Source organism: Conger conger, chromosome 11 (genome assembly GCF_963514075.1).
Source record: "Conger conger chromosome 11, fConCon1.1, whole genome shotgun sequence".
Classification (NCBI taxonomy): Eukaryota; Metazoa; Chordata; class Actinopteri; order Anguilliformes; family Congridae; genus Conger; species Conger conger.
This window is the reverse complement of record NC_083770.1, coordinates 23,942,474-23,995,846: the sequence shown is the minus strand read 5'-3', so window position 1 is coordinate 23,995,846 and position 53,373 is coordinate 23,942,474. Positions and strand designations below refer to the sequence as shown.

Genomic DNA, 53,373 nt, shown 5'->3' with positions numbered 1-53,373 from the left:
TATTAACTGTAGATATTGTGTTCTATTGTACTTTCATGTTACCGTGAAGTGCAACCGTGAACGATTCCAGAGTACAAGTCTTACCTTAGCGGGCATTCTAAAAATGTAAAGTTCCTGAAGGCAAATTAAGGAACCTTTAGTAGTTCCTCAATTTGCCACACTGGCGGAAACCATAGAGGAACCTCCAAGAACTCATTTTTAAGGTTCTCTGAGGAACCTTTCAGAAAGGTTCCTTGAAGAAATCTTCAAGGGTTGAAAAGTGTCTGGAGGAATCTGTTCTGTCCCATAATAGTAATTATAATTTCATAATAATAGCAACAACAAGATTGCTGTATCACATAATTGTATAATATAAACAATATTTTTTATATTTGGTTTAGAGTATTTAAAACGCATATGAGTACAAAATCGAGACATCGAGGGTTCTTAAATGAACTTTAAGGATCATTAAGGAACCTATAGTGTTGTTTTCCTTCTCCTCGCATCGGAGGTCGGGTGTACTGCTAGTTTGTGACGTTCATGCAAAACATGCAATTAGGCTAGCCTGTAGAAATATAGTCACTTTTTATTCCATAAGTTATCCCCAAGTGATTTTGGAAGATAATTAGTAGCCTTTTTTCAGACGTTATTAAAAGGGCACCATATTTTAAAAGTGTTTCTATTTTTAGGAAGGTCTTAATATTTGGGGCTTGTTTGGTTAATGCTCTGTGCTGTCTTAGTTATAGGCCCAAAGACCTTCGCCGGGTTCTTCCGGACGGTGACCGATGAGCCCATTGACTACTTGGATGTGCAGGAGGCCAGCGGATCGGGGTTTAGCTCAGAATCCAGGAAAGACCACAGCCCCCCGGTGGTGAAGAAGCACTACACCGTCTCTAAAGAGGCTTCGGAGTATCTCAAGGGTTCCCTAGTGACGGCTTTCATCCCCACCGTGTACATTCTAATCTTCCTCATCAGCGTCCCGCTCAATGGCGTGGCCATATTCATGTTCGCGGTGAAGATCAGGCCCAAGAAGCCAGCGGCTATCTACATGCTGAACCTGGCTGTGGCCGACCTGCTGTTCGTGCTGCTGCTGCCGTTCCGCATCTCGTACCACCTGAACGGCAGCGACTGGGTGTTCGGGCCTGGGATGTGCCGCCTGGTCACCGGGGCCTTCTACTGCAACATGTACTGCTCCATCCTGCTGATGATGAGCATCAGCGTGGACCGCTTCCTGGCGGTGGTGTACCCCATCCAGTCACTGAGCTGGCGTAGCCCCCAGAATGCCATGGCAGTGTGCGCGGCCATGTGGCTGCTGTCGGTCGCCGGGGTGATGCCGCTTCTGTTGTCGGAGCAGCTGATTCGCCTGCCGGAGCTGGGGATCTCCACCTGCCACGACGTGCTGGACCTCGGCCACCTGCGCGGATACTACCTCTACTTCTTCCCCATCTTCTGCTCCATCTTCTTCTTCATCCCCCTCATCTTCACCGCCGTGTGCTACCTGCGCATCATCCAGGCGCTAACCGCCGTCAGCTCCGTCAACCCCGCCAAGAAGACGCGGGCGGTGGCCATGGCGATAACCGTGTTGGCGGTGTTCGTGGTCTGCTTCACGCCCGCCAACGTGATCCTGATGGCGCACTATGTGCAGTTTGCTCGCTCGCACAGTGACGCGTCCTACGCCGCCTATCTGCTGAGCATGTGCATCGGGGCGCTCAGCTGCTGTCTAGACCCCCTGCTCTACTATTTCGGCTCGTCGCAGTGCCAGAAGCAGGCTGTCGCCCTGCTGCGCTGCCGGGACGTCCCGCAGAGAGAGAGGAGTGCTCAGTCCGCCAGCACCTGCACCAGCAAGATGGAGTCCTTCCAGGGCGACAGGGCCAGCCAGTACAAAAAGCTGGTGGCCTGACCACGCCAGACTCTTATTGGCTGGTGGCCTAATCGCACTAGACTCTCATAGACTACTTTTTTTTTTTTTTTTTACCAGATCTGACTTAAGTACGGAACTCATGCACCTCTTCCTATCAGCTCTGTTCTTAGACAGAGCTAGCCTGTTAGCATTCACTGTCATCACTATAGGATACTGTCACTCTGTCTGCATTCACCTTTATAACTCCCAATTTAATGAATGACCTGTGTAGGGGGCCTGAGTCAGACTGGGGAGACATTTTAATATGCTGGTTATAGCTATGCGGGCCTGTTAGATTGCAGTGTTATGTAAAACTGCTCATTCATAATACATGATCCACAATAGTGTACATGATGATGTTCTGCTAATTTTATAAGAGTAGTGCTGTTATTGTGTATAATATCTGGGTCTGGTTACCCTCAGTATTTTGTATTATCACATTTACTTGCCTGTATTAATCATATGAATTAAAAATGGCCCAGTGCTTTTAAATACAAACAAATATAGGCTAAACTCGCCGGCTTAACTAATTATGTAACAACCTTGATTGCTAACTGTGAATCTTCCTTTTTAGTGTTGGCCAGTTATAAGCATACTTTGCTTTCACTACAAGTTTTGCAAGTTACAGATATGAATATCACATTTCATGTGTTTTTTGGTATATGGCCAGCATGCAAAAAGTATTAAAATTGCACTGGTCAGTCATTCCATGTAAATAGAAAATAATTTTCAGACTTGATTATGTGGCATGAGATTATGTTACAGTTCTAAATTTGAAATAAATGAAAAACAGAATGTCATTAATTTTCCACAGAATCATTACACATTTCTGTAAATAAATAAAACATATTTGAGTTTTCAGATAAAGGTTACTGTCCTCTTATTTTTGCTGGTTATAATAACCTGATTACATTCCATAGCCTATAGTTGAAAGTGTCTTCAAATGAAGTAGTAGTAACACATTAGTTACAACACACATACTACTTGTGCTCTAAAAATGGATATACAGTGTTAGCTTCGTTTAGTAAGGGTATGAACTGGGTTAGCTTAGCTTAGTAAGGGTATGCACAGGGTTAGCTTAGCTTAGTAAGGGTATGCACAGGGTTAGCTTAATTTAGTAAGGATATGTACAGGGTTAGCTTAGCTTAGCTTAGTAAGACTATGCACAGGGTTAGTTTTACTTTAGTAAGGATATGCACAGGGCTAGCTTAGGTTAGTAAGGGTATGGTCTATCTGGTGAAATAGCCATACAAACTCTTAATTATAGGAAAAAAGCCCAATGTAGATTTCCATTCATGGCTCTGACCATGATATCAATGGAGGCCAAAAACACTTTGCTTGGCCATTTCTCTTATTCTCAGACACCTGTGGGACACAGTACTGTACAGTATGCTTCTCTATTAGTGCTTTAAAGCATGGATTTCTCATTCAGATCCCTCTTCAACAGTTTGCTCATGTCCAAAACTAATACCTGTGCATAATATAACCAGGAGGAAAGTGAGTGTGTGTATGTGTGTGTGTGTGTGTGTGTGTGTGTGTGGAGAACTGGACAGACTCACAAGTACAAAGCCAAGCAGTTGGGAAAGAGATTACTGCTCAGCACAAGCAGTGTCTCTGTCCACTTAATGACCAGAATGGAAAATATATAACGTTAGCTTTGTGTTCTTTAAAAACTGCAGTGAAGTAAAATTACTTAATCTGTGTCTCTGAAAATGGAATACATCTTAAGAGGGTAAATGATCCTTCTTAACAAGCAAAACGTAATTAAGGAAACAATTACCCCTTCTTACAATTTTTGACAATCACTTTGGCACTAAGTTTGTGGTCAATTTTCAAAACCTTAGACACAGGACTCAAAACGGTAAGTACTTGTAACACAGCCTGTTTGCCTGTTCAAAACATGCATTGTGCATTCATATCTCTGAAGAAATCTTTCACTTCTACACTCATTGGTTCAAGTAAATCCCTTGCATGAAATACTATAGGGACATTTGTTTAGATCACCTACACACAAGATACTTATGGCTTCACTGTTTAGTTGTTTTGTTTTTTTACAATACTTTAATACAGTATTGCAGTTAGAAATACTTGATACATGATTCAATATAGTTATTTTTGTGGTTTTAAATAAAGGGAGTAGTGGAAACAGTTGAAGAGAGTTTAATTTTTGAACAAAATCAGAATACTAATTACAACATACTGTAGGTTTGTTTGATACAGAGCTAACTTTTTAGACTTTTTGCACAGTTAGCACAAGAGCACTGGCACTGTATGTGGACCAAACTGAATTATTTTTTCATTGCTTTTACAAAAAATCAGGCTGAACCACCAAAATGTATACATTTAAAAAATGTGGAAAGCCCCTGTGACAAAGGACGATGATTAAATATTACAGTCAATGATAATATGGTAAAATTGATCCTGTTCCAAAATAATTGGTGTCAATCAATTAATTTATCCTAAAACATTCATGATCTAAACATCTGTTTCCATAAAACTATGCTTTAGGAGTAATATTAGTTACTTCATCATTTTTAGTTGGTGGATACATTGGTAGTTAGATGCATTGTAATGAATGAAAAGACAGTATTTTCTAATTTAATGTGTGTATTTCATTTTGAAATGCTAATACTTTGAAAGTTAAGTTGTGTCATTGTGAACAAGTGATTTGTTTCAGTGAACAAATTCTTTTTGGTTTATGTATATTGTATCCAAGCAATTGAAAAAAGTGTTTAGTGTTGATTATCTGTTTTATCTGAGTTTTGTGTGCACAGTTTTGAAAAACAGTTTCGAAAAATGACCTCAAGGTTCTGAAATTTGTGTCAAAGTGACTGTAAAAAACTGTACGATTTTGGGATTGCAATTGCGGTTGGAATAACCAGCATATACAGGGCTACTCCCGGAACGAATCTGATAGCTGAACCTGGATAATAATCCTTTGAGTGTTGTAACAATAATAGTAATATCGCCCTCTAGCGGTGTTAATATGTTAGTGTTTTCTGTGCTTCGCGTTGGTCTCTTCCGTTTTATACTTCAGTTCCAGCGCAGAACAAACATAAAGTTGATAAAATGCCGAACTGAACAGACGGCAACACGATAAATTGCATTTCCCTTTATGAAATTGAATGCAAACTGTAATCACATAAGATAAAATGTGTATAAAAACTGCAAGAGGTGTATTCGGCTTGCAAAAAAGCATTTCACCCACAAATGTGGTTGATGTGTATACTACGTAAGCGTGACGTTGCGCAGGTAACCGGATTTTTACCTATTACGGCGAAGGGTGTGCCCTAGACTCTAGAGTTTCAACAAGGACGGAAATAGCTGAACCTCCTTGACAAAAGACTTTGCGCAACACCTTGTCGGACATTTCAGGCTAGCTTCAGTAGTGTATACTTGGACATTTACCATGGATTCAGTATGTAATATCCAATTAATGATTTTCCTGCTTTGTGCAGTCACTATCGGTGTACAAGGAAGTAAGTTATATTTTACGCTGTGTTTGGTAATTTGATGGGGATCACCTTTATATTCTGTTCGACGTTCTTGAGAGTAAAAGGATTATTCTTTACAACAGTGCTTCTTGAAAATACCTTTTGGACACCTTTGAGCTACAAGTGTAGTCCTGGAAGTTCTGGGAATGTCTATGAACGTAGGCTGATTTTGCGACTGTACGAACACTGTTGAATTCTTGTTATTATTAAGAGATCTGACAAAACACTTACGCGTATATGATATTATATAGGTAATAATGCTTAATAATGTGTAGGTGATGCGCCTCTATGTATTTCATGTAAAATGGTTGAAGTTCATTTCTCCATAAAATTAAGAGCTCATGTTGCCATGCAGTGTGTTTAACGGGTTTGGTTAGCTATGGTCACATAAGCTTGTTGACCATGTGTGAGTGCATACGTATCTCCTATGTAGCTCATTATAATTATGTTGACTGTTTGTTTCAGGGTCACCACGAATTTTTACTGGACAGGATCAAAAGGATGGCACTGTTCAGGTGGACACGGTGACCACTGAAACGCTTCAGGGCGGGCTAACCACGGTCTTTCTCCCTATCATCTACATCATCGTGGTTGTGGTCGCTTTGCCGCTCAACGCCATGGCCATCTGGGTCTTCCTTTTCAGGACCAAGAAGAAGCACCCAGCCGCCATCTACATGGCAAACCTGGCTCTGTCCGACCTGCTGTTCGTGGTGTGGATCCCGCTAAAGATCGCCTACCATTTAAACGGGAATGACTGGATCTTTGGCGAGGCCCTCTGCAAGGTGCTGGTGGGATTTTTCTATGCGAACATGTACTGCTCCATCCTGTTCATCACCTGCCTGAGTGTGCAACGCTACTGGGCCATTGCTCACCCGCTCTCTCACCAGAGGAAGAACAATAAGATTGCCATGGGCGTTTCCATCGCCATCTGGGTCTTCATCTGGCTCTGCACCACCCCCCTGTACCTCTACAACCAGACGGCCACGATCAGCGGCCTGAACATCACCACCTGCCACGACGTCGGCATCATTGACAACATCAAGTACCCCTTCTTCTACTTCATCTTCATGGCCGTGTTTGTGTTCCTCGTCCCGGCACTGGTGATAATCGTGGCGTACGTGCGTCTGCTCCGGACGCTGGGAGACTCCATGATGGAGGAGAGCGCGGGGAAGAACCGCCGCAGAGCCATCCTGCTGATTGTCACCGTGCTGCTCACCTTCCTGCTGTGTTTCACGCCCAGCAACATCATGCTGCTCGTCCACTACTCGTCCATAAAGGCTGGGGGCAAAGACAACATCGGCTACGCCTTCTACATCACCACGCTCTGCCTAGCCAGCCTCAACAGCTGCCTGGACCCGCTCATCTACTACTACGTGTCGGAGGACTTCAGGGACAACGTGAAAAACACGCTGCTGTGCCGCAGCAACCGGACGGTGGAGAGGATGAGGGTGTCCTTCAGCTCCATGAAGTACTCCAAGAAGAGCAACGCCTACACGTCGTCCAGCGGGAACACGGAGAGCAGCACCTGCTGAGCCCGCGGACGAGCGCAGAACACGCGTAGCCCCGGAGTTTATTTCCCCATCTGCTGGAACATGCGAACACGGACACTTTAAACTCTGCGTGAACAGCACAGGCCAAGAAAACGCACAGCGACGCTACCCATGTCCTCTGTTTTTCAGGTTTGCTTTGACTGATAAATGTGACTGAGGTTGGAAAAAAATCAGTGTTGTGACGCTGTTGTTTCAACCACCTTCAGAACTGTAGTTTGTTTTGTTTGGAATTTTAGCCCACCGATCTCATAGCTTGTCAGCACATTGCTTTTAGCTATAATCAAGCAGAGGTGTTATTAGGATGTCATCTTTGGCTGGGCATTTGAAGGCATTTAGCAATTTCTGTGCGTTTGTGATCTTTTGTGAATGATATAATCAAGCAGCCTAATTAAACCACCTGCCTCATCCCCATCCCCCCAGTGCATTTTTTGATGACCAATGACAAAATTACCAAAAAATATGAACACTAAACAAACTGTGATTCCTCTGGGTGGGCAAGGCTTATCTCAGCACACTGGTAGACATGCCCCTGTAGACAAGTGTCTGTTACAGTGCACCTCAATAACACCTGCTGTTTTCTGTGGTTAACACATTAACACTGGCATAATGTACATTTGTCACAATTTGTGTGCATAATTTAATTATGTTATTGACATTATTTCAAGTTTAGAATCTGTTAACTTTTTTATGGTTAACAAGCTAAATATATTGTCTTTTTCAATAAAATGATCTATGATAACTGGTCAACTGAAACTCACTGAATTGATAATGGCACCATTGTAATTTCACAATAAGGACAGTTTCTCGCATAAAGCCACTTTTATGTTTGAGGCTTTTGACTCAGTAATCTCTTTCTCAAATTGCTATTTTTAAACTAGTTCAGGAAAAGGTTATTTCCAAATTAATAAACACGTGTTACCCATATCCACCTATGTAACTGTTTCCACATTGTTGGTACATACCTGGTATCTGTTGTGGAAGTCGGTTTCTAGGCATGAGTTTCACATTGCTGTGGCATGACCCAACCTGTCAGGATCCTCTGACACATTTCAACTGGTGACACAACCTTATATGGATGAGCCGCAGGGCTTCTTAGTCAGGATACCTCCTGTGCATCCTACCGTCTGCCGGGATGTTAATGTGGAATGTGCTCATAAAAATCTCCACCATTAGCTCCTGAGTCTAACCATCTCAATGTTTTAAAAAAGAATATTAATTTAGAATATTATTTTATTTATGTCATTTCTTTAGCTGTGTTATTTGTATGCATCCACTTTTGTGCAGTAATTGAAATGATTGCCAGTGAAGTAACTGAACAGACTGTTCAGCTATGTGGTTTAGTCAGCCTTGGCTGGAATCTGAAGCAGTGGAGGCCTGCTGCACACAGGCTCAGGGTGTATATCTGACCCTCGAGTCCATATAACCGCTGCGCTACAATGTGAACATCAAGTCAGGACATAATAGGCTGTCTGAAGTGGACCTGGCCATGTCTGTGTGAACTAAACTGAGTTTACACCAAGCTTCTCCTGCTCTCTTGTTCACTGAAACAAACAGTAAACAAGTGAAAATTCCCCCAGTGTGATGTTTACATTTCCAACTGTTTGTTGCTTCAGGAAGGAGGTCAAAGGTCTATGTCTCTCAGAGAAGGCCAAACATTTATTTCAGCCTGTGCTATTAAAGATTGACAAAATGGATTGGAGAGTAAAGTTGCACTTCACGTATAACCAGTTTCTATTTCGCCACCATTGATTATATGCTGTGATGACTATGTAATGGTGCGACGCCTTGTTCAAGTTAAAGAGACACCATTTTAAAGAGAATGAAATAATCCAGAGGAATTATTGCAACTAACTTCCATTTTCACATGGCTGCAGATTAAGGTTTAATTTGACTCGTCCTTATACTTTGAATACAGAATAACTCATTCAAATTTTCCTCATGGCATATTCAAAAAGGGCTTTGCATGCACTCCTATTATTATTATCTTTAGCTGTGTCATATACCCATGTATTTATTCGATTTTACAAGCTGATTAGAGAAGATTTTAAGGGAAAGTGCAGATCTAGGTCTCTTAAAGCACCTTTGCTTTCCTTGGGTTCTATACTGTACTAACAGATGGGTCTGTGTGCATTGCTGGGGTAATATGCCCCTCATTTTAAAAGGCATGTGTTAGAGACTTCCGTCCCTCACGTACACCTCTAAGGTGAGGCTCAGTAGATTGATGAAATGCCTGTGTTTGTAAAGGACAAAAGGCCAACTGCAGTATAGCCGGCCATTGCAACTGAAAGTCAATACACTCGCCTGGGGGAGGGGAGGGCATTGTGAAGTGTCTTTCCCACGCCTCTGAGCGCCAGTGCAGATGCACTGCCATTACACCACCAACAGCTGAACACAAACACGCAGCCAGAGTCAACTGCACTCAGTTCATGTCATTTCTCATATTCGTAAAATGAACAGTGATTGTGGGCTGAGCAGCGGACGTGTAGTTTGCACGTGCTGGACTCTGGTTTCGGCGCAGCGTGTGTGTATCAACCGCAGGTGTGTAAAGGCACAGATTGTGTCTGCACAAGGGTGAATGCAGCAGAGCCGGTTCTGCTGGTTCCTGCAGTAGAGCACATAAAGGGGAAATGTCCTCTGCTCCGTACATATGTGAGTAAATATCACTGCAAACGAACAATCACAACACTGAGCTTGAGGGCTGACATCCTTCACTTCCCTGCTCTCTGTTACATGTTCCTGTGTTCTTTACTTTTAACGGTAATACAGAACAAGGTTATACATTTCCACAAGGCAAATGTCAGATGAACGTACTTCCTTTCTCAGAATTTCGGGATAATGACATTACTGCGGTAAACCAGCCGTTTGTCTGAGGTCTGGTCTTGTCATAGATCACTTCCTCTTTCCTCTCCGTTGGCCCAGATGTCTCGCTGTCACCCAAACACACTTCTCCTTTCATTCTCTGGGCATTCCTGAGAGTAAGTTTCCTCTGGGTTATGTCTGAGTTATGTCATACCATCTCTGAACTGTGAAGAGTCTAGAAGGATTACCATATGGATGAATCAATACCAGCTTGCAGATGGTGACACTGAGCATGCATCAATGGTGTCTGTTGTCCCATTTGGGAGACATGTTTACCTCATATGCTATCTGGGGGTTTAGTGCTGGTATTTCCCATTTTTTATTCTCTTTTTTTAATTTCCCATTTTTTATTTTATTTTTTTTTCTCTGTAGCATCTTTAGGGCAGTCTGTTTAAAGCACTATACAAATGAAATTGAATTGAATTGATGCAGATAGTCCAACAGAAATATAGAAGAATATCTCTCCTTAACTTTGACTTAAAAACAAAAGAACCACTTTTCTTCAGAAATGAGTGCATTTTGGTGAGTTCATTGTGGTGATAGGTGAAAGATAAAAAAAGGTGAAAAGACAAAGGACAAATGTAGATTAAATTCACACCCCTGTGTTTGTGTGATGGCCTGGACAGCAGTGCTCCTGCTACCTGAAAGCAGTTAATCTGATCTGTCATCTAATCTCTCCTCTCTATCTCAGGAATAACAGTAAGAAGAAGAGCTGTTGAATAAAATGTGTATTTGAAACAGCAACACACATTTTAAATTAATATCAGCAGTTAAATTGCCAGTACATGTAGTGGAGGGAGAAATGCTGGGGGTTTTCAAGACCAGGCTTGATACGGTGTTAGATTAGGTAAACTAGGTAGTAGGTAAATGTAGGGGTAGGAAAAGGCGAGCATTGTGGGCTGAATGTCCAGTTTTCACCATTACCTTACCTTACCTTATGTTTAATTAATATTGTGCTGAAAGCTTTATGTCAGGATGGAGTACAGTATATATCTTGGGCTCCACTGCTGAGAGGGAGTTTGTAAATATAACTGTATCTGTGAGCTGTGACTATGCATTAGTGTGTCTCTGTGTTACACACTGGAGAATTTAACTCCAGCGGTCTTTCTTTGTTCTAATGGCTTTGTTTTTGTTTTGTTTTGGGGGGGGGGGGGGGGGGGGGGGTTTGGTGGGGTTAAACCTCACAAAGGGGCCGACAATACTACTACAGGTTATAATGGGGTGTGGTTGGGAAGGGGTTTCTTTTAATTAGTATCTATGAAGGTCCAAAGACATGAGTATGCAAAAATATGAGGTTTTATGTGAGGAGAAACGTCAATAGAAGGTTCATTGTTTACTTAGAATTTCGGAGGAATTATCATTGTTGTCTGTTTCGGCATTGTATACTTATACAATTCAATATAACTTCAGGCTGACTACGGGCATGTTATTGAAGTGACAACTAAAAAGCATTTTAGCTAATTACATTACATTCCCAATGGTGTATAGTTTGTTAGGCTTACATAAAACAACACAGCATTTTTTTGCCTGCGAAATGAAACTGTAGTATTTTCAATACTCACGCTGAGACTGTTGCGCTTCGGCAATTTGGCAATTTGGCAATTCGGCTTTCGGCTTGAGATTTTAAGATTGACCAAAAAAGGTTGATGTTTTACAACAAAAAATGTATTTTGCGATGACTTGTAGGGGAAAATTCACAGAACGAAAGATCTCCCTCCTAAAAGCATGATAACCAATCACAAGTCAAAATCAGACTCCGCCTTAGTGAGCAGGCTGGTTCCTCCAAAACTCTCGACGATGTGTGCTAAAAGTTTATCAATATATCTGTATTAAAGTATGATATGTACCCTGTATAGTTTCAAACTGATTAACTGCTAAATTGTGCTAGGATTACACAGTGAGCCCAGCCAGCTGGCAGGGGGGGGGCCCGTCTTGAACTGTGTAGACCAAATTGTCAAGGACACGGGCAGAGCAAGATATGACTGTACAGCTGATTTCTCCGGGACTCTCAATGTTTTATGCCAGAAGTGTATCTATTTGACCTTGAACATTAATTATAGCTGAGCTTATGAAAACGCAAGAAACCACAGTGAAAACTGTTGAAATGAGAGCAAAGAATAATTAATCAAATGTTTAGTATGTCTGTATATTAGAAAAGTATATTAGAAGTGAATATTAATGAAATGTTTAGTTTGTCTGTATATTTTCAATGATTACTGCTGCTTAGTTTGTCTTATAAAAGCGAAAGATACAGAGTGACGTGTATGGATGACGTGTTAGAGGGAGGGCATCCAGAACTTTATGAGGTCTGGTAGTTTGCCAAGAGCAGGTGCGGGGTGAAGTGAGGACACGTAGTTGGCAGAATGCCCTGAACTTTGTACAGAGTTGGCAGAGCATAAGGACCGTTGGCAATTTGCCACAATGACGTTGTGGGAGGAGCGTTGGGAGGAGTTACGATAAGAAAAGTGTGGGTGATTTGCCAGAATGAGGTTTGAGGAGGAGTTGTAGGTGGAGTAACTGTGTATAAAATGGGTGTACAAATGCCAGTCGGGGTTCAGTTCTGGAGAGCTGATCCGGCTTTATGCACGTGTGCTAATAAAGTCTGATTTTCCTGAAGATCTTGCTGCCTGGTGTCGTCTTTTCCCTCGCGAAGATGTTTTTCGACAAATTGAAGATTTGGACTCTGTCGTTTCCTAGACACGACAGACTATGTCAGACAAGAGACTAAACAGAGTTAGACTAAACAGATTTCCAAGGAATCTCTTTTCTGAGTAAATATTTCTGAGGAAGACAGTGAAAACACTGTTGACACCACAATAGAGGGCATTTTCAGTGACGTAACCCCATTTTATATTGGTGAGCATACATTCTCAAAATATCTTATTTTTATTCAATATGCTTATGAATAAGGAGCCAGCCTACTTTTGAATTATAAATAGCATGTCAAATTATGGAATGTATTCAGCATGATGAGGGTTGGGTCTTTAACAAAAACTTCAATCAATGGACCTATTATTTTGGGTATGTCATTTTCAAGCTTGTGTCAAGAAAAGGGGCGATACTTAAGGGGTCAATCTTGCAATGATATCAAAAATAACATTATATGAAAGGTGTTAGGTGTAAAAAGGTAGAGTTAATTTACTCACAGATATATGTACAATTTTATCAATGCATTTCTACATTTCTCCTGCCATCTACTGGTTAAGACAACAAAGTACCATATCACTTCTCATTTCAAAAGCTTAACTTCGTTCTGATAGGTTAAGTAGTGCAGTTATTCATGTACACAGTATCTTTAAAATCCGATTCCGATTAATGCAGAAAATGAATCAGTGGTAACTTGCTAATAGCTGTTTCAAATCAGTGGTATATCAAGTACTGTATGTTGTCAGAACCTACTTTACAGCTTATGCACCATTATCAGAAATAACAGGCATGGGTAGTAGAACAGCAGCAGCAGTTTCAGAAGTGGGGTTCGTTTCACAGGTGGGGCCCTGCTGGTGGATCTTGAAGAAAAGTACTTTACCTGACCTGCTTCAGTGAAGAGAGGCCATGGTGGCCCTGGTAGTTTATTGTGATCTCTAACTATTTTCTTTATCTCCATGTTGTTTTCATCATATCAGCATCATATCCATGCTGAATTTGCCTCCATTTTGTAACTGAGGTTTTCTACACAGGAGGCAGAAACACAGTGCAGTGAACAACATGACTGGATAAGCCTGAGCAATGGATGAGACAGAGTATTGACAGACAAAATAGATGAAACACTTTAGAGCAACTTCATTTGAATGACTGGCAAAACTTAAATTGAGAACCATTCAAGTTATGAAAATACACAACTAAAACATACTTGGTAAAAAAAATATTGTATACTGCCAGGGCAGGGTTTAAATTGACATCATATTTGGCCTTTATCTCATTCATAAATTAACAACATGCCTTGTCTCTCCGTTGCATATTCGTAATGTGGATTCCACATGCATGTGAACACTTTAATCCTTTGTCCATGTGGCCTGAAGTAGAAATGATTTTGCAACATGTAATGCCATTGCATAGGCACGTAAGATTCCTCCTGATGCTAATCTTCCCTTGCACTCTATCAGTGTGACGCGAATGCTGGAGTCTTCATCTAATTAGATTTTAATTAAATGCAAAGTGTTTATATGCATGGTAAAATCCTTAAAAAAGCTAAAATGTTAATTCTGTTCTGGTAGAATAATGCATTGTAATTTAATAGTGCTCACTATCATTTAATCAGAGCCTGATTGAGCCTTAATGTACACGTACACTCACTGAGAGCTTTATTAGGAACACCTGTACACCTACTTATTCATGGGATTATCTAATCAGCCATGTGGGAGCAGTGCAATGTATAAAATTATGCCGATATGGGGCAGATATGGGTCAGGAGCTTCAGTTAATGTTCACATCAACCATCAAAATGTGGAAAAAATGATGCAGGTAAAAGCACATGTTAATGACAGAGGTCAGAGGAGAAGGGCCAGACTGGTCAAAGCTGACAGGAAGGTGACAGTAACGCAAATAACCACACATTACAACAGTGGTATGCAGAAGAGCATCTCTGAATGCATCAAACCTGGATAGGCAGCAGCAGAAGACCAATAAGTAAAAAAAATATGTCTAATAAATACTTGCTCACTCAGTGTATGTACGTGGTTCAGAGTTACGGAGCGAATTAACTCTCTGAATGGTGATGTTTATGGGGAGACCCATAACCTGTCCTACAGGATGTTGAGTGTGGGATGGACTTCCTCTTCACGCTGAGCCAGATATTCACAAAGCAAGATTACTCAGTGAGCTGACTGAATGCACTGAATAAAACCCGGAATCCTCTGAAAACTGGAACATGGACTGGATGTCATGATCTGTTTTGTGAGTTTATTTCATTGTTTATTATCTTTTATTTTTGTAATTCATTATTTTTCATATTTATGTTTCATGGTAAACGTATGTCTTAGTATTGCCTGTGATTGTCTGCCTCACCATGTGCTCTTGTTTTCCTTGTCCTGACCCCGCACTCACCTGCCTCTGTCTGCCACTCCCCTCAGTTAATTTACATACTCATTGTCCTGATTGGTTCCCCCTGTTCCTCGTTTTCGTCTGCCTTTTAGTTGCCTCCTCTAGGTATTTAAGCTCCCCTTTGTTTGGTTGTCTTTGTCAGATCGTGCCAGTTTCTGCCTGTAAGGCTGGTGAGAAACTGTCTAATTTTTGGCTCTGCTTACCTTTGCTCTGTTCTGTTTGTATAACTTTTGTTCCTCGTTAATGGTATTTTTTTGCTGGTTTTTTGAGTTCTGATTTTTGGAGAATTTTTTTGTTCCACGTTCCCTGTAACTTCTGAGCTTTGGATTTTTGTGTTTTACTTTTTATTCCGGTGGTTGGCCTGTGTGCCTTGTCTATTTTTGAAGACTTAATAAACCCTGTTTTTGCGCTCCATTTCTGGTCTGCACTTGGGTCCTTTACCGGCATCCTCATAACACTGGAGTAAAAAGAGCTGTTCCAGGTTTTACTCAGTACAGTTATCCAGTTAACTGAGTAATCCTGCTTCGTTAAAAACCTCCCAGATGGAGAAGCAAATTTAAGCAGCGCATATGCTCCCATGTTATTTTTGTCAGTTTTCAGTAATTCACCCTCTTTTTATGTGTTCATTAAAAAAAAAAAAAAAACATGCAGCCCTGTGCACTGAACATGTTAAAACTGAATTATTTATCATACCTTATTAAAGATTATACAAAGAGGCATGGCAGGTACCATATTACGCCATAGAGGGACCATATCAATTATAATAGTACAAATAGAAATGCACACACATAGACAAAGGAACGGAAATGATTTAATTACAGTTTGACACCCTTGAACTCAGTAGAGTATAGCTGTAGGCAGAATGTGACCTCTTCCCATCACTGTGTTTTACTTCATTAGAGTGAGCTTCCCCAGCAGTTAATTCGATTTATCACCCGGTTACATAAGACCACTCTGCCTTCAAATAATTACTAGAAAAAGTTTCTCATTTCTGTGTATTGCTCTGAAATCAACACAGCTGTTACTGAGTGTATAAAAACATAACACATTTGGTCACAATGGCAAGTTTATGCATCCAGCAGATAGTATCTGCCCTGCACTGAACGGGAGAGGAAAAGCAGTTGTAAGATGCGTGACATCAACATAGAAACACACACCATAACCCAGCAGTGCCCTGCTGAGCATATTCAGGGAAAGGGCCTATTCAAAGACACGGCTGTGATATTACCCACACATTAGACTCGCTCTGTGTTGGGCTCTAAGTGTAATCCTTCAATCATATATCACTGACTTTGTTGAATCAGGAGATCATTGGCTAATCTGCTTGGGTCATTTATTGGATGGACTCCTGTAATATCAGCTGCTGGTCTAGAGATATCACTGAAACCAAACTAGCAGTCGGCCGCCAAAGCTTTCAGACTGTCAAAACCCTGTGAAATGCCAACTGTCAACACCCAGCAAAAAAACAGTAAATTAATCTTCAATGTATTATTTATTATATAATTTTGCATTCTAATTTAAATTATATATGTTAATGATTCTACTAAGAGAATGATGCTTCATAACTACGTTTGAGAATGCAAGTGTAGAATCATGCTTTTCTTCAACAATAACCATTTAATTTATTGAGAAATATGTGTAATTGATAATATTTAACATTTTTGGCCTCAAAAATGAATGGAGTCAGGAATGGTGAAATGGATGTATAGATGAACAGATTATATCAATGATCGTATTAAATTGTTTTTTGTATCGCTTGAAGGTAAAATCAACTAAACAATAAAAGTAAAGTGTAAATTTGTAAATATATTATATGTGTGTATCCAAAGGATACTGGTATATTATGAATTCAGCTTGACTCTTTTTAGATACTGAGACAGGCACTGTATTTGTGTGTTTTTCTGTGGCAGTTAGAGGCCTGGAAAGCCCAAGATTAGCCTGCAAACAACAGTTCAAATCTCCCATTTGCGTCATTGCAGACAAAAGAGGTTCACATAAAGGAGCGATTAATTAAGGAATGAATTACACAAATAAATTAAGTGGCAGGGGGATTCGGAAGAACTGGATAGTCTGTGCAGGAAACCATGGTGATTAAGTCCAAGAGGCTTTTTAATAACATTGTGTTATTAGTATTTCCAAGACAGATAAAAATAGATATAAAACAAAACAGCCAATGAGAGCTTTCAAAGACAGTGACTCGAAAAAGGCAATTCTGAAGTCAAAGAATGAATGAAGTCAAATTTCAATGGAAAGATCTGCGACATAGATTATGTCTATATATAGACATTTCTATCTAGAGTAGAGCATTCAAACAGCCTGAGACCTGGATTACTGACACCTGACTTACACAGAAGGAATAATAATTATCTTAGTAACTTAGTCAGAAAGGCCCTGACTTTTTAAAAGCGATATTATTATTATAATAGTATTATTACTTATTATTACTTATTATGTGGTGGCATTAGCTCAGGAAGTAAGAGTGGTTGTCTGGCAGTCAGAGGGTTGCAGGTTCGGTCCCCCTCCCTTGGGTGTGTCGAAGTTCCCTGATGCAGTCCATTTACCATTTCAGTGTTCTTTGGCGAGGGTGTGTCAAATCCATCACACTCAAAACCACATCAAGTGATGTGTACAGGATGAACAATAGTTGTAATAGTTGTAAATGATTCAACAAAATTATTTAAATGAAATCACATGTTAAAACAACAAACGGGTAAGCTATTTCAAAGTGTTCACTAAAATGTTAAATGCATTGAAACAGATAGTTACAATTGTTGCTTGTTAAAGGAAACCTGAACATTAGCCATGTATTCCAAAACAATATTTTAAAATACATTAAGGAGGGATTATACTATACTACCAACTTCAAACCAGTAAGCAAATTCCCTCTCTCTGTGTGCTGCAGGTTTAATTTACCACTTTGACACTGTCTGTACTGTGATTCTCATTTCTATCTGTAACCCCCTCTGAATAAAGAGGAAGAGAAAAGAAGGGTGGGCTGTCCACTCCCCTCAAAAAATTCATTAAAGGGAGGAAATTAAAGTGTAGAGGAAGATAGACATACAATGACCTCGCAGTGGCCAGTCATGTGTCATCCATTTTATGACTTATTTCTGTTATTTGAATTCATTGCAAAATGTATCTGATGAAAGGTCATTCTCCTAACCACAAAAACAATTGCATGTTTATGAATGTGTATTACCACTGAATCTCGTTCACCAGTACATTTGTATAATTCTGGATGTTGACACAGGCCAAATCAATGAAGCACTTGTGCTGTCCATTACTTAATGAGTTACAAAGTTGTGGCACAATCAGCACCCATTTAAAAGCCCTAATGGACTGGATTTGAAAGACAGAATGGAGGATTGACAGGGTTTTCTTTTACATTCAGCAGGGTTGCTATCACCAGTGACTTTTCAAGGATATAAAATATCAAAGCAATTGTTTTATGCACTGCATTGTACATTCTGCTTCATGACATAGGCCTACACTATAATGAGGCTGATTAAAAGAGCTATCCAAGGAATGTTTATCTTTGTGTTCCTGTAAACGAGATTCAGAAGATCATGCTGATTATGACAAATGCCCAATTTAATAAAATAGTTGAAGGTTATCCAGATTTTAAACAAAGCAAGCCGTTGTGAAAACAAAACTGTGTGGCAAATAATGCAAGATAATTCATATCTTCACAGCTGAAAAGAATTGGAATGTATCAATAAGTCATAAGTGTTTAAGATATCAATGAATAACCTGCTCAAGAAACACAAAATGTAAATTCAAATCAAACATTACCACTACATTACTTGAGTCCAGATTCCCCCCATGCATATGTTATTATTCTTTACAATAGCATCTTATTCTTATCACTTTGTTCCTCGATGTATGATCCATATACAATAATGTTCACATTGCATCATGTCTGCATGCTGACATGTATAAGTAGACCATGTCAGCAAGTGTAATATCGTGGTTAAACCAACCACTTAGTTCGCAATTTGTCGGTTTGAAACGATACTCGTTATGTGTTGTCATTAAATTGTCGTTTACCATTGATTGACCTAGAAACTGAGCCATTCAACGTGTTCAGTTTGGCTCCGGGGGGTTGCTCAATACTTTATAATGGCATTCGTTTATAAAATACCCACAAATTGACTGTTTCAATAAACTCGTGAACTCTTTGTCACACCAACGTCATTTCAATAACAAGTCATATCAAGACGTTTTAAAGTTTATTTTTTTATTTAATAAATCTCGGATTCTATAAAAGGGGCGTTTTGTTTCCCACATCTCTACACTTGCTTCTTGCGCGCTGGAGAGTGGTGCCATGTCCCTGAATTTCAGAGTTCAGTTGTACTGCCTTCTTCTCGTGTTCTCCGCTTTAAAGGGAGAGGGCAGATACCTACATGTAAGTATCGGACCGTATTCCTTCATCGTTTTGTGTCATAATACCTTCTTATCTAAAAATCAATAGTTTACTGTAAATAATTTTAATGTGCACCAATGCATGAATCAAGTTCATGCAGAACAATGACAGGCTTAATTAGAAGAATGTAGCTACAACCTAATTAAAAACAGTGGCGCATCTAATATGCATTTGTTGCCAAGCCGCACATTGCATGCTATTTCTTTCGTTAAGCAAGTGCCACAGCAAAGCATAGAAGCTTGACCCATTTTACATGTTTTCTTTCAGGAAAATGAAGTTACTGCAGAGGGATTATTTTCACTTCTTAATTCGGAAGTCAAGAGAGAATTGTCAAAAGATTTTATTTACCGTCGACCGCTACGTAAGTAAATAATGTCCTGCTATTTTGCTCTGTATGCGCTATTTGAACTACAGATTGAAGTTAATCGGTTATAGCTGAAGGAAGGAAAATATGTAATTGCGTAACTGAATAGATTAAGTACTGCCATTGGTAATGTGGCTATGTCCGCGTGGTATAGTTAACTTTTTGTGCAGCGGTGTACTAAGCATATACCATGGACTTTCTGACCATTTATGTATTTTCCGTATAATAACCCTGATGACAGTCGAGTACAGTATCTAGAAACCTAGAAACCAATACACGTGCTTTTCCAATGAAATGTGATATAAATTCGGTGGGAAATTAGATGAGAATAGAGATTAAATCGCGCTGCAGACATTTCGGGAGAACTGTGTTTCAGTTATGCAAGTTAATTACTTAAAACATGTAAGCATCAAATAAAATAAATATTGCTTGCTGTTGTAATATAATTCTTCATGACTGATGGCTAATGACATCAGTGTATAGGCTATCTCTAATTATCTTTAGACGCCTCTGAATTTTGTTCTTCTGCAACCTGGCCATGGGTGAAATAATGAGATGTATAACACATGTAAAGAGACCCGTGAAATTAGTGGTACTGTGGCATTGTATGAATCAAAACTGGTTTAATTCGCTGTCAAAGATTGGTAAACTATAATGCAATGCTAACACATGTGTTCAACTGCATCACTGTCTTAATGGGGAAGACTGTGACTCATTACTGTAGTAGTGCTCTGATACTTTATACACAATGAATAAAATTGCAGCAGTGTATAATTTGCTGACAAAATGCGTAGGAGACATATACACTGAGCATGGTTCATTTGCTTTCGTTGTTGCATCCTGTGTGTGTCTGGGTGTCTGTATGGTGTGTGTGTGTCTGTAAGTGTGTGCACATGCATCTGTATCTCTGTGTGCTAATACGGAAATAGAAATCAACTCTTAAGCGAGTACATTTTGCAGTGTTAGCATACCTCTTTATCGCGTCTGAACTCATAATAACACTGTTCGTGTTGAATTTACACTGAGGATGTGTGGGTGGCCATGTCCTGCGCACACAAGGGTGGATGTTTATGTGTGTGTGTGTGCGTGTGTTTGTGTGTGAGAGAGTCTGTATGTGAATGTGTGAGAGAGTGTATGTGCATGAGTGAGTGTGTGTGTCTGTGTGTGTACCTGCATGTGTGTGCGTTTGAGTGTGTGCATATGTGTGTGTGCCTGCCTGTGTGTGATTTTGAATGTATATGTGTCTCAGCACACCTGTAACCCTGTTCTCTCATGGTGTTTGGACATGCTCAGTGTGTGTGTGTGTCTCAGGGTGTTTGGACTTGCTCAGTGTGTATGTGTCTCATGGTGTTTGGACATGCTCAGTGTGTGTGTATGTGTGTGTCTCAGGGTGTTTGGACATGCTTAGTGTGTGTGTGTGTGTGTCTCATGGTGTTTGGACATGCTCAGTGTGTGTGTGTGTGTGTGTGTCTCAGGGTGTTTGGACATGCTCAGTATGGAGGGCCAGTTCTCCTTCTCTGCCCTGCGGCCCCAGCTGAACTGTGCAGTGTACCTTATCTTTGAGCCCAGCGAGGTCATCAGTGTGGAGTTCAGCAGTGTGGACATCGACTGCAGCCGAGGGGACTTCCTCAAGGTACCGTTTTTGCTGGGCCATCATGTCTTATATTATTAATAATCACAAAAAGGTATGTTTTAAGTGTAATGTTTGCGTTAGCTGAAAGCCTCAAATGACAGGACATTTAGCACAGATCTCTAACAACATGCTACCGTAACGTAGTAGTTAAATGACTGGGACACGCAAGGTCCGTGGTTCTAATCCCGGTGCAGCCACACTAAGATCTGCACAGCCATTGGGCCCTTGAGCAAGGCCCTTAACCCTGCATTGCTCCCGGGGAGGATTGTCTCCTGCTTAGTCTAATCAACTGTACGTCACTCTGGATAAAAGCATCTGCCAATAATGTAATGTATAATGCCTACTCTATGTCAAACAGCATGTGCTCACCACTGGGCAGGTTGTGGATTGTTTGAGAGGTTTCAATCTTAAACAATCGTAGAGTAGTGCACTGTAAATTGTATTGCCAATTTTGCAAATTAAAGTTAGAGGCAATATATCTATTTTGCACTTTTCTAAAGCATGCTTTTTTCCAACATGTCCATGTGTCCTACTTAAGACCACATATCTTGTATCACAAACTGTGTTGGTATGTAGCATACAATTTTAAAGTAATGTTATTCATTTATAAATCCTGCATTAAAGTGTATATTATAAAATATCGGGTGTATATTGCTATAATTTCTTTCATATATGCCTACTGTATGTCATTCTGGATAAAAGTGTAGAAGCAAATCTATAGCCTACAGTCTGTCCGTATATATCCTATACATAATTATTCATATTTGTCCAAAAGTAATTGATCAATAAACAAAGTCATGTGCATTCATTCACACACAGGATGCAATCACTCAATCTCTCAACCACTTTTTATCCTCACTGTAGGTTATAATAATTTTTCTATCTGTTCAATTTATCAAAATAAGAATATGCTGCCATGTTAATTCTATGCATATAATTGGGTATAAATGAGAGTCTTATTCTGCACAAACTGAATATAAGCTACAGGGCTTTACATGTTGTCAAAGATCTGTGCTGATACCTTGATGGAGAGCAGGCTGATCAATTTAATTTCCTGTCTTTTGGGGCTTTCAGCAAATGCAGATATTTCACTTAAAACATAGTTGATTTGTAATTACTTTCCTAGGTTTTTACACCGGGAGATTCTATTAATAGTTGATTGGCCTGCTGAAAAGATAAACGTAGTCACTGCAGATCACACCCATATATCCGTTTGTGAACGTTAGAGGTAGCAGTTACAATGAGCTAGAGCTACAGTAGCTAGCTAGCTGATTTAAGTTCAGTAAGTTACATTTATTATTCTCCAGAAAAATATATTATTAGCTGATTAGCTAGTTAGCTAACGTTGAACTGCAACTAGCAAAATTAGCGGGATGTTTAATTTCATACACTGCAGTTTGGGAAAACAGATACCCTGTACTTTAGCTTTACTAATGGTAGCTTGCCAATATAGCTAGCTACATTAGCTTAGGTAGACTCCCCAGATGAAGGAGTGCAGGTCATAAAACTGGCCTCTTTTTGGCCGCCCTCTCTTTACTGTATCCGATTATTTAATGTACTTGATTTTCCTAAATTGGGTGCTTGCTTGCCACTTCAGACAGTCCTTCAGACTGGGTGCTGCTACTGTCAGTGTGCTAAATGTCATCTACTGCCTGCCTGCGATACAGTTGCTGAGCATAGCTAATGGTCTCTTGTGTTTCTAATGTCTATTTAATAATAGAACGTTCAATTAGAGGGCAGCACAATTAAGGAGGTTCAGGTCGCTGTAGGATGTTGCTTCCTTTGTTTGTGGCAATTTTGTTAGTAAGTGGGTATGGCCTGTGCTTAATCTCATAATTTTGAACTGATGACAGCACAGTCTGCTGTAGACAGTAATGGGTGATTGAATGAGTAAGTTAAGGACTTCTTGTCTGGAGGTTAGAGGGCTAGAGTGAGGCTTATCTACCACCCATCCCAGGTGTTTGACTCGGGGGTTCCTGAAGGGTTAGGGTCAGTTTGGGTGTGAGTGAGGTGTTTCTGCCCCTGTCCCAGGTGTTTGACAGGGGGTTCCTGAAGGGTTAGGGTTAGTTTGGGTGTGAGTGAGGTGTTTCTGCCCCTGTCCCAGGTGTTTGATGGGTGGTTCCTGAAGGGGGAGATGTTCCCCAGCAGTGAGGACCACGCCCTGCCTCTCTCCGAGCGGTACGCAGAGTTCTGTGACTCCGGCGTTCTCCGGAGGACCGTCCGCTCGTCGCAGAATGTGGCCATGATCTTCTTCCGCATCCACAGCCCCGAGAGTGGCTTCACCGTCACTGTGAAGAAACTCAGTAACCCATTCCGTGAGTCCCCCCCACTGAGCCATCAGTGAGTGCATCTGGAGCAGACACACAATTGTTTTGCCTTCAAATACTTTTCTGTGCCCAACTGATCTTGCCTGGTGCAATTGAGCCAACAAAGAGAACCAGGTTATAGGTTCCAATACACCAGACAAGCTCAGTAAAGCATAGAAAAGTATTTGAATCCAAAATGGTTACTTATTTGACCCAGCTCTACAGGACACAGGGCCGCCTTCGGGGGCTTGGGGTTGCGGGGGGATTCTGTGAACTTGCGGTAAATATTATTGTCCAGCCCAGGAATAATATAGTAATATAATTTTGTCCTGGGTGTGAACACACGGTAGCCCTTGTGAATATTAGGTAATTCACCCCTTTGAGCCGTAAGTCATTTAGAGCCTCCCCGTGTTTATTTCATTATATTTACATTAGATTCACTCTCACCCAGGGCAACGTACAGCAGTGGAGAACACCAGTGTTATTATCAGGAATTTAAGAAATGCAAAGTGTTCTTTCACTGTGTTCTTTAACTACATGTTCTTTCACATTCTCCAGAGAGACATTTCTTCTGGAGTTGCTGGGTTTGAATTGTGGGCCTTTAAGCCCTCATGCAGTTTTAGGCAATGCTATGCGGTTTACATCACATATTAACCAGTTTTACAGGAAGCTAGTTAACTGTTTTATTTCAAAGGTCAAGAGGAAGGTACTCTTTAAGCTCGGGATATAGAAACTGTACCCCTGACACCCTTTATTGATATGAGGGAGTCTGGCTAGTGCATTCTTTTGCATTGAAATACTTGAATGGGGCACAGTGCACAATCATTAATACCACATGCTTTCTGCATGAAAAGACCGGTTGGCATTTTCTGCTACATTCCCTGCAGATAATGTTTCAATAAATCTAAATATTTACTAACTGAAATACATATGTAGTCTTTTGTAAAGCAGGGATTGGAAAATATTATTGGTATTTTTTCTTCCCTTCTGTTATTTTGTAAAGTGTCTTTGGGACAGTCTTCTGTGAAAAGCGCTATGCAAATAAAATTGGTTTGAACTGAAGGTTTGTAAGAGTAAATACAGTTACACAGCATACAAATATACATCCAATATGAAGAGTGTATATAACTGCTTAGCACTGTGAACTGCTGATAAGGTGTTGATAGCATTAGCACACAGCCACAGTGTGGTAAGTAACCTTCCTGCCTTTCTGTTCCAGCCTGTAACATCATCTCTCAGACGCGGGAAGGCAGATTCACCATGGTAATCCCCCATCAGCACACCAACTGCAGCTTCTCCATCATCTATCCAGTGGAGATCCAGATCCAGGAGCTCACCCTGGGCCGGCTGGACTCCAACGACACTCCCGCGAAGGTCAGGATCAGCCGGCATTAGCCCGTACTGCACATCGCAGTCAGTGCGTGGTCAGGAAAGGGTCAGACTAATATTAAGTTAGTCATAAACTGGGCTCTGACTAAGGAAGTACATTGCAGAGATAGGCATCACTCAACAAAAATGTTCAGCATAAAATCAACAGAGCATGTGTGGGTCCCTATTGGACTCCTATAAAAGCTCCTTGTTAAGTTTGATTGAGCTGCTAATCAAACACTGATATGGACTTACCATATCTTGGACTGCTCTTTGTTATTGAATCTTTTTGAAAAGTTCACCTTGTTGAAGATCTGGTTGTACTCATATAAGTCTTCAAGTGATGTGACATAAATCAGAGTGAACTTAGTGAAAAGGCTGTATGATATCATGTCGGTAGTATAACAGACAGCACTGACCATAGTAGTGCATTGCTATGGAAAGTTTATTTTCCTCCAGTGCAGTTTGGATGATGATTATTGCCCCCTCCCTCTCCAGAGGTCGGCCCCAGGGTGTGGGGGGGCAGGGGACTTTGTGGAGCTCCTGGGTGGGAATGGTGTGGACCCCTCCAAGATGTTTCCCGTGGCCGACCTCTGCTACTCCCTAAGCGGGCCAGGTGGGTATCCCCGCGTCCACCCGACACTGACATCAGAACTTATAGCTCGCTCATGCAAATATTTACCACACCCAAGGGCTAAACTCATGAAACTGTTTGACCTTTCTGTGTCAAAACCAACTAAATGTATTTCTCATTGATTTCCTCCCCATATCTCTCTTTAATGTTCAGTTCAGGTTTAAACTGCACTTGAGTCGAGGCTAGCAGAGTTATTGTTTTCACAGACCCCTTTGGCTCTGATTCTCTGTGCAAAGTCGCTGTTTTGATGGCTCTGGCTTCATTCTGTGTTTATCTTTGTTTACTTCCAGCCCAGCTGAAGGTCGGATGTGATAGTGCCGTCATGAGGTTGGTTTCCAGCGGGAAATTCATCAACCGTGTCACTTTTCAGTACCGCCCCCTGGACCGCCATGAACTACAGACACTCAAAGGAAACCATGTGGAGGATTTCTGTTTCATCGAATGAGTCTTCAAATCTTCTGTTGAAACAAAAGAGTTCCTGATTTGCATACAACCAGGTGAATGATGCAGAAAACTCCAGCTTTTATTGTGATATATTTTTTAAGATCACCCTCCTCAGAACATAGATATTGCATAATTTATCATTTCTTTTTTATTTTGTATTTTCCAGACTTATACATATTATGTCCTTGGCTGTTATTTCTTTCCATGGTAATGGAATCTCTGATTAATGAAAATACAATAAGGATATTAGTGTCTTCAACACTGTATATTAAGTTGTATGAAGTTGCTAGCTTATTCTGGACAGAAAGTTAAACCAGATTCAGCCACTATCAAAACAGTGTACTTCGACTTTGTGGTGTAAGCCTGAGAATACCTGTACTATGTATCCACAGTATTTATGCAATCAATGGATAAGAATACTTAAAAATTCAATTCAAACGGTATTTATTTTGTCACATTAAAGTTTTATTGTCTGAAAAGTTCAATAAATGTGCATGTATGCTAAATGCCTTTCTGCTCGTATGAGGGAAGGGCGATGTATGTAAAAATAACATTCTGTGTTTACCTTAAGTATTTATTTGTATAAAATGTATTTGTAATAAAAACTGGACTGCATGTCAACATCAGTGAAAGGTGATCATCTATGAAGCAATTTATTTCTGAAAGCAATGTTCCTTTGACTCATTCTGAGTATCTTCAGCCAACACAAGGAGAAACACTTCATCACATCCTTGGCACACAGAACTAATACACTCATTGAGCACTTTATTAGGTAGAGCTGTACACCAGCTTGCTAATGCAAATATTTAATCAGCCAATCATGTGGCAGCAACGAAATGCATAAAAGCATGCAGACATGGTCAAGAGGTTCAACTGTTCTTGAGACCAAATGTCGGAATGGGGAAGAAATGTGATCTAGGTGAATTTGACCATGGAATGATTGTTGGAGCCAGACAGGGTGGTTTGAATATCTCAGACACTGCTGATCTCCTTGGATTTTCATGCACAACAGTTTGCAGAGAATGATGCGAAAAACAAAAAACATCCAGCGTGCAGCAGTTCTGTGGGCAGAAATGCCTTGTTAATTAGAGAAGTCAGTGGAGAAGGGCCAGACTGGTCACTTGCTGACCGGAAGGAGACAATAAACCAAATAACCACACATTACAATAGTGGTTTGCAGAAGAGCATCTCTGAACACACAATGCGTCAAACCTCTACAGCAGCAGAAGACCAATAAATAAATATTAAGCAATAAATATCTAATAAAGTGCTCACTGAGTGTATGGCTTGGTGTCTACTCCCTCAGGTCATTAAACTGTTAATAACAACAACAACAAAAGTTTCATTGGCTCTTTTGGGAAGGATACATAAGCGTTAAACGTAGAGAAAATCCATACAAAATGGCAGAAGACCAGGCCACTGCAGGAGGTCCAACAGATAGTGCTCATTTTGGTGCTGTCATCCCAGGCAGTATTATAAGAGCAACTCACAGATCTTTTTGAGCTGTTGATTAATGGGAAACACAGTGGGGGGAATGTGTGTGTAATCTCTTCAGTTCCAGTAGATACACACAAGCTAAAACATTCAAACATGCAAAACTCCAGGAGATATAACTGTGAGAGATTGGCTATTGGACTTTTCACTAAAAATAATCTGGATAATGGGATTAGTGCTCAAATCCTTTTACTTTAATGGATATTTTCCCTGACTTTTGCATTTTCTTTTGCATTTTCTTTTGCATTTTCTTTTGAATGAAATTAATCTCTACTCCCTAGCTTGCTGATCTGATTAAGCAAACAGATGCTTTTTTTTTCTTCCCGGATCACAGATGTATTTTCAGTCTTCATGAAAAGATTAAGAAGACAAGCTTTCCTGCGTTTGGTTGGTTCTTGTGATTAAATGTTAAAAGCACATTTTAAAGGTGAACTCTGGGGGCTTCGGACTGCTGGAGAGAGCTGGGTTCAGGTGAATCTGGCAACATGGATTTTAAAGTGACAAAAGAAAAGCAGTTATGGTTAATTATGCCATTAATGGAATTGCAAAAGCGGAGAATAAATACATTAGTGGAGACCAGCGACCTGTATCACAGAGTAAGGTGGATAACTACACAGAGTAAACAACTCTTTTTACTTTAGTCCATGTGCCAGATTTGGGTGGCAGATCTGGCTACCTCAGTAATGTCCCAGGAATGCTACTCAAATCTTTTGAAATCTTTCTACTGTAAGTATTTATTTCATTATGTCCTGAAATGGTATTGGTTATATTTGCTTAGGTGAAATTAAATTATAATGCAATGGTTTTTGTGACATGGTTCATGAGTTATCAAATACAAACTAGCCCCATAAATAGCTGGTTTTACTCATCAGTGCCACAAAGGTAATCTTTTACAATACATTTAGCTTTCATTTCTCTATCATAGCAAATAAAGCAAAACATATATATTACATTCGCTATAAAAATGTTACAATACATTTGAGACTGCTTGCCCTGTGCAATCTTGCTTTACTGTAATAATTACTGAAATAAGATGCAGGCTCATGTATTGTATGATGTGCTGTTTACTAAGAGGGACTGTGAACAGGAAAGTACAAATAACTATATCAGAATATATCATGAAATATCTGGTTATATTATTTGTATTCTTGCAGTGCTGTTCAACGTCAGAGGTTGTACTTTGGTAGTCATGAGGGCAACAGACATTAAATACAGTAAGCAGTCAATCTTCCGAATTCTTTTAACTCCCGTATCTCCAGTTATCAGTGGTGGATGTTTGCTGCGCAAACAAAATACCCCCCCAATTCGCCCAAACCACCACCAGCAGCTGGCTGTGTGTGTTTGCATTTCTTATCTTCCACGTCTGGCACAAGCACGCTGGAAAAGCAGTTACACTTCACTGTCCAACAGGCCCAAATCGTCCTGATTACCACCTGAATACACACAAGAGTGAAATAATCCCTATAAATACTCAACTCCTGTCATTGCGAAGGAACCAAATCAAAACAGTGTTCAGGGCGTTTCTGAGAACTAACTGGTGGTTGCATATGTTCCTTGAGTGTTCTGTTGATTTCTACAATTTTTCTGTTGATTTTGAAGGCACGTTATGCACCGCATGTAGTCAATGTTTTGGTTTATTTCTGATTGCACATGATTAATGGGGCCTTGCTGTAGCCATGGATATCCTTGGCGATACTCCCACTAGTGCTGTGGTGATGTTAATTGGTGCTGTTCTTTATGAGTTCCAGTTCTGCCTCTAAACATGCCCTGGACTCACTCAAATAGAGCTGTGCTGTAGAGCTGGAACAGCCCAGTTTGTTTTGCAGGCACCGTTCGCATGATCAGCTCCTCTCAAAGATTTAGCTTTTCCACTGAACACAGTGCGTGTAAGCCACATGTTCTCAAAGCCATAATTCTGTGACCTTTAATAACTTTTCTAGCAATTCACCCCTGATTTAACTTGCTTTTTTGAACTTAATGGCTTGTTAATTTGCGAAAGCAGACATTTTATCTAAAAAGAAATCACATCTCTAAATATGCCTGTCTAAATATGGTCTCCTCACTTCGCCACTCAACACCCTGGAGGGACATGGCACGGCCATCTGCATGTACGCCCTTCTGAGGATGCATGTGCTAGAGGGCGTTACATCAATGGGTCAGTCCTGTGATTGTGATTGCATAGTAAAATACCCAGGGTTAATGTCAGGGATAACTCAAAAGTTAATTAGAGTTTATACTAGTCAAATAGAGGTCAAATATACTATACCCTACTTGAGACTGAACTCTAAAGTACACATTGGTATCATTACATCATCTATTGGGTAGTTTAAGACTGCATAATGAACTGTCTGGAAAGTCTGTGTTCTGGAAGCGATGGCTTTTTAAAACAAATCTCACTTCCACAGCCCCTTGAAGGTCACCGTTATCTGAAGGACAATGGATGGTAGGACAGGTGGCCAGGCAGTGAAAAGTTGTGTGTGCCTGCAAAGCTTGCGGTTAATACGGTATCTTACTTCACTGTCAAGATGACTGGATAAGACAGAAGGTTACGCAGATATATTATGAGTTTATTTACCCTGTTCCATGGTGCAACTGAGAATATTTTCATGAATAACCCTCAATTCCCAAAGTGACCTTCCACTGTAGAGCTGTTCAACTCAAAAAACTTCCTTATATCACGCATTTAGTGGTTGAATCACCTTAACCACATTGACTACAACAAACCACCCTCATTAATCAGTCATAAGCAGACAGAAGTTGTTGTAATGGCTGATTATATTCTGCTGTATGAGTATCTCCATAGAATGAGTCCATGGCAGGTCTTCTGTATCAGTATCACTTTCTCCATGTGCAGGTCTGGGGTCCTGCCAGCATGCAATAACCCACACCTTGTGTTTCATTTATTTTTTTATTTACTTACTTATTTATTTATGCATGTATGTATTTATTTCTGTTTTTGAAAGTCCTGTTTAAAAAATAAAATTCTCAGTTCCTGTAAAGCCAAAACAAAGAACCTTGAATAAATATTAAGATGTGTAGCAGTAGAGTCCTAATGCTTGTTTAAAATGTTCTACATAAGATGAGGTAATTAGTGCATAAAGCTGTGAAAACAGATTAAATAATTGCATTCAAAATGTTAATTATAGATGAACATATCAGTTTAAAATGGTAATTGTAGATGAACATATCAGTTTAATTGTGTTAAATGACTTCCAGGGCCTCTAGCCCTTGACCTGCACTTGCCTGTTCATGCTTATGAAACAAAACCATTACATTATTTTATCTGTTCCATCATGTTCCTTCTTCAGCAGTCACTTCTCCATGTATAGGGAACTTCTTATGTTCCCTGTACATCTATCGTAACCATAATGCAGGCCATGGAGGGTGGCACACCCATGGATTTTCAGCATACACATTTTGGTACAGGTATAATTCATGAGCCATTGATTTACATGACATTTTTGATTTTGGATTCTTCAAGACATCAGGAACAAACATCCCATCTTGCCAAGATGCCGGACGGCTGGTATGATTGACAGCTTTGTCCTTCTTGTTGACTTTAATATAAAATATGTCATGTAATTTCTGGCCTTTTGTGACCTCAATAAGCACAATTATCCTTAAGCATTATCTTTGTTGGCACAAATGGATATGTTATAAGCTGTTACGCACATAATTGATGATTTAATTTAACAGTTAGCGCAAGAATGCACTGCAAATTCTGGATCAATCTGTGCTCTTTCTGACAGGAATGATCTTTTCTATCTTTTCTGTGGATAAAAATATAATCATTATAATGACTGTAAAGTTAATGAGGAAACGTGTCGATGTTTACATAAGATGATGTCAGAAAAATGAACATGTTATTTTTTTTAAACATGGGACACAGTATATTACATCTCGCTTTAAATGATGATGGTTGTTGTGCGATTGTCAGTAATACTAATGTCTTTGCATATGAGTAAATTTAAGTTGCTTGTATTAAAAAGGAATTTTAGTTATGCAGACTACATGAGAAAATATACAGTACAGTATGTGCGTAATTCAATCAAATACTGTCTGTACTGCAGGCTCCACATACTGTATTTTTCCTTTTATACTTTAGCGCTCCCTGCTGGCTAACATCTGCTATTACACTGCAGATACAAGGACCAAAGGTTTACAACGTTTTACTACTTTGTTTTGGCTCAAAGTAGCCAGTTGGCTGTTCTTCTGAGAAAGGAAAAAAAGATAACTGACAGATAACTAAAATACCTGATCATAACAATATAAATCAAAATCTGGACATGAGGGTGATTTTCAAAACCTGGCTATGAGAAGGTTGGCAAAGAAATTGGCAGACCATAAAGACAAACCGAAGGTCTGTATTTTATGCTGAAACCAGGCCCCAAGATCTAAATGTGAACAATGTCATATTACAGCCCATTGTTTGACTGCATTACGCCAAATAAGTGACTCATTCCATTCCTTATACATGCACAGTTTATCTGCAGAAATGCAATCCGGTATTTCTACAGTGCAAACAAATTCCATCGGATTAGCATTTTAGAACATTTTCATGTCCGTGCCCTGTGCCGGTTGTTTTTCTGTGTCCGTGCTTCTCTCTGTGTTTCTCTCTGTATTTTTCTATTTTTCTAATGCTAATGTGCGACTTGAGCATGCTTCATGTCTTATATTAAACCACATTAGTCTTTTAGCCTTAAGCAATTTAGCATGAACTAAATTAGCATCAAAATCAAATGTTAATTGCTTCAATGAAAATAATGCAGTGTTCTTATATAGTGCTTGAATCAGGATCACTCTTGGGTTTGCACTAAACAAACAGATTCCAACTGAAGCAAAGAGAGAGAGCAATTTTCCTAATAAATCAAACTACAGTAACAGTTTTCATTAGTCACACGTCCTTCCACAGATGTGAAGGACGTTGTTTAAACCCTTGCTGTGTAGTGATTCTCAGGCAATTTCAGATCAAATAAATGAATGTACCTAAAAGAAAATCACGATCTTAACACTGAGAGAACATGAGGGAGACATGTTAGCAATTATTCATGATACAGCAGGAGTGGCGTCTCTATATTTGGCACTACACTAGATGGTGGTATTTTGCTAGCGAGCAGCTAATGATAGTATGATATCACTGTGTCTCCGCTAGGTTTGGCAAGCTGACTGGTGCCCCACCAGAATTTCTATGCATAAAACGCCACTGTACAGTCAATATAATGCCATCCTGTCATAAAATTCACTCCTGTAGAGTGAGTGAACTTTCATTATGCCAAATATTTATTAATACTGTATAAGTCTACATGGTAGCTTTCAATAGGCTGAGAATGTGATGGAATACATGCATATCCAGGTGTAGTTTAGTGTTTTTCCGTGAGTAGCTGAAATCATTATTAACAGCAGTTATAGATGGTTCATGAAGTTAAAATGGATAAAAAACAGGCCAGGGAAAGAAGCAATAATATGGTGCCATGTGCTCATCTGGGCATGTGTGCTCATCGATGATTCAGCCAATCAATCAATCAGTCATTCAGTCAGCCGTCAATAAAACTATCAAACAATAAGTATTGTGTGCAGTTATGGGGACTGTACTACAAGATAAAAACGTGGTTCATCCGATAGCTATTCACTTCCGGTTTGTTTTTTCTCAACATGCTGATAGCTTGTGGGCTTGTCTCCACCTTGTGGTAAAGCCTATAACTATGGTAATGCATTTTTCCCCTGTAGCAGCCTTTGCTGAACCCATCTGAGCTTTGCTGACCAGAGAAATAAACCTCAATGAGAAAAAAGACAAACCATTGCAACAAATAAACAAATTGAGACTTAATCAATCAAGGCCCCTAGTCAAATAAAGCAAGAGACACTGTCTGAATCTGTGAGAAATACTGATTGCTCCCTTATAAACAAAGACAGATACACCTTCTCATGTTCAGCAGTATAGAATATCCACTGTGACTGCTGTGTGTTAAGGTACATGCAGACTCCACTGTGAATGCTTTGTGTTAAAGCATGCAGACTCTACTATGACTGCTGCTGTGTTACAATATACAGACTTCACTGTGACTGTTGTGTTCACAATCACAATTGCTCAGGTTCAACATGATTTAAACACAGAATACAGATTTTGAGGAGGCTACTAAAACGCTCTTCAATGCATTAAACCAAGGGGGTATTCCAGAGCTTGCCTTAGACAGGTCCGGAAAACCTTAACCACAAGACGATACACACAGAATATCATTGTGCTGATCACCACCTACTCAGCAACTGTGAACGAAAAAATGAAACAGAACTGGACCTGGACCATACAGTACAGAAACATAATCCACAACTACAGAATTATCTCAGCATATGAAAGAAACAAAGACCTTAAAGATCTTGCTATGTAAACAGCAAACTACCAGAAATCAACACTATACACACACACACACTCACAAGGTCCAGTATTCTACAAACAAGCCCCTGCCGTCAGAACCACCACTACAAACCAAACACAACATACAAAATAAAACAAACACTTACATTCAAGGTGCAAAGGGCAACTTGGGAAAGAAAGATTTTTTTTACTAACCTAATCCTAACCCTAACTGTAACCCTAAACATAACCGAAAACCTAATCCTAGCCCTAATACGGAGACCAGGGAGAATCTCTGTAAGAAATTAAGTGGTCCTTTAACCACCTGCAGGCTGTTTCAGATTCACCAAGCTGCTCTTTACCAGTTAACAATGATGTTGCTTTCTGAAAGGCTTTCCCTTGTAAATATAATAAACAACAACAAAAACATTAACAAAGATTCAAAAGATGAGTGTGAATGAATATTACTGTGCTTTGTGGCATATTCCATGTTATTATGTAAACAGATGGATGTTTGACACTATGTTTGTATTGTTTTACTATACAAAATAAAAAAGGTGATAGTTTATAGTTTAAATATAGTTTGAGTCACCACTAGAAAAGAATGTACTCAAGATGCATGCCACTACTGTATATAAACACTATAATATATACACTTTGTAGATCCAGGTAATATATTTAAACCAAATGAAATCTGTCTACACACATTAGCAGTGCCATCTCCAGATGAAATGTTCCTGTTGAGAAATCCTGTCTCCGAGATGCAGCTGTATCACTGTTTACGGGGCGCTTTAAATGGCTGACAAGTCTGGGGTCAATTCCGCTTAAACAAGGAAATGAACCGAGATTCCGTAAAATCCGCACGGAACACTGGTGACGTTTTTAAATTCCGGAATTGGATTTCCGTTAATTTTCTGAACGGACTAAATTGGAACATGCCCCCAACCCTGTGCGTAACTGAAACAAGATATTTTAACCCTTCTGCTCCATGACACTTTTCTTACTGTTTAACTGTTCGTATGCCTGTGGAATTAATTTGTTGGTACAACATTAAGTAGTTTCTCCATTGTTTCGTTGCTGATCAAACACATAGTAAGACTTTCAGGAGATTTGGTAAAACCGATTCTGCTGTTTGTTTTTATCATTCTCTGTTGCTCGTTCTTGCTCATTTTCGTTGAGTTTTTTTTTTCATTGTGTGTGAGACACTCTGTGTTTTGCAACTGTTGATAAATTCAAATGAAATATTCGCTTTTAACCGCCCACTAAGTGTGAGGTCGCCCCTGTCCTGCTGGAGCTATACCCGCTCTTAGCTCAGTGGTGGGGCGTTTTAGTCAACTCCACTGAAGGGACCATTAATCTTCCCCCGGGCGGTAATTAGCAGTCCCTCCCAGTTTTTGATTGTATAGACAGAGAGAGATTGTTTGTGAGTCGCCATAGATTTTCTCCACCTCGGCCTTGCTTTGATTACTTTTAATTTAACCCACCCTAATGAGGAGCGATGGATTTGATACTTTTTTTTTTTTGCTAATGAGATTCTTGGGGAGTTCTTTGGAGAAGAGATCTAGGTTCAATTTGGATTCCGAAATGTGGCATTTGTTTAATTTTATTTATGATCATATCTCTAGATTTTATAATAGGCCTAATAGTCGTAGGCTTATTGACAATGACACGGAAAGCTGAGCTGATGAGACTGAATAGTATTTGTTTTAAAAGGACCAATGAAGCACTGACATTTCTCTTAAGTTCACTTTTTTCTTGTAAAATTCAATAATTGATCATTACAGAATAACTAAAAGACTCAACTCATTGTTTTAAAATATTATTTCATCATACAAATTTTCACACAAAACATGGTTGGATTTAGTTTGATTCAATTGGTTTAGCTGTTTGGTTAGTTATTAATTGTTTGATCTGCCAGTGCTTTTCTACTGTGAGACTACTTGCAAGCAAACTTGTGTGGCTGAGTTATGCTATAGTAGCTTTCAGGTAGCCCAGTCATCTAAAAACAACATGGAAGACCTCATGAAGCTCGTAATGTGATCCATTATTCAATCGGGACAAAATTGGATTTCATAGTAGTACACACTCAAACACAGTCGGTTGGACCCGAATGTACTCTAGTTAGATTTTGCATTTTGTGTTTCGTGTCGTGGCTATATCTTTATTTTGAGCTTGTGTCATTGGAGGCCTATGGAGTGAGATTAGTCTCAATATTATAACGACATACACGGGCTACATGTATGATGATGTGCTCACCTAGAACATGATTTAAATTAAAGCGTACTCTATAAAACCTGAACATATCAAAACAAAAGCATCTCATAATAGTAACCACTAGAGGGCAGTACATAACTACAATCCCTCTCCAAAATAAAGAAAAATATTTATGTTCTTGCTGTTCGGAATTTACCGTGAGATGTGAAATTCCAACATGCTTTTTACACTTTTACAATCAACAATATTATGCTTTGTAAGGTTTTAAATTACACACTGGTAGGTGATTGTTTACACTGTTATATCAATTATGATTCTTGAAACCATGAAAACATGAAACTAGTAATAAGGCAACTGTGACTATATGCAAGCTGAGTTTAATTACGAAACGGTTTGCCGGTTCCTCCATCCGCCTGTGTTGGTGGAGCAGGTCAATGTGGTGAATAATTGTGGAATACTAGCGCGTTTGAGCGTTGAGTAAATATTGGGGGATTACCGTAACACGACACACTGGTAACCCGCGTTCGCTGGGGAGAATCCCCCGTTCTCGGGTGTCTTTTCTCTTTGGATTAAGATGGCATGAGCCTGATGGCTGTGACCTTCATGGTGGCTTAGATCCCGCGCTGGCACTGATTTTTGATTTAGTGTCGATCTGCCGCGCTTGTCAGGGGCTCCGAGGTGCTTTCCATGCGCTAATAGAAAAGCTCAAGGGCAGCGGGGTGGGGGGAGGCAGCGGAGCCGTCTGTCTGCGGTCTCCCCGGAGCCGCGCTCTCAGACACCCGCGTTTAGCGCGTCCATTCCGCGTAGCGTCAGGGATCGACAAAGGGAGGGCGAGTAGAAAGGAGGAGAGAGATGAAGAGAGTGAGAAATAGGAGGAGACAGCAGGAGATAGAATACGTGAGGGGGCAAAGAAAGGGGGGAAAGAGAGGACGGACAAGAGGCTCAAGTGTTTCTGCACCAAAAGGCGTCCATGGTGACAGTCACTGTTTTCTCAGGGACTCTTGTTCACACAAATGAAGAAAGTTCAGATTGAGCAGTGGAAGATCATGAACATCTCAACGGGAAAATTAAACGAAGACCCGAGCTTGCCCGGTCCTTTCCTGCAACAGAAGTGAAAAGAGACCTACTAGGAAATTGAAAATCTGGAAATGTCCTGAATCCCGATAAACTTATCCAAATTGTTATATCACTATTGTTATATACACAAGAATTCGAAATATTTTCAGTATTTTTAATTTTTTTTAATTGTTGCTTTTGTTTGAAATTAAATTGCATAAATTTCCCTCTAAATGTGTGTTTTCTGCTGTCCTGTTGAAATATCATTTTTTGATTTGATTTGATCATCTGTACACTGAGGAGAAACAGAGTCAGAACAGGTCTCAGTGCTGGGCCCAGAACACAGTGTCATCCATGAGCCATAAAGCCCAATTATATTCCTCTTACTAGGGAAAAAACATTCCTGCAAGGGGAAAACTGGGAGGAAAGTGTCCGATATCACCCACATGGAAGGAAAACAAATAGTTATTCTGACAGAAGAAGAATTAAGCTATAATTCAGAGACGAGTCAGCTACACGGATCAATAACAGTGTCTCCCATAGTCCTTGTAAAAGTAGGAAACTTGTTTATGAGCAGCAGGCTTTCTGTCTGTCTGGATTATCTCTACATTGTATTCTGCTTTATTTACTTAAGTCTTCGGTTCGATACAGATTCATACTCCGGCACAGATTCTGTCTGGACATGCTTGTTTAGGGCCCTGTGTAGGCCAAATGAATGGACTGGGGCATCAGTAATTACCTTTCATTCATTCCTGTATAGAATAAACATAACATAACATAAAGACTGGAACAGGCCATTCAGCCCAACTACACTCACCACTGAATTGTACCTAATGCTTAGTTTACCTAAAAGCTAGATAGTATCTAACACCGTATCAAACCTGGTCTTGATAACCCCCAGTGTTTTTGCCTCCATTACGTGTCCTGGCAAGCTATTCCATACAGTGTCCAATCTTTATGTGAAAAAATACTTCCTAATGTAGTACAGACAGTCAAATGCCCAGTGTTAATTCTACTGTAACATAGTTTATATGAGTCCACGCTGGTCATATTGGACTCATATGAACTGTGTAAGAGTTGATTTAACACTGAACATTTAACGGTGTAGAGTGTTTGGTTCACCCGGGTGAGTACCATAGAGGGACATTCGGTGTGTTATCAGCTTCCCTTTTAATCCACTCTGTTTATGGAAAAGGCTGAAATGAGAGGCTGAAAATGACAAAGGAGCCTTTCATAATGATAACTAATGACACTCAAAGTATTGGAAATGTCATTGAAATGTTACATAGCTGGGCTGCAGGCTCAGAAAGAGAAATCCAATACCGAGTGTCTGGATCAATTTAGAGGCCATTCCCTCATCTTTCCCTCCAGTTCCATAATAAGGTTTCTCAAATATGAATCTAAGTGAATCAAACAATATTTGTTAATGGGAACTGTTACCATTGCTACCATATAGTACCGCAAATTACTGTAATAAACATAACAATATGAGAAGTCTACTGATTTTTGTTTGTTGGCTTTTTGTCCTTGTGTGATTAATAATATACTGGAGCACAACAGCTATTCTAGTAGTCTATGGTAATAGTACAATTTTAAAAGGGCTTCGGCATCAAAAGCCGTATGTGTATGTGTTACAAAGCATCATCAACAGTAACAAAGCATTCCTGTAAGCTGTTGAACTTATGAAAGCCGAGTTCAGACTACACTCCTATCTGAACTCAGCTGAAGATGCCTGGATCTCATCTCTTGTCACTCTAATTCATCATGGGAAAGCATGGGTAATCAGCCTGTATCCATCATCACTGTGAAATGATCATGCATCTCCTCAACACTGCTTTACAAATGAATCACTCACCCCACACCTGTAAGACATGCGATTCCCCTTCTGGAAAACCAGGAACCCCATGCAAACCAACTGAACATAATAATATCAACATGGAATAAAATCACATAGAAATAGAGATTTGTCTAATTAAATATAATATATCCAGTTGATGTTAATAGTGCTGAATTGGGAAACAAGTACATATAAAGTACTGTACATATATAGTATATAGAGTACAGAACACACACAGGTATACACAAACAAGCACTACTGGCATAAAGTATTGAGGACCTGTATGGGAGAATGGGATTAATGGGACTTGTGGCTGATGTTTGGCTGATGAAGTTGGATACTGTGAGATGCGTTACAGAGTCCCTGTCACCTGTGCTGTGAGACTCAGACCTCCTGCACTGTCTCACTGGAGCCAGAGCAGCACAGTGACCTCAGAGGGGCAGGTGCGACTCTACCAGTCGAAGTTCAGTCGTGGCAGCTACAGCATTTTCAGTTGAGCGCAATACCTACCTGAGCTACTTTGTAACTTGAGCCAAGGTAGATTTTACTCCATTCTCAGATGCAGCACCTTAGTAGTCAGTCTTATAAATGGACCATTATTAAAGAATCGTATGAAACATATCAAAAGAGAATAACTGTGAAACAAATTGGAACATCATCTTATACCACGTGTTACTCCATATTAAGGACAAGGCAAACAGGGTAGGTAGAACAGACCCAATCCATATTAGACACATCCTGAAGGCCTAATGGTAAACAAACGAAAGTGTATAAATGAAATGAAAACTTATGGACCATAGTGCATAGGTCTACAAAGCATATTACAGTATAAGCCTGAAGTGTTGAAATAATAACATTTACATACCTTTTCTTGGCTGTAGGCCTGCTATAAACATGGGTCTTGAATATAATCAATTGTAAGAATCATGATAACAAAAGTATATGAACAGATGAATGTATCATCATCTGCGCCTTTCTGCACCAGCCCTGTAACATAATATTTTTTTCCCTTGTTTCAAAGGCTGTGATTTCAACACTTTTCATCCAAATCCGTGTTTGAATAGTTTCAGTTATCGCATCCAGAAACACGTCATCATATTAACATGTCCTTCTCTTCACAAACTAATGTATAGAAAGAATAGAAGAAATATATATGTAATATAAGAAATTATATATAATACATAACCATATGGGTGGCTGGATGTTTGTAAGGACTGTATATAACAAGCCCTTTTGCTATAGCATATATTGCTTCAGCTGTATTGCAGATCATACTTATTTATGCAGACAGGTATCCAGGTATGTAGGTAAGAAGGTATAAAATGAATCCACAAGCAGATATGGCCAGTGCTCTCTGTGTGCGTATACTGCAGCAGTAGGCTGTGGGACTAATAAAATAGATAATACTTTTGCCATAACAGGCGTGACTATTGACAGATTTCAGCTCTGACACTGAGATCAGTATCTCCACTGTTTATTTTACTTATCTCCCCCTGCAGCGAAACCCCTCACGACCCACTGGAGTTCAGCTCACAGTGTTTTATGGAAAATAATGAGGAAAACTGAATGTCTTAATTTACATTTAATACAATCAATAATGGTTTTAACGATGAGTGATGATGAGCCCATGAGGATGTCAGTCAGTCTCATCAGAATAGATTGAAGTGAGTGTCAATGAGCGCGTCGCTGATGAAGCCACTTTAACTGAATTAATAAAACACCGGGCTGTCATTTTTAACCACAGATGGGCAGCAATGCAACTGATGTCTTCAAGTCTTTGTCTTTTAATACCAGGACCCAGCATTTATTAAATGTTTTTTAGGTATTAATACACAACGTAATTGCTAGTATATGTATAGTGGTACTGTATTTGCAAATATGTGTCTGTACTGTATGTGTAAGTGTGGCCTCTTGAACTGGTCTGTAGGATTGTAGGCATAATTAACACATTATACAGCAGCACATTGTATTTTGTGGTCAGTGGTTTTTGTGGTTTTGATCATGGCTGGTCCTTGTAAGCAGCCGTGTTTAAGGTGGGGAGGGGGGCTGATGTCACTGCTACACTGCTCTGTCCCCAACACTCCCCGCCCCCCGCCCCCTCTCATCCCACAATTCCAAGCTACTTGTACAAACATAGCAGAGATAACTATTCATATTGAATGGGAACAAGATAAAATCTCAGCTCATATTACAATACATTGCCGTTCAAATAAAAATGCATACAGTCCGAAACAATGCTGTAATGTGTAATATATTACAAAGCTTGAGCACTGTGTGAAATAAATAATCATTTTCTACATGTAATCACAAATACTGTTGTCATGAATCATGCAGAATGTGTAACGGACATATAATCTGAGATAATACACTTTAATCGACATGCATTAATATGACATTACATAACAGGAACCTGACCTTAGACCTAGAGTCAGAATCTTAGTGGTTAAAGAGTGGCATATCCCCCGGTGGAAATCTCACGTACCCCCGCTGAGTTGAAGCCTCTGTTGAAAAATCAAACTGTGAATGTGCTCATCTGATTGACTTGCCGTTAAAAATGCATTTTCCACATCCCACCAATCGGAGCTTCCTGGTCAGGAAGTGGTCACAAAGGTGTGTAATCCATTTACCTGGAAGTGTGAACTCCATTAGAAACAGAAACATACATGGACAGCTGTGGACATCGCGGCAAAAAGTCACACAGAAACATCTGTCTGTCTCAGAGAACTCCGGAAGTTTATTTGATCATACTTTACATATTCTAAATAACCCAGGAGTACTCCAGAGCTAATTAATCAGATAACTGGTGTGGATAATCAGTGAAATGTTAGTTTGGTGAAATAAAGATCAGATTAACAAATCTGCATATAACACAGTAGGCATATGCACAGCCAGTATGTTTGAAAGGGTTAACCAATTCATTGTACGTCTTCAGATGTTTTTTAGGAGTTCAGATGTCTGAACTCCAAAAACAACTGGCAATTTCCCTGAGTAAAACTCACTTGTAAACAGTAGGTCTGCACTTGCAATAGTTAGAGGGTATACATAAAAAATCCAGTTTTCCCAGGTGTTCTGTCACAACGATAGCCTACGCCATTACAGGAACGAAATATATTACCATTTGGCACTGGGAACGTGTCTCAATTAGCGAGTGAATCTACTGCAGGTTTCACAAGACACAAAACATTCATTTGATTTTGGCTTTATCCGTGAAAGGTATTTGTGGAACTGTAATTTGCCTTTTTAAATAGCGTCTCATGAGTATAGTCAAAGAAGTTAACAAAAAGGGTGTTATAAAATAGGGAATTAATAATGTATGTTAAAACGTGTATCCAGTTAAAGACTAAGTGCTTTGTGGTTTGAAGTGAATAGCAATCGATATCCCGGTCAGAAGACACATTTTCGCTGTGGCTCATTCTTTCAAAAAAAAAAAGGAAAAAAAAGGACTAAATTACCCACGATAGCAATACACTACAGCTGCCTCTGAAAATCTTGGTATTGTCCATATAATAAGCTCTCCCGAAATGAATAAGTATTTGATTGCTTCTGATGTGATTAATAAACGTCCATTTCCCCCCATGATATGACATGGTGTTAGCGACAATACAACACATAATGGGCTGAATTCATTTCCTATATACACCAGGCTGTCTAAATCCAAGCATTTAATTAGAGCATTCTTCATCCCTAACTTGGATTTAATTGAGTGAGAGAATGACATTATCGGACCGCCGATCGCGGTTTCTGGGGCAGCGCGCGTGCTCTTTCATTCTCCAATCCACACCCGCCCGTGTGGCTTCCGCAAACGCAAACAAACCTGTGCGGGAAGATCATAGCCGGGCAGGTGCTCACCCGTCTGCTCGCGTCTCCAGTGGCAACCCCCGTGACAGTCTGATGCGGGGAAAGATGCCGATGGAAACACGCCTGTAATTACCTGCTAATTGGTTCCGTCCTTTTCGACCTTGTTGCCAGAAAGAGCTCAAGTCGCGTGCACAGGTGGGGTTTGTTTCCTCAAAGTGAGGCTCAGGACAATGAGAAAGGCAATGTCCTTTCATAGCTCTGTCTGTAAGTCTATGGATATTTAGTCGATTAATTAATTCCATAACGCAGTTATTGTATAAATGTTAAGGGACCCTGGCACTGTGAATGCTTTCTTAAATAATTTGCCTAGAGTTTGTTATTTAGCTCACACTTTTATCCAAAGCGATTATACTACGCCGACAATCCCCTTGGAGCAATGCGGGGTGAACTGCTGCACTGATCTTATCGTAGCTACACCGGGGCTTGAACCACCAGCCTACCGGGTCCCAGTCATGTACCTTAGCAACTAGGCTACAGGCTTCCTAATGCGTGCGTGCGCATATGAACACTTCCGCGAACATGCCCTGCAGAACGTGTCATTCACACTTCACTGCGTATTTACAGAATCCAGCTATTAACACGAGGCGAGTTTTTGGTAAACACGTTTCAGTGCAAGATTTCCCAAATAGAATTGTTGTAGACGCGATCTTATGAACAAAGGGTCACGATTTTCCGCTGCTCTCTCATCAGTGTGTGAAAAATTACCTAACGAAGAACCGGTTGCACATTTCCACAAACTAATTAACCCGCGTGAGAGTGAAACTAATTGTTATATTTGCGTAATATAATTTCACATCTGTTACCTGAATCAGAAAATCTTTATCCCCCTGCATCTTCCTGCCCTTAGACTTTCATTCCATTTACCAAAGCAAACAAACATTCTGTACGCCAATGTATAAAATGCACATTGTGGTAGGCCTATGTTTTCATTTGAAAAGTGATATGGTATTCATCAGTCAGTGGAAGATGTCTGCGTTAATTTTTTTACCATTATGTCCTATCATTCATAAATAATACTATGCTTTGCAAAGAATATGAAAACAATTCTGCATTTGTGTTGATTCTGAAAACAAATGCCATATAATTCAAAGTAATTAATAAATTGTACCGATCTTTTTGCATTACATCCTTTAAAACTAAACAAGCTTAGAATTTAGACCTGATTGTAACTGGTGATTGTCTATCTTGAATTATTTAGAAATAATTTTAAATGTTCACAAAATAGTCATGACATAAGTCAATGACACAGATGTATGTTCAATGTATGCATGTAGTTTATTACACATGCACGTGCTGCCTCGGCTGTAAAAGGAAGCTACTGGAACACAGAGAAGAAAAATTGGCCACTGCCCATATGCGCTGTAATTTCGCATGATCTTATTTATTATGGTTGTTTTAAAAATGTGGAATTGTTGAAATTCAGTTCTCAAAATTGAGAATACAGAAAGGCTCAAATGAAGATCCCATTGTCTGGAAATTGCATTGTGTCTGATATTTAACACTTTAACACTGATATTTTTCAGATTTCAAATCAATTTTAATATCAAATCCAAGGCTAAGATGTATTTTTTGGTGGGGCTGTATTTTTTTATATGGCCCACCTATATATATATATATATATATATATATATATATATATATATATATATATATATATATATATATATTGTAAATCACATGGACATACTTAGGTTATTTCATATTTGCTAGTAACACATGCCATAACACCATAGTCATAGTGAACATGCAGTTGAGGCGGTGAACCATCTGTCCTCTTGGCGATCTAATATATCCGCTTTAAAAATACCTACTTTTCTCATGCAGGTTTCTCCCTTACATTCAGTGGTCTGATCTCCAGCTGACCCACACAATCTACCATCAGAGGGATTTATCAAAAATACCTGCCCCTCCCATCCCGGGCCAACCGTGATCCCGGTTGAACCAGGATCAGTCCGAGCTTTAGAGGGGTCTAGGTGTCCCGGGTTACCCTTCATATGACTTTCATCCTTGAGTGAGGAGTTTTAATGGTGCTTTTACCAGCAGCCTGCTCATTTGGCCGGCTATTGCTGTTTTCATCCTGTTGATTCAACCTGAATCTGTCTGAAATCACTATACGGTACACGGACTAATTGACTTATGGACAGCACTTCTGCAATAAAGTATTGAATTAGACCAGTATAATCCTATTTTTTACAATAAAAAAATTACCTTTTCATTATTTTTTTGTTTCATTATTTCACATTATTCTGTTGCATTTTTTCACATCTGATGTGAGGTTTATTTTCATAATTAGTTTTAAGAATTTGAGGCATTCAAGTTTAAATAACCTTCGCTATAAGGTTATTTCAAATGCCAAACCCTCATTTAATTCTGTATCAATCTTAATTTCTCTCAGTGTTGCTACCAAGTATCATGTATGTTTTGCTGGCCTTTTGAACGGTCCGTTATCGTATTGTCATATTTCTTAGGGATTATTTTTCATTTCTATTTATAGTTTTGTCTTTCTCCAACATGTCGTATTGTGTTATACAATATAAAAGCCCTTTCACCAACATTGTTATGACATGTATAATGAGGTTCAATTACGATTACATTTGTAAGTACGGAGATAATTAGGCCTACTGACATATTGTATGATTAGTATAACTCAAAAGTAACATTTGTGATTGCTGGACACATTTTAATGCTATATATATATATATATATATATATATATATATATATATATATATATATATATATATAGAGAGAGAGAGAGAGAGAGAGAGAGAGAGTTCACAGGTTAGCCCATTACGATCGCTGATGTGTGAATCTCTTTTTGAAAATAAATAAATAAATAACGCACCCCCCCCCCCCCCAAAAAAAAGAACAAGAAAAGCCATGGCCACAATTGCTATTTGATTTGTTGTTTTCTCCAACACGATTATTACTCTAACCTTGGAGATGACCAGTGCATCAAATTTGTCAAATCTAAGTATGGTTTATAGAAGGCCATTCGTCACAGTTCTGTTCACATTCGAGGGTAGGCTACATAACCCGTGTGCCACAAGCTGAGATTTTATTTCTTTAATTATACAATTGTTCCACCTAGAAACCAAATTGTCAATTATAAGGTCGTTATTACAGTGGCCGTAATTACAGTGTAATAATCGCAGGTTCATAATTCATTATTATAACTCAGTTCACCTGGTTTGGAGTGATTCTGCCATGCTTTCTGTTTAGGTCTTCTTGGACTGGATTGCGATTCAATCAAGTCACAAGTGTATATTTGCCATGTGGGTGTGCATATTGCAGTTTTTGCTGAAGTCTTACCTTCGGTAACTTCACAAGCACAGCTATTTCAAACCGACAGCAAGTGAACAAATTATTCCAGAAAAATAAGTAGGCTAGATAAACAAACAATTACGTGTACAGTCTGTTGCACAAGTGGTGCCTAGTTCACACACTTAAGCCAGTTATTTTCACAACTCAAATAAAAAGTCACAATATTTTGTCTCCTGAGATATTTGCTTGTTCCTCGCGCAAGCGGGAGGGCCGGTGAATCAGACTGCCATGTTTCATTCTGCTAATTCAGACGAACAAATGAGATAAACGGAAAGCACCAGCAAAGACAAAGCGTCATTAGTAATGTGACATATTGAAAATGATTTTATTTATCCATTTACATTAAACTGATATAAACCTGTCCAGGAAAAAAAATGTTTCTGATATGGGATCAAACATTTAAGAAACCAAGTCTCAATAATAAGCACAGACAATAAGTTAGAACATATCACAAATCGACCATAAGGTAAACAAGAATGTTTTATCTACACAAAATATCCCATATGACAGGTTAATAAAATGTATTTTTCTCGTTTTAAAATTAATACCTCCCCAAACGTTTTACTTGGCCAGCACATGCAAACAACTATGATACTTCGCGGATTCTCTCATGAAAGTTGCTGATTTTCTTCCAATTTTGACACGTTTTTAAAAAAGCATTTTGCCCATTCCGGCCACACTCAGGCTATACATCCGGGATTTAATCAACCACGTGCACTTCTACTCGTACCCTTCGCCCCTTTGTGGGCGCAGTGCAGGTGAGTTTAGAGTTTACATATAACACAATAATTTTCCCAAAGTAACTTAAATCAAACACAATGAACGTGTCTGTCTTCATCTAATTAGTTCAGTGCAGTCACGGCAAATGCACTACTTTAAAATAATCAATGAATACATAAATAAACAAACTCATAATTACATAAATAAGGATGGCAATTAATAGATAGACATCTTGAGATAAGCTGAAGCAAAGTCAAGAGTACGGGTGTTAAAATTGGAGATGATCCGCTTCCTTTACGCCAGATGTGCCGTTGAACTGTTGCACATAGCCAGTCTCATTTTTCCCCCATTTTCACATGAAAAAATTCACATCCTGAGTTGTTTTCCCAGTGTGTTATTGAGACGACAAAGAAAAAATGGCAACAGCAGTCGTTCTCATTAGGTGAAGCTCATGGAGACCGTGTGCTCCAGCGCTTTGCGGCGCAGCGAGGCGATGCTTGTCCCTCTCCAGACGTCACTGTCCGGAGAGCCACAGAGCTGGGGCGAGCCGGTCACATTAGAAGCGCCGGAGAGGGAGGCTGGCACCATGCCCGGGAATGTGGGCTGGTAGAGGTGTGACTGTAGCCCTGAGCCGTTAGAGGACATATTGGAAAGGCTCATCGAGTTGGGCGGCGGACCGGCTCCCAGGCTACACTGCGACAGGGACTGGGCCATAGCCTGTTGTCGGCCCAAAGCGGGCGGGAGCTGCAGCTGAGACACGCCAGGCATCCCGGTGGCCCAGCGTGTATCATTGGCGTGGAAAGAGCAGAGGCTGTCTCCCATCGCCGCTGCTGCAGCCGCCGCAGAAGGGAACTGTGGCAAGCCGTGAGTGGGCAGCAAGGTGCCCGGAGCTCGGAAAACGTTGGTGGTCTTCTTTCTCTTCTTCCATTTGGCACGTCTATTCTGAAACCAAACCTGCGGGGGGAAAGATGGACGGATGAAACTGATTTCTGAGTACAAAGAAATAAGCGAAGTAAACTGTAGATTTACTCAAGCACTTCAAAATGCGCATATGATATGTTCACATCAGCATAAAACACTTAAGATGAAGTTAACTGTCGCCTTACATAAAATAGATCGCACACACACAAGAAATAAAATTCACCTCAGCTAAAATTCTTTAATTCTGGAAGTCACATTTAAGTAGACTTTATTCGACTAACTTTATTTTTCCAAGGGGAACTTTAATAATAATAATAATACTAATAATAATGAATAATAATGAATAATAATCATCATAATCATCACAATAATAATGCTTTTTGCATTATTTTTAATATTACTACTACCAATACTACTACTAATAATATCAATAATAATAATAATAATAATAATAATAATAATAATAATAATAATAATAATAATATCAGTAATAATAATAATAACAATAGTAATAATAATAATAATAATATGAATATGAATATGAATATTAATATGAATACGAATATAAATTATTGTTATTATCTTTTTTTCAGGTAGTCTTTGAGAAAAGTGCAGCGCAGGTGGTGTGATTTGCAAAGATAAAGACACATGGACGCACACTGCCTGTTCAATATGGCTTCACCTGCCTTGCTGGTTATGTTATGGAGCGGTAGATATACTGGTTAGATCTACGGGCTTCATAGAGATCTCATTACACCTGGTCCGATGATTAATGCGAGGATTTTGTAGGAAATCTGTAACGCGGTATTAAAACTCAAATTCCAGGTTCATTCTGAGCAGCCAGCCGTGGAATCCCAACCAAATTCATTACACTTGCTGGAAAAGAAAATGCAATTTCTCATTCCAATAAAACAGTTGAATCTACTCTCGGCTCGGCCTCGATTAAGACATGATAGTTGATAGACCATTTCAATGGAGGAAAGTGTGCTGGCGATTGAGTAGGATACGCCAGCGATAAACCATGTTATACGCCGATATAAACTGTTATTTCTGCCGGATCACTCCCTGCCATTGATTCGCTTAGCTATTTAATTTTACAATTTCAATTTTACAATTTTAATTTAAATAAAATATTGAAAGTTAATGAATTCCTGCTCTAGGCCTACATTAATGGTTGTGCTTGTAATACTGCATATGATCATCCCATTGTAGATTAATAAACCATCCAATGTTATAAATAATACTGAAATAATCATGGCTCCGGAGTTTATTTTCAAATAAAATAATATTTTTACATAAAATAAACCCGAAATAATTACCTTCAAGCAGGCTAGGTTAACTAATGTAACTAATGGGTTAGACGTCAATAATACATCTTAAATTTAAATAAACTCATATTTTATAAACATTCAGAGATTAAACTGAGCGATTAAATAAAATGGATTTATATATTGCAATATTACTATTGGATAACCATAATAGATGCTTTATTAACAATATTAATGCATTAGGCTATACAAATGTTCTTGCAATAAGGTGTTATATCACCAATATACTGCGATGCCCTTCGTTGAAAAGTTGATCTTCAACATGTATGTATAAGCATATATAAAATGTACTTTATGTATACTAATATAGGTATACAGTTGTAAATGAAAATATCATTCCAACAATAAGAAATGTAGGCCTACTCATGTGTCTCGCGAGTCTGATGGTAACAAACAAAACAATTCACATGAAAACTAAAATGTGAAATATTTTATGCCTATGCCTATTGACTCAATAATGACAAAATAATGTGTAGTTAATGAGATGGCTTCCATAAACCGTATGTTGTGCGAAATAAAATGCACATATTGCAGTACTATAAGGCGATACAAGCTTTATTATAGCCTACTTTTTATGTTATTTTTGATATTACCCAGGATTCCAAAACATATCGATAGTACAATATAGAATACTATATATAGATGTGTCTATGAAAAAAACATTTATTTCAACAGACTCTTTCAATTCAATTCAATTCAATCCTGGAATTCAGCACCACGGCCAGTGCGCGTCCTTCAGCATTGTTTATATAACGCTCTTCTAACATTGCTCTAAATATTTATTTGCAGGTATGGCATCTAATCATGGTAAAGTACATAGCTTTAAGCTTTTGAACTATAGCCAACAGCCGTGTATGTACATTTAAGGCTAGGCTATAGCCTAACTGTAGCTCCAAAGTTCGAAACGCAACATACCGGGAATACAAGCTTAACGCTCGAAGCAAGAGTCAACATAATTCATCCAATGAAGGCCTTCAATCAAATTCAATTGGCTATTTATTTTAGTTCCACAGATTACCTAGCTATACTTTGGATAAGAATGATGCAATGCAATATTCGATTTCCATTCGGAAACCACTACACGACACATACGATATTCTTGTATTTACACTTAATCCATCAGTGAGATCATTCTTGCTAACAGAACATTTACATATGAAAAAATGTATAGCTGCAGCTCTTGCAATTTTAAACTGTTGCTCTTGCAATTTTCTAACATGGTTTAGCTACAGATGGATCGTGTAAGCTCCCGTATAGCTACTCGCCATTAAAAGCCGCATATGTCTTGTAATCGTGTAACACATGCTAGAATTGGTACGTAGCTATATAGCTTCAGACAAGTAAAAACCCAAGGCGATCGAACCAAATTTCGTCAAGAATTGCCTTACCTGCACGCGTGATTCTGTAAGACCGATCCTTAGCGCCAGTTCCTCCCTCATAAAGATGTCTGGGTAATGGGTTTTGGCGAAGCTTCTTTCGAGTTCGTTAAGCTGGGCGGGAGTAAAGCGGGTCCGGTGCCGCTTCTGTTTCTGTTGGTTTTGCTGAGCAGCTGACTGGCTGGGATTCTGCTGTTGTTTTTCCTGCTCCTTTGCGTTGACCTGCATACCGGAAGGGTTTGATCCAGCATTGTTTATGTCGTCTCCAGAAAGAAGTGTCGCTCCTTCAACAGTGTCGGGACCCGGGGCTATATCGCCCGGATGCCCGGGGTCAGATACACCGGCTCCGAGTCTGCACTTCAACGCCTCCCTGTGTCCGAGAAGCTCCGCGGCATCCTTCATCCCTGAGAGGTAAATGCATATAATATCATTAGAATTAGTCATGTTACACAAGTGTATTTCATTTTGTATTATTGTATTTTTCTAATAAAAAGAAAGCGTTAAAACACAGTTATTCATACACAAACGATCTGTAACATTGGATAATTATATTTATGCACTACCACGTCAATGCCTTAACTCTATCAGTTACAGAAATTCATCAACAAATTAGAAAATGCTTCTCAAGAAAATGATTCCTCAGAATAAAGAGGGTAGAAATTGCCGTTTATCTTCATAATGCCTGTTTTAATCAGATCCATTATATATATCGTTACATAGGCTACTCAATCCATCTATTCTTTACACATACTTAACTCCATTTGATCACATCAATATCTGAGAACAGGCAAATCAAATTATGATGTAATATAAAATAATTGCTTTCGGCTGAATTAGTTTTCTTAAATCAGATTAAGCTAAAATAAGAGAGAAATTGTCAATTGCATTGCTTGATTTGGTTAGATTAGAAGTTCCGCCCGCTTACAGTAGAGTTGAAGACCGGAGTTTGGTGACGATAACTCACCGAGGCGAGCATCCAGGAGGTCGGCGTGCGATAGCATTGCGCACCGCTCCAGGGCGAAATGCTTTCCAAAAAAACTACGACTTAAAACTATTTAAAAGTATATATGGCCTAAATGAAAGAAAATTCGGTTTGTGTTTAAAAAAGGAGGTCCCTTGCATTATAATGTCCTTTAGAGGGATGGGAGGCGCTTATTAGCTGAAAGAACGCGTGAGCTCCTTCAAATAAGAACCAATCAGAATTGAAGCTGGAAAATGCCTGCCTTGCGCCAGCCGAGCTTCCGTCTTCAGCCACTCACATCCATAATCTTGGTGCACATACACGTCTATTTCTCATCATTTTACAATCGGATTTATTAGCTTTCAATCCCAAATTATACCCCTTTAAATGACCTGATATAATTTCTATAATGACTACAAACCAAATTTAATAAAATCAGTATCCTTGAATATGTGTTCAAAACTATTATTGTTACTGTTTCATCTGACCCCATTTGTAACGATTTGCAGAAGACTAGGCCTATACACGTGCAGAATATACATACTATAGCAGTAGGCTACGTTAAAAAACAGCGGGGAACAGCGTATTTCAAATTAAAATATGAAGTGGCAAACGCAAGCGAATATATTAATAATTATCAGATGCCTCAGAAGTCTCGGATTGAAAGAAAAATAACATGATGTCTATGTTTTATAATATCATAATGCACAATGCATAATTATTAATTTATTTTGAATGTGTTGCAATGACCATCTCTAATACTCCAATTTCAGCATCAGCCAACAACCAGATTAGTAATATATTCCGTACCACAGTCATTTTCAAGATTGTAAAGCATTATACAATTAGAGTCACATTTATATGGTTTTATGATCAGTATTACAGTAAATCGGTATACATTTGTATCAATGTTCATCTGTTTAGACTTTTCTGTCTTTCGTAAATCACATCAGGAGAAATTACGTGCATAATACAGTGGAAAGGGGAACGTGTTTGTAATTCAGGAATGGACAGAACCTAATGGTGAGTGGTTGGTAAAAACATTTTTTAATTAAAAATACATTTTAAAAAAACTCACCGAGACTTAAAAAAAAGTTTTCAAGCGCAGTGACCGACTTACTATTTTAATTATATTGATTGAACTTCGACTCAATTTAACTTATTTTTCGCTCAAACAAAGCAGACACCCAGAAATTAGGCTATCAATATATCTTTCGGCAAACAATAACCATCAAATGCACTAATTAGCAGGTTACACACAGACTCTTGGCATATACGCACACAAAGAGTCACAATAATTTTATACACGCGGCAAATTGGATTTAGGACGAAACGCTTATGGCAGATGTCAGTTTAAGGTTTATGAAAGCGCGTTCTGTTCAACGGTGAATAGCTGTCTCTGCACCCGAACAAAGAACGCGTCCGAGCGAGAACTTTTGCAGTCTTGGCGCTTTATATTTCTCTCCCAGGTTACTTGGTTCAACTCATCTTTTATATTTCAACAATCTGGTGACATGACTAGGACATCACCATATGGGGTTAGATTCAGTTGCAGCGGTCGAGCTGGACTAACTTATTCCATTTTAAGAAAAAGAGGCAAGGTTCAACGTCAAGGAAAAGGAGTACTGCTGCCTTTTTAAAAGTGCACCAACCGAAACGCTGGAACCTTTTCAGAGAAGAAAACAAAACAAACAACAACAACAACAACAACAACAACAAAAACCCTCAACAAGATCTCTTGGTTTGTGATCATTTTTTCCTCATTCGACAAATGTAATTAAACTGTCAAGGTTTAAAACTTAGCTTGCCGTGACATTTTTCAATTAGGCTTTGTTTCTTTGTTTACTTATATGAAGTAATGTTCCATTTGGACGATGGAAAACTGTTTAGTGTTACCACAAAGGTATGTATTGCAGGCGTGCATTTATGATATAGCCT

The 53,373-nt window shown here is 39.3% G+C and overlaps 4 protein-coding genes across 5 annotated transcripts in view; 3 read left to right on the top strand and 1 right to left on the bottom strand.

Annotated features, from left to right (window-relative positions):
* Nucleotides 1-2,746, top strand: part of f2r (coagulation factor II (thrombin) receptor) — a 3,159-nt gene extending 413 nt beyond the window's left edge. Inside the window, exon 2 of the mRNA XM_061261009.1 lies at nucleotides 720-2,746. Coding sequence (XP_061116993.1) covers nucleotides 720-1,879 — 1,160 coding nt within the window. The 3' untranslated portion in view covers nucleotides 1,880-2,746. The remainder of the gene's footprint in view (nucleotides 1-719) is intronic.
* Nucleotides 2,747-5,167: 2,421 nt separating this feature from the next.
* LOC133140615 (proteinase-activated receptor 2-like) lies at nucleotides 5,168-7,851 on the top strand. Its single transcript, XM_061260663.1, has 2 exons — nucleotides 5,168-5,358; nucleotides 5,839-7,851. Exons 1-2 carry the CDS (start codon nucleotides 5,289-5,291, stop codon nucleotides 6,903-6,905), a joined length of 1,137 nt encoding a protein of 378 aa, XP_061116647.1. The 5' UTR covers nucleotides 5,168-5,288; the 3' UTR covers nucleotides 6,906-7,851.
* Nucleotides 7,852-19,100: 11,249 nt separating this feature from the next.
* LOC133140952 (corticotropin-releasing factor-binding protein-like) lies at nucleotides 19,101-26,631 on the top strand. The gene is made up of 7 exons (XM_061261272.1): nucleotides 19,101-19,227; nucleotides 19,513-19,606; nucleotides 21,085-21,242; nucleotides 23,347-23,557; nucleotides 24,768-24,922; nucleotides 25,415-25,532; nucleotides 25,841-26,631. Exons 1-7 carry the CDS (start codon nucleotides 19,147-19,149, stop codon nucleotides 25,993-25,995), a joined length of 972 nt encoding a protein of 323 aa, XP_061117256.1. The 5' UTR covers nucleotides 19,101-19,146; the 3' UTR covers nucleotides 25,996-26,631.
* A 19,799-nt stretch (nucleotides 26,632-46,430) lies between these two features.
* On the bottom strand, nucleotides 46,431-51,557 carry LOC133141155 (homeobox protein orthopedia B-like). 2 transcript variants are annotated; one of them, XM_061261582.1, is made up of 3 exons: nucleotides 51,439-51,557; nucleotides 50,487-50,878; nucleotides 46,431-47,803 (listed from the first exon to the last, which is right to left on the bottom strand). In XM_061261582.1, the coding sequence occupies exons 1-3, from the start codon at nucleotides 51,473-51,475 to the stop codon at nucleotides 47,288-47,290; spliced, it is 945 nt and encodes a 314-aa protein (XP_061117566.1). In that variant the 5' UTR covers nucleotides 51,476-51,557; the 3' UTR covers nucleotides 46,431-47,287. The 2 variants fall into 2 exon arrangements, with proteins under 2 accessions (XP_061117566.1, XP_061117565.1); XM_061261581.1 differs by having other exon boundaries at nucleotides 51,400-51,547.
* Between the last annotated feature and the right edge of the window lie 1,816 nt (nucleotides 51,558-53,373).

What these genes read in the sequence shown, in the direction of transcription:
- LOC133140615 (XM_061260663.1), top strand. Translation starts at nt 5,289, where the DNA reads ATGGATTCAGTATGTAATATCCAATTAATGATTTTCCTGCTTTGTGCA. An exon ending in CACTATCGGTGTACAAGGAA is followed by an intron (nt 5,359 to 5,838) that starts GTAAGTTATATT and finishes TGTTTGTTTCAG; the next exon opens with GGTCACCACGAATTTTTACT.
- LOC133140952 (XM_061261272.1), top strand. Translation starts at nt 19,147, where the DNA reads ATGTCCCTGAATTTCAGAGTTCAGTTGTACTGCCTTCTTCTCGTGTTC. An exon ending in GAGAGGGCAGATACCTACAT is followed by an intron (nt 19,228 to 19,512) that starts GTAAGTATCGGA and finishes GTTTTCTTTCAG; the next exon opens with GAAAATGAAGTTACTGCAGA. An exon ending in TATTTACCGTCGACCGCTAC is followed by an intron (nt 19,607 to 21,084) that starts GTAAGTAAATAA and finishes TGTGTGTCTCAG; the next exon opens with GGTGTTTGGACATGCTCAGT.
- LOC133141155 (XM_061261581.1), bottom strand. Translation starts at nt 51,475, where the DNA reads ATGCTATCGCACGCCGACCTCCTGGATGCTCGCCTCGGTGAGTTATCG. An exon ending in CTCCGGTCTTCAACTCTACT is followed by an intron (nt 50,879 to 51,399) that starts GTAAGCGGGCGG and finishes TTTACCTCTCAG; the next exon opens with GGATGAAGGATGCCGCGGAG. An exon ending in TTACAGAATCACGCGTGCAG is followed by an intron (nt 47,804 to 50,486) that starts GTAAGGCAATTC and finishes TTCCCCCCGCAG; the next exon opens with GTTTGGTTTCAGAATAGACG.